Consider the following 72,089-nt stretch of genomic DNA (forward strand, 5'->3'; position numbering starts at 1 on the left):
GCTGGTTTTAGGTCTACTGACAGGGACCTCCTCCATTTTACTCCATTTTACACGTCAAAGTGTGTTTCCCTGTGTTTGAGAGTTCTACTGCCTATGTCAAAGAAGTTGTATAAAGCCTTTATTGTCTCCATAGGGGCTGTGTGAAGTCACATAAAGGTTGTTAAAGTCAGCTTCAGCTGGGTCTGAAAACTACAAGTTTGAAAATTAAACAACTCTGGGGACGTGGAATAAGGAAGAAGTGATCTTACCAGACCTCTGCAGCCTGCTCCTTGAGTTAAAGTTACTACAATTAACTTCTAACTGGTTATGAAACAGTTTCAATGTAATATTGATGCCTCTATATGACCTACATAAGCAAACAAGACCATTGGTGAGAGGATTGGCTGTTCTATATATTCAAAATATGTTATTCGTCATTGGGTCTGAATCCCTGCAACATCAGATGAAACGATGTTCGGCGCTCAGGTTTGGCAGAACCTCCGTTAGTTCAAACTCAAGTGCGGCCTCCGGCAGCAAAAAGCCTGCCGCGTACAGACCCAGATCCGGCTTTGGGTCTGGGCAAAAAACAAGATGGAGGTCGGGAGGATCTTTCACGTGGTCCAGGGTGACCTGTACATCGACTTCGGCCGGCGGGAAGTTCAATCGCATGTACCAGTGGCTGTTTCTGGGAGCCACTTCCTGGGAGCCAACTTCAACAACACGCTGCTTGAGGCCCATGCCGTATTGCTGGGCCCGCTGGAGGAAAGGGAGGCACGGGAGAACCAGGACTGAGAGGTGAAGACTGTCAGACCCTGCAGCAGTAAAACGAGAGCTTTTCTAAAGGGAGTCTGGCAGCTGCACATCTTTACGACACGATGCAGGGTGCTCATGGAAACACTACTACATATACATATTTAAAGGCTTTGTCCATAGGGGCCGCCAAATTCAACACAACAAGGAAAGTTCCTTGTCGTAGCTTTAACTAGTATGATGATTTAACTGGTATGATGGTTACATTTTTTCTTTTTACAGAATTATTATTCCACACTTGTATTCTGAATGCCAGATGCATTCTGGCTTTTGGAAGCGTTATTCAAAAATAGCATCTAAAGCGCATGCAGTTTAGCAGTCCATTCACAGAGTTAATTAATCTGTTGCCTCGGCTTAGCAACTGATCTGAATGCTAATATTTTTTCTACTATGTGACGCCAGATGGACTCCATTGGAGTTTCTTTCTTCAAATCCCTGAAGGGAGTTCATTGGACTTTTTTTGTGAAGCGATATTTTGTTTTATTTTGAACTGTAGTCGTACTACCTGGATGACTGAGATGAAGGGATGAAAAAGGGAAGAAAACGCAGTGTTTCCAGTTTAGCAGAGATAAAAAAAAATGTTTTGTAAAAGTTTGATGATGCGGCGCTGGCGTGAGACAACCTCAGAGAGAGAGAGAGGTGGTCGGGATCAAGCCATAGTCTGATGTGTGGACAAAGTGAGTTGCGGCGCAGCGTCGGGAAGCGGCGCTCCACAAAGGCTGTTTGTTCAACCAACAATGTTTTATGTATGTGGTTAGTCTTTCATCAGCACACTCAGTATTCAATTTACATACTGTCTACTGATCCGGCACCGAATGTTAAGCTGTTTATGCTCTGTCAGCCACTTTATTCTGACATCGAGATATGTGTATGTGTGTGTGTGTGTGTGTGTGTGTGTGTGTGTGTGGAAGCCTATGCGAGTATGTATGCGCGTGTGTGTCTTAGACAGATTGCTTTGCCCCCTCCGCCCCCCTCCCCTGTGGTTGTGCAGTATTGTATTCTGGTAGTAATGATGGGTTCTGTGCCTCCCAGTCTCCCTCCCAGCAGGACACACACATAGAAGGGTCCTTCCCAGGGCAGCTATGCGCTTGTGTGCGTGTGTGTGTGCGTGTGCGTGTGTGTGTGTGTGTGCGTGCATATATGTGCATCTTCGTGTGATTCTAAGAACCTCATTTTCGGCGGTGCATGCTGATTGTGTCTCATACTGTGTGCGTGTCCAACCCATCAAGGTTCACATTGGTATGCTCGCTCTCCACCTCTGCCTCTATCTCTCTCGCCCCTCTCCCTCGCCTCACACCTCTCCATTTTCCCATCCGTCTTTCCGTTCCCCTATTTCTACTCCCCGTATGACATTTCTGCTGTCCTCAAACAACTCTGCACTCTCCCCCTGTGCATATATCAGCTATTGGATTTTTACCAGGGAAGCCTCTTCTCTTTGCTATTGCAAATCGAAGCAGACACACTTCAGAAAACAACGGTTCCTCTCTTGGAGAAAGTTCCACACAGTGCAGACGCCTGTAATAAATGAAAACTAACTTGGGTAACTTTATCCGGGGCTGAATGTCTTGGCTGAGGAGCATCTACTTTAGTGTTCTGGAAAAGGAAACAGAAAGGTATACGGTTGAAAATGGGACGTTCCTCATTTGAAAGTCGGATGAGTGGAAGCCGGCCTGTGTGACTATAGGCATGACGTCTGGCCCACAGTGTTCCCTGACCTGTTAGGGTGCTTTCACACCTCAAACACACAAGCTGATTCAAACAAACTCTGTTTAGTTTGGCTGTTTCACAACTCTGATGGAGACCAACAACCACAGCGAGCATTCTTGAAAACATAGGGGTTTTATCTGCCTTCAATCACAATCTGGCATGGTTCATTTTTGGTGTGAAAGAAAAACAGACCAATTAGAGATGAATTCATACCTAAACCATTACATTACTGCAAGGTAACTGTCAAAGACGAGATGTTCGAGACCTTTTGCTTATTCTGCAAGATCAAGGACGGAAAAATAGACATTTTTACAGAGATTACAACTAGAACGATAAAGGAAATGACTTAAGAGGAGAACGTTGATGAGGTTCACAGATATGGATAAAATGAAGTTACGATGCCGCTCTTGTGCATTTTCACGGGAGCTCACAAAGTAAGCTGTTTAATTTTGGCACAATGTGACTTCATGCTTACTCCTCTCAGTTCATTTGTAATAATCATCCTGTATGTTGATTTCGCCACTAATTTGGCCCTTTTGAAGTAGGTCCTGAGTCTATTCACTCCAATTGGAGAAGTGAATGTTAGCACAGATTATGACCGATTCTTTCACTCTGTTGTCACTGAAGTAAATGTTAGACCCATTATTCACAATCCACATATCTAAAACGGCATTTTTTTAGACGGACAAATCAGGAGAAAATGATCTGAGACCTGTCTCAATCTCAGCAACAAACTCTGGCGAGTTCTAGTAACACCAGTGTGACCATATTTTCAAACCTCCACACCAAAAGTGTACCGCACATTCACTTATGCATGCACCAAATGCTTGCTATTGTATATTGCTATCTGGCCATCTTAATATGGTCTTTCATATCGGCATTTCCACCTCGCACGACCGAAAATGTACTCTTGCAGGGTGAAGAAGAAGCATCTTAATGGCCAGATACTTTACGAAGGTAAGAGTAAGCTTCCTGGAGCTCTTTAGAAGGGATTATTATTTTAGTTGGGTGAAAACCGGGACAATTTGGTAGTGTCTGTTGAAAACCGGGACATATCAGTGTTTTACGGATTTGTTGGGACTTGGGACATCTAGCTTTGTCATCGTAGGCACTCTTCTCTCTGTTAGTGGTAAATGGTAAATGGACTCACATTGATAGATTGGGCTTTTCAAGTCTGAACATTCAAAGCACTACATGTCAACATTCACCCATTCACACACATGCATACAAGCTGGCATGCAAGGGGCCACTTGAAAATCAGGATCGAAATGAATGCACATTCATGCACATGGTCAGGTGGAGTTACTAGTCTCACGTTAACATTAACCTGTCAAAATGTCAAGGTAACGTCAACTGCAGAAAGGGAGGATGTGGTTAAGAGGTAAAGCGGGGTCATCTTCCAATCAGAAGATTGACGGTTTAATCCCCAGGCTCTGCATGTTGTGTCCTTAACCCCAAATTGCTCTCGAAGACATCAGTGTATGAACAGGTGAAAATGAGTGAATGACGGGGCGCTATAAAAGTACAATTACGTTTAACTTTTAAACTCCCTAGCTAACTCCTTTTCGTAATGCTAAGCTGTTTAAATATCGGATGTTAGCAGAAGAAAACGTAAATAGATTTTAGGCAATTCACTTCCCAATGCCTGGTCTGCCGACATTAAAAGAAGAAGAAGTCAGAACACTACAGACTGGGTCTATTCGTTGGCGTATTTCAGAAAAAAACAAATCGCCAAGATGTTTGACGTACTCTCAATATATATCTCTAAGGACTTTTTGAAATCTTCAGACGTTGTGGACTAAGACAGCTTAGAAACCAATGGAGATGGGAAAAAGGAAGAACAAAGGGAGACCTATGGCTTTAATATCCTATTAGGTCCTTGTCGGGGACACGTTAGCCTCTACACTTCAAAAGACAAGTGGTCAAATGCGTCCCAGACCACCTCTGCAAGTCTTGGTGGATACTTACATTATATTTACTGCTCTCAACTTGTGATCGAATCACCCAACAGTGTTGATGCCAGGCTTGAATAGGATCATTACGATACCGAGCTTCTAGAACCACATATTATTTTTGCTGGGGTGTGACCAGTCCTTGACACATAACTTATCTCTCTCCATCTCTTTTGTACTCATTTAGGTGTGTTGCCCTCTCCACCTCTCTCCCCCACTGACTGTGTTGAAGCTCACCGAGTGTGCTCTGCCGACCCCCGGTGCGAGGCGCTGTACCGGGGCTTGGAGCTGTGTGCGGCCGACGCAGCGGTGTCCCGGTTGGGGGAGCAGGTGGCCGCCGAGTGCCTGGAGAGACAGGACGCTCTGCTGGCTAAGCACCCCGCTCTCGTGGCCTGCAAGTGCCAGCGCGGCTTTCGCAAGGAGGAGCAGTGCCTGCGCATATACTGGAGGGTTCGCCTGCTGCCAGGTCAGTCAGGCCTCTGCTGGGGCTGAGGTGTGGGGGTGGACCTGTATGTGGGGGGGCATATCTAAAACTGGGTCTCCCTCTTTCCATTCATTATCAACTCATCCAGTTCAAGGTCCTGGGGGGCTAAAGCCAATACAGTGCGCGGTTATCAGAGCTCCGAAAAGTGCAGCCTGCGGCGAGCTGCCATGCAATGACTATGGAAAGCTGCGGTGGGAGCGCCGAGCTCAGCAAGCTTCCGTTTTGATACTGCGGTGAAGTGTTGGAAATACTGTATAGTTTATGTGAAATGACCTATGTTATACAGAATGTCTTCCTGCCTGAAACACATGAACTGACTGTGTTTCATGTTTCAGACACAGAAAAACGTTTTGGGCGTTTAGCTTCACTGAACAATATATTTCTTAAATAAAAGACTCAGTTGACTATGAGCCCTTTGTCTGCTGGATGTGTAAATATGTAACTGTATGCTACTAAGTTAGCCATAACAACTTAGAAAGTGGCAGCTAGCATGGCTACAGATACAGTGTATCGGACAAGTTTATTGTGTGCAAATTAATTTCAGCTAGAAGCCATCATTTAGCAATTACAACCCATACATGATGTAAAAAACAACAGTATCAGTGCAGCTTTAAGGGCAAGTCACACATCCTGTAATTAATATTAAGCTGAGCTTATTCTTTTGTTATAATTGTCAACATTTCCATATAAAATACAAAAAACAACAATGCGTTACTCCATTCCTCAAACGTATGTGACTTCCCTTCTCTGTCTGTGGCTCTCAGCCCCAAACCTCATATTCAGTAAGGGCTCAGTAATTAAAAACGTGCATTTGTAGGTGGCTATTTACAGCGATTCACCCACATGTGGTGCTCTGGTGTGAATTTGGGACATCAAGACGGTGTGGGATTGAATCAAAATAAACTGCAGTGTGTGTGTGTGTGTGTGTGTGCGTGTGTGTGTGTGTGTGTGTGTGTGTGTGTGCGTGTGTGTGTGTGTGTGTGTGACCTAGAGCAACGGTGTGGCTCATGGATGTCTTTGTGGACAACAATGGAGCTGTATGGCAGTCTTTGGACACACAGATAATATTTGTCATTAGTAACAATCTATTTATTGTTGGTTTAGCTGTTTTCATCAGATTTGTTAACGGACAATAAGGCCAGCTATTAATATAGCAACAACAAGCTAATTGCTATGTAAAGACATAATGGAGTGATGTCTAGTTGAGCAGAACGTGTCGTTGTCCGAGCTTCCTCTTGCTTTGTTAACATTGCCAGGCCAGCTACGCATGCTTTCTAGGGCATGCTCGTGCACTGGTTAGCTAACGAACGCCGCTCTGCACTGCTTTCATAGGGCGGTTACAGCTGCGTCGTGAAAAACCACCCAAATTTGTCATAATTCCAATCCAGCCTTATGTATCTATGTGAGGTCTAGTCAAAAAGACCTCACTCTCAACACCCACACGGTAACTGAGGCACATCCGTGCTGCTGGTGTGATGTGTGCATCAGTAAGTGAGCTACCGCTAGCCAGCGGACTCCTGCTCCCCTGTGGCCTATTAGTCAGCGGAGCATTAGTGTAATTACACACTCCTCAGCTCCTAACGCTGCTAGGCTGCTCTAGTGTGTCATTACCATAAATATATAGTGTAGAATAGGATTTACATACATAAACACTTTACATGCTATTACATTGTTGATTGAGTTTGAACTTTTGAGGATGTTTTAGATCATTTGCGGCTCGTCCACTAGTCACTCAAGGCTCATGGTGACTGCCCATCAATCTCCCATCCTTATGTCGGCTACTGAGGGTGAAAATCAAATGACAGAGGGGGGGGGGGGGGTAGTGTTAAGTGACACGGGTTGTTTTTATGATGTTGTGTTACATGGATATAGAGCCCTCAGTAACGAGATGAACAAGAATGATATTAAATATAATATTAAAAGAAGAGAGTGAGAAGATTGAAACCACTATTACTTATGTGCATTAAGTAGAGCTGGAGCTGGGGGGGGGGTGTTAGCCACGCCCAGCAAAAAATTGTTACTCCACGTAACAATAAACTGTATTTAAAGTTTTGCCTTTTTGTTTGTGTCTGTGAATTTAAACAAACAAATGAGTTGCATATGCTAATTTGTTAGCTTTTGAGGTGTTGGTACGATTCTTTTTTTACTTTGGACAGAGCCAGGGTTGCTGTTTCCCACCGTTTTTTCTCATCTCATTCTTGTAAGACAATAGTGTAAGTGTATTTCCCAAAATGTTGAAATACTTCTTTAAATGAGAAATGAAACAACCTGTAGAATGACAGCAATTCGTCACTTGTGTAGTGCTAAATTCAGGGCCTCCTTCTAACGACTCGCATGCCATCATGATCTCTTCAGGACATTTCTACACATTTTTAAGCTTTTCGTCTTGTCATTTTAAAACGCGTAGTGATAACACGCGTAGTGATAACACTCGTAGTGATAACACTCGTAGTGATAAAACGCGTAGTGATAACACTCGTAGTGATAACACTCGTGATAAAACGCGTAGTGATAACACGTAGTGATAACACTCGTAGTGATAAAACGTGTAGTGATAACACTCGTAGTGATAAAACGCGTAGTGATAACACACGTAGTGATAACGCGTAGTGATAACACTCGTAGTGATAACACTCGTAGTGATAACACTCGTAGTGATAACACTCGTAGTGATAAAACGCGTAGTGATAACACTCGTAGTGATAACACTCGTAGTGATAACACTCGTAGTGATAAAACGCGTAGTGATAACACTCGTAGTGATAACACTCGTAGTGATAACACGCGTAGTGATAACACGCGTAGTGATAACACGCTTAGTGATAAAACGCGTAGTGATAAAACGCGTAGTGATAACACTCGTGATAACACGCGTAGTAATAACACGCGTAGTGATAAAACGCGTAGTGATAACACGCGTAGTGATAACACGCGTAGTGATAACACTCGTAGTGATAAAACGCGTAGTGATAAAACGCGTAGTGATAACACACGTAGTGACTAAGAAACTGGTGCGTTATTCATCACAGACTCATAGAGGCTGTGCAAAGGGGTGGTTTTACTTCAGGGACCCCTCTGCAGTGCATGGGAGGCAGGTCTTCTAACTAACTTCTGTAAAATAAACCTCAGGTCCATGGTGTGAACTGTCAGAAAATACAGTGACAACTTAATTCAGAGATAGAATATAATATGTCACGAAATAATTTACACAGAGCAGCATGATGGTGAGGCAGCTTTTACTGGGTTTGATCTGTTATCAATCATTCACATGTATGACTGCAATATAATGTCGGGGGATTTGAACATTCTGGATGTGTTGATGTTGCAGATGAGTCATGTTTACGCCCATGGTTCTCTTATCATTGGAAGATGTTCCACCAGCGTCATATCTCTTTCCTGTATTGCTTAGTCGTACCTCCATAAAGTGTTATCTTGACTCTTTGTGCAATGACATAAGCACTAGAATAACCTTGTTATCTTAAAGGAAAATGTTACAATTTTAAAACTGGGATCAAACTTTCTAGACTTAAACTTTTACTTTCAGCAGTTCAGTGCTCGCTAAGTACTTGTTTGCCTGTTTATTTATGCTAAAATGTGTCGTTAGACACGAGATGACTTACTGTACATACTGACAAAACAACCAGTAGCTTTTCCGGCTGTTTCAGCTGATGCGGATTTATGAAACGGAGAAGTTCATTTTCTGTTTAGCTTTTCTTGTTGTACAATCAGCACCTCACAATTATTTTTAACAATTAATGTTACGATTATTTTTGGGAATAGTTGAGTAATGTAACAACTAATTTATTAAATATTCTGAAGACGTTTATTTTAAAACCAATTTAAGATCTATACAACATTTAATTTACACAGAGACTAAGAAAGTCGTTTGATTATTATTTCAATATTATATCCAATCATCTTCTCTTAAAAACAAACAAAAATACCAAGATAACAGACCTAATCTGTCAGATCCTTGATCTCCTTGAATAAAAATACTGGAGGATCAGTATTTCACAAGTACTTCAAATGGTTATCATGACATGTATGTATCTTATCACTAGAGTAATAAGGAATTAAAATAATCATTTTCAAATGTATTATTGTGTTTAAGCCATTTTTGCACTCAAACTCGGCCAATTAAGTAAACAGAACTTATAAAATGGCCAAATGCCAAAGTTAGATGACGCATGGTGTAATGTTACGTTACCATAACAGCAGTGGTGCCGAAATTACTCTTAACATGCCACGATGAAGAAACATTTAGAAAATACATTTGAAGTGACTGCTACTAACAGAAACATGTCGATAATCCTAATATATCACGCTTTGGTGGAGACAAAATGTAAAAACAACGGAGCTTGTTCTCCATACTTTGAACAGGTGTAGCGTCAGGTTTTACCTGTTCTTAAGTCGTAAACACAAGAAATAAAACCATTCGGATCAGACTTTAACAATACCAGATATCATTTTCTCACTTGCCTCTTTGGGCTTCCGTAGGTTCTTAATGATTTTGAACTAACTAAAGGTCTTGGTTTCTCTTCACCTATCAAATTGCATTGGCTGTATATCCCCAAAAAAATCTATCCGACTTTTGTGCAAGAAATAGCACGGAAACAGTCTTGCTTAAAGTTGTAAATCAAAGTCGTTTTGAATGGTTAAAAAAATCAATTTATTCATTTAGAGCACACGTGTCAAACTCAAGGCCCGCGGGCCCGCCACGTCATTTTATGTGGCCCGTGAATCCACCAGCAAAAAAAAAACATTTTTTTTTTTGGAAAAAAAAATTAAAGTTAGACTTGAAAATAAAAATATCCCCATGGTCGAAATTATGAGATAGAAAGTTGAAATTATGAGATAGCATGTTGTGAAGTATTATCACCATGGCTGGACATTGATTACTTGTCCTCCTAACAGTCACTTGGTAACAATATGGTTAATTAGTTATTACCTTTTTTTTTTAAACAGGTGGACAGGAGAGGGAACAGCCTGTAAAGCGGTTTTACAACAAGTGATTGAGTTGAAAAAGATCGACAAATAATCCCAAAATGTCCACGAAGAGAAAAATTGATGCAGAGGGAAGAAGATGTAATTTAAGATGGGAAAGCGAATACATGTCTGTGCTTCAAGGAGAAAAACCGGTCTGTCTTCTGTGTTATGATGCGTGTCGGTGATGAAAGATACAATTCACGTCAGCATTTTGACACCAAACACTGAGCTAAATTTAGCCTCCAAGAAAAACATAAAATTGTCCAAGAATTAAAAGGCAGACTGCAATCACGGCAGAATATATTTACAAAAGCTACAGCCCAGTGCTGCTAAAGGTATGTGAGCAGGTGAGCTCCGACCAGATACAGACTTTTACAAATGTCAGTTTGTGAAGAAACACCATCGCAGACCGAGTTCAGGAACTAGCAGCAATCTAACAACACAGCTAGCTAAGAGACGAGATACATCATCTATCAATGTTTGTAAGAGGCTCAAGGCAGACCTGACTGTCAGTGAGGAGCTCTTGGATGTAGCTGCCATGCACGGGACGACGGCAGGGAGGGACATTAGTGATGCAGAGAGGTGACAAAAATAGCTTTGAACAAAGTTAATGTAATAACTTGTGTTTGATGATATTTGTCTTTGTTATTTTCTTTAAAAGTTTGATCTTTGATAGAGTAATGTGGGTTTATTAACCCTAAATTAAAATGATTATGTTATAATAACAGAAATGTGCTTAAATATCATTTTACATTTATATAACTACATGTACAATATTTTTACACTTGAATAAACAATAATCAAAAGCAGAGACAGTTATTTAACACTATGTTGAGTAGTTACAGTTATACAGTCTTACAGTTACAACCGGCCCTTTGAGGGAAACCATGATGCTGATGTGGCCCGGAGTGAAAATGAGTTTGACACCCCTGATTTAGAGGTTTGAATTGTGACTCAGGTTCTCCAGCAGAGTTCTGGACTGGTTTAGATTTCTATCAAGAAACCTTTTTCCCTCTGGAGGTTTTCTTCAAAGAAGCTAAATAGTTACTGTATTTAGGTTCAGTCCTAGGCCTCAGAGTTTTTTCTGTTTTCCGGGTTATTTTGGCCATCCAACTTTTCAAAAGAATTTCAAAACATTTGGATTCTACATTTCTAAAATCTACCAGCCTCAGAGTGGACATGGCCTTAATTAACACAACAGATATCTTTCATAGTAATGCTTTGGTTTTATTCATCTTTTCAAATCATTTCATGGCCTCATTCTAGATTACATTGAATATCTCCTCACTGTGCATTTGAGGGAGTTCACATTGAGTTTCAATTACCGTTTGCTCTCTTTGCCACAGTGTTTGTCTTACATTTGTTCCTGCCAAGCTACTGTGGGTCACATTTTAAGAGATCACTCAATTGTTTGCCAATGTTTGTGTGTTCCTTTTCTCCAGGGGAAGATGAGCTGGAAATATCTCCCTATGACGACACACTAATGGATACTCGCATGGCCTCTTTAGTAGCGGGTAAAACACACTCTGACACACACACACTCACACACACACACACTCACACACACAGAGTCACTCATGAGTTTGAGTCGGTGTCCATCACTGTCACACATGGAGTCATACAAGTATGCCAGTGAATCACTGCTTGCAGCACAAATAATCACTGAGCCTGAGACATGGTGATCAATATGTATCAATCAATGAAGTGAGCAGCTGAGGACACACACATACTGTACTTTGTGCTTGTACATGGTGCTGGGTAACCTGGGTAAGTTTAACTAGCTGTTGATTTGTTAGCTAGCTAATTTGTTTTTCAGTTGTGGGGCCAAAAAATAATTAGAACACTTTTAAGTTCCTCAAGAATAAAATAAATGCCCTGGGCTGGATTTGTCCAATGACCTCCCTGGCTGCAGTCAGTCATTTCATTTTTTTTGAAGTGGAGCCCAAGGATCGAAGCCAACACTTTGTTTCACAGCAAAACCCTGCTGGCCAGATCACCACTGACATCTACAGACCCCAGAGGAGGATTTCTATTGATAATTATTACTCCCTGATCTTTCCTCAACCATCGCTCCCTTTGAAAAGTGCTTTTTAAATTTCCTTAAAGGGATACTTCCATTACATTTACAAACTCACACAACTTGTGCAGTATAACTTTGAAACTCGTTCATCTTCACTAGAACCTTCCTTTTAAATGTTTTAAGCTGAGCCCATTTACTTCAAATCATCAAGACTTTTTTAGTATTTTTGTTTGCCATAGAGGCATGCGAGACAAAAAAAAAGTGATTTTCCTCCGTCAAAGTTTCTTTGACCAATTAGTGATCGTTGTTCACAATGTGGCCCTTTCTTTGCCTTTTCTCTTTTAGGCAGCAATAAAGTTTACTGAGCAGAGGCACATGCAGAGACACCCTATAGGTTGGACACGTTTTGATTTTGGAGATTAGATGAGTTTTCCTTTACCACCACCATCAGGACAAAGTCAACTCTTCAATCTCAAACACTGAGCACACATTGAAATGTTCCTAAAGTGTCTTTTCTGTCAGAGTAGTGGGTTGATTCCTTGTCTGTCCCTGTTTTGCAGTTTTTGTTCCATCTTCAACAGTGTACATGTTATATGTAGTGTGTAGTTCTTTACTTCTGCTGCAACTCACAGGCTAAGCTGCAAAATGTACCATAGCAATAATCGTACAAGGTTTGGCACTTCCATTTTTGGCACTCTTCACAACTTTCTGCACACACTGGTGCTTTGCGTTCGGCTAATTTGACTTTTCCTCAACCCCTTTAGCGTCATCTTTCATGCAACTGGATGGTGAGAACCAGTGCCTGAAGGCAGCGCAGGACTGTGGCCTGTACGAGAAGTGCGGCTCTCTGCGATCAGAGTATGTCCTGGCTTGCACCAAACGGGTGCCCGGGACCAACCGATGCAACCAGCACAAGTGCCACCGGGGCCTGCGGCGCTTCCTGGAGCGGGTGCCTGAGGAGTACAGCCTGGGCGTCCTCTTCTGCCCCTGCACCGACACCCTGTGTGGTGAGAGGAGGAGGAAAACCATTGTCCCGTCCTGCTCCTTTCAGGAGATGGAGGGTCTGCAACCGAACTGCCTCCACCAGCAGAGTTTCTGCCGCCGAGACGACCTTTGCAGGTTAGACATGAAGCCCAGACCAATGTAGGGGGCTGATGTTGTCTATGTAAAAGGCTATACAATAAGATTATACAAGGCAGTTTTAGAGAAGCACCGATTGCTATTTTCTTGGCTGATTCCGATTTCTTTTTCTTTTTTGAAGTCCGACCTGCAGATTCTCATTTTCTTCCTAAAAACTCTAATTGACAGCACACACAAACATTTGTGATGTCTCCAGTCTGATCTCAAGTTCACAGTTGATAGGTATGTGGTTTGTTTACATGACATAATAGAAGTGCATGTTTGACGGATCCAGTGTTGACAGAAAGTGTCCGCTGATAAGCGATGCGATATTCCGACACTTGCTTGGCCCTACATTCTGTGTCACAAGTGTTAAATAAGATTCAAGAGCCTGATCGGCTGGTCACCGGTGATGGCCAATCAGCTGACTGGCTGGTTTGGTTTGTCGGCCGATCAATCGGTGCACCTCTAGACAGTTTCATTACATATTTATTGTAGACTGTTGGGGTGTTATTTGGTGCTATAAAAGAATCAGGGAATTTAGACTACTGTCTCTAAATATTGGTGCCGACTATGAAATTCGATTATCAATGGTTAATTGATCACCCACAGTGCTGGCTAACAGTTATAGTCATTAACGCTTGGCAGCAAAATAAGATCACATTGTTGATATCCTGATATTGGGCAAGGCATAGAAAGACATTTGAGCTTATTAACATCATCCGCCCACTGTATGCATTTAACCACAGTTGCATGTACAGCAAAATTTATCTGTGTGTATAATAAGCAGACCTGGAAACTCAGTGGCTATTTGCAGAGCTTGTTGGCGAGCTACTTCAGGTGGCAAGGTAGAATAGCAGTAAATAATCCTCAAAAGCAGCTAACCAACATATAACAGTCTAAATTGTACTAAAATATATTAATTTAAATGTTCTAACTTTATTTGTGGAGCAGCTTATACTTTGACAGAGTAGGGTTATGTAGTGCTTGGGCCCTCCAGCTCCCTGTTTCCTTATGTTCACACTACGACTGACAAAGCAAAAGGCTTCAAGTGTTCAATGGAAGCCAGTGATATGAAGCTACAACTGTAGGCCCAACACTTGTCGCTGCATGACGGGGCGGGACATGCTATACATCAAAATTGACCTCAATGATTTTCAGCACTCCAACGACACGGCGAAGGGTCATGAAACGGAATTGGAGTTAAGGAGAAGGGGACCGGAAATGGTGAAACAAAAAAAACATGATTGGTAGACGCTTCACCACCGATCGCTGAGAAAAGTTGAGGTCAACTTTGAGGCCCGTTAAGCTTTAAATTGTGGAGCGTCACACAGTGGCAAGTGGCTTCAGTTTGTAGCTTCCTCTATTGAAAATGACTCGTGCAATGAAAAGCCTGTTGCTTTGTTGGTGGTAGTGTGAACACAGAAGTAGAGCTGATTTGCTATTGGTCCACTTTGCCAATTCATATGTCAAAGTTCATTCTATCTAACGATTCTTGGAGATTTACTTTTCTTCTGTTAATATATTTATGGATTTAAATCTCGTGCAATGATTTCTCATTCATTTTAGTCTTTAGTTTGATTGGCTCTTCCATCTTGTAATGTTAATGTATAGAGAAAACAGTGATACAAATTGGTGTATATTGAAAACTGGCAAAGTTGGTATTTTCCCTCAACAATGCATAGAAATCACAAAGTCCTATATGAAACGGTGTTGGAGTGAAAACCCTACATCTCTTGAACCCAAATTGATATGCATGCAAACACACCCCCAACATGCGCACCCGGATTTCCAGCCCACTTCTTGTGTTTGATGTTGAGTTGTTGTTTGTGTTGTTGCCAGGTCCAGACTGGCGGATTTCCTTAATAACTGCCAGCCATCTCCTCTGACGCCCAGCGGCTGTCTGAAAGACTCAGCAGGCCTGTGCCTCCGAGCCTACGCTGGACTCATCGGTACGGGATGCAGGGGGGAACGGTTAGGAAAGGAGGAGTGATGTGAATTTCATTTTCACTGCCAGCAGAACATAACTTCTAGGAGAGGATTTCTTGATATGTTACTGAGTTTGTCTGTAGGACATTTTGAAAATCCTAATGCAGATTTCCCTGACACTTGAGAGGCCTTGGGCACTTGAACTATGTAATATAACTTGGCAGTAAGTTTGATTTCTAATCAACAACTGACATCTACCGAGTAGAAGTACTAGAGGTAGAGCTACCGAGCAGGCAAACAGAAAGAAAAATGGTAAAAAAAAGATGCAATAAAGTCAAGATGTCAGCTCAGAAGAGCAAGAGAGCACAGTATTGTGATCACAACTGATGTTGGTGCTTAGATCCAACCTCAGAGCAGAGCAGTCACGAGTGCATTGGACCCAGAAATAAAGCACGATCCTGTTGGATCCCACCATCTCATTTATTGTACAGCAGCCTAGTTCCAGTGTGCACCACTGAAGGCTTCAGTATCAAGAACCAATTATATATATATAAATAAACCACCAAAGAGTTCTTTGTTTATTTCAATCCCTTCCTCAATGCTGTCATCTACAAATCAAATACCAATCTCCTAGACTAAGTAGCTAAGCTACTAGGCTACATGAGTATGTCAACAAAACGTCATGGCCAATTCATACTTTTTGTGTCCCCGGGGGTCCACTTTGGTGCATGTGACATAAATGTCGCCATCTGCTTATTTCCGCAAGGGTCCGTGCAGACTCTAAGCGGAAAAAAAATGAATCCAACTCTCGCTGGTTTGCCAGGAGAGAGAAGAAGATAACAAAAGGGATTCTTGTTTTGAATAGTGATTGTCAAGGAGATCTGCTACCATTACCCACATTTATAGAATTTGCCTTTGAAGGAATACATAGACAGCCAACTGGAGTTGAATTCCTGGGAAATAATGTTATGGTGCATTACCGCTACCAACTGGAATGGAGCGTGGATCGGGAATTGTGCATAAGTGGGGCGCTACACCGAGGTGCACCCTCAGTTGTAGAATGAATGGAACCGTGGCTTAACAATTTTGTAAACCAGGGAAATAGCACCACATTTTTTGTCACAATTTAGTATTTGGTTTATTTAATTTTTCCGTTCTTTTGTTTCATAAATGAACTTCCATACATAGAGACCCAAACCATTAGTTGGTCTGTAACAATTGTTGCTGTAAGACACATCACAGGACCACATGGGCATGCTGGCTAGCATGAAGAAAAGGACTGAAATGAAGAGAAAAGACAAAGAAGTTTGGGTTAAACCATGAATTAGTATCATGAGTAACAGCTCTTAAACAGAGCTAACAATGCGCAAGTCACCAAAGAGAAGTGGCTGCACAGAATGCGATAGAGTGGATGAGTAGGAAGGATGGATGAATGGCTGGAACAGGAGAGTAATGAGGTAGAGAGGCAGGAAGTGTGTCAGCGAGGTGATCAGACGGAGCAGACATGGAGGAGAAGAAGCAGCAAGCTAGAAAGTGAGGACGCGTGATAGCTGACAAGAGATGTGTATAGAGAGGCAGTGAGTGGCTCTCTGCCTGCTCTGACAATGATGAATGACTTTTCTATGAGGTTCATAGCTTTCTTAAAGACACAGCTTGCATAATCCACATATTTACCAAAGGGTAGCTGCCAGAGATAATCAAATAATGTGATTGCAGTGCATTGTTTTCCTGAAGAAATAACAATATATTGGAAATATATATAGTTTTTATGTTGGCACTCTACAGGTGTTACGACCATTAAACTGCAAAACAATTAGATGCAACATGTTAATTAGTGAGTATTACAGATGTTTAGGTGCATTATGGAACTTTGAGCAAGGCTAATTAACCCAGTTCCAACGTCGTAGTTAATGACGCCCCCCGAAAGAAAGCCAGTCAGTGCACTTCCCAAAATGGTGACGTGTTTTTTCTTAATTTTTATATGGGATACTTTGGGAGTGTGTGTTGCACTCAGCTATGGTGTTTGCTACCTCAGCTTCATCCAGACTTCAACACATCGTCAAAATTAGGCTTTTTGCCTCTAAAATTTGCCAAGACGGCATTGAGCGGAAACAAAAACACCAACTCTGGACTTCAAAATGTCCTCTCAGCTCCCCTAGGAGAAGTCACAGAGGCTACATCATTTATTTCTACAGGCTATGTTTCAGCTTTGTTTGAAGTAGAAGAACAGCATCCTCTTTCTGTGTCGTGCCGTGAAGCAATTTAGCTTATTTTCCTCCCAAATTGCTCAAAGTAAAATGCGGGGTGGAAGCCAGCAGAGGCTTCCAGGCTAATTTTGCATCTGGCGATTGTGTTTACATCTCTGAGTTACTGTGATACAGATTAACAGTAAAGTAAAACCCCTAGGTCCTTGAACTTGTACAGAAGCTAACATTTGCCAACTTTGACACCCTCTGACCTGTAGGTACCATCATGACACCCAACTACGTCAGCAACAGCTCTTCAGACGTGTCGCTGTGGTGTAACTGTGAAGGCAGTGGCAACCAGTGGCAGGACTGTCTGAGGCTGCAGCGCATGTTTACCCACAACACCTGCCTGCGTGAGTCCCTACACTCTACACACGTGTGTCATGTATTGGTCTTTTCAGATGCTGTGTTCGGTCTCTGTGGTGATTCACCAGTCCATTGGACTATTACAAGTCCCTTCAAACTGAAGTGATACAGGGATGACATTTTCATCAGATTTCAGAGAGGTTATCATCATTGTTATCATCATTTTTTGTTGTATTTGCAGTTGTTGTGTTGACTGCTTAACACTTTTAATACAGCAATTTTCTTAGACTAAACAACTCCTGATTCTAATCCAAAACGTTGTCGTTGAGGCTGGGTTACCGACTGGGCAGCCCGTTCCCCCTCCTGACTAGTCAAATATCGACACTTGGTACTCGGCACTTTATTCGAAACTATTCGCTGTTGAGCGTTCGTTCTGAAACATAAGCTTGCCCCCCGAAGTAGCTCGCCAACAAGACCTGCAGATAGCCACTGAGTTTCCAGCTCTACCTGTTAGGCAGACACTGACGGGGTATAAAGAGCGAGTCCGTAAGGTGCATGGGAGGGGAGGTTGGATGGGTCAAACAAACACAGGACTTTCACCAAGGAGACAGCTATCAGTGGGAAACAAAGTCGGGGTTTACTCATTTTACCTTAGTTTTGTTACGTTACTTACGTATTAACGTCCGTTGCATAACAAACATACTTATTTCCTCTCAAGAGTCGTACTTATTTTAACCCAAACCACAATCTTTTCCTCTTTTTTTTCCTGAAGCAAACCTTAAAATCCAGTAAACTTTGGAAATTATTCTTGAAAAGAGACTGTGCATGTAAAGGGAAGAAACTGTATGTGCACAAGCTCAGAACTGACACGAGATGGGTATCTAGAGAGTCACAGTTTGAAAGTGAAGGGCCACTGACCAAGCTGCTGTATTTCACGAGTTGGGAGTGAGAATGACCTGACTGGCTGAATTGGGCAACTGGCCCAGTGGCCACCAGAGCGCTTGGTTTGAAATGTGCCAGTTTGACTGTGGTCATTTGATTAATTGCAAATTTGTTTAAGAGTATGCACCGCTATACCACAATATCACCTAAATTTGCATTTAATGAAATTACCACAACATAATTTATACACGACCTTGGGCCGGGTAGTATTTCAGGAGAGGGGAACTGGTGGCTGTCTGGGACTCTATAGGCAAAATCTAATTAAAATGCCATGTGGATTCTACTACGTGCACTGCATCTGATGGATACTTGTGTACACTAATTCACATAGAGCGGGAAGAACGGGGATTCAATAAGGGCCCTCTGCTCATTGTTATTGTTGTTGTTTTTATAGTGAGGTTATTAAAATGTCTGATGAAAATCAGACCAAAAGGAGCCCCACCGTACCGAGGAGGTGACACTTGTATTTGTTCATTAATCTACCCATAGACAACTCATACAAGGGTTCAGTCTGTGGATTGAGTGGATTGAGAAAGCTTCCTTTTAAAGGTGCCTAAGTACGGAGCTTAATCAGGATGTGGTTAGCCTAGCTTAGCATAAAGACTGGAAGCAGGGGGAAACGGCTATTATGGCCGTAGTTCAAAAACACCTTTAAAGTTTACACATTTGCCATTTTGTCCATTTAATCCGAACACAAACTTAAATGCAAACATGACATGTCTTCATTTTAGAGGGAGTTATGTGCTGGAACTATTTTATAGTAAACAACAGTTGGGCACCATGACTCTGCAGAGCTTACCGGAGTGCTGGGCTGTGGTCAAAAAGTGCTTTTTGCCCGGAAGTATCTAAGTGGCCGCCATGATAAGAGCTGTTTGAATTCTCTAAATGCTAAGGAGGTGCTTCAATGCTTCCCTTCTTGGCTCCTTTAGCCTTTTAAGCCCTGAGCCGTTTTTGAGGTCTCTGAGCGAAAATGCATAGCCCTACAAAACTGACCATAGTTCTGTAACTACAAGGTCGATTTTAATAATTTTTGTTGATATAATCAGATCACAACACCTGTGAGATAGTTTAGATAGGTAATATTGTGTATATGTTGCTGGTTAATATAGGAAAATAAGACATTACACAGCTGAAATTGAAAATATTCAGCTTCGCCTGGAAAAATGCACTTTCATTGATAAAAGGTTATTGAAATAATGCAGCTAGCTCCCTAAAACTTTCCCAAGTCATAGCATAACTGATCAGTAGTTATTAAAAAAAGGTTAAAGTGGAATAAAGTGGAATAAAGTGAATAATAAGAGGTTTTAGTCAGGCGAGGTCATCATTTTCGAACCAGCTGTTGCAGCTCTTACATTGTACTTTTATACACTATATAACTATATATTTCACTTTCTTTATCACTCATATGATTCAATACATCCAAATACAGATAATAGGAATCATATTCATATTCATAACATCATCAGAGCCAGTTTTGGCTGTCATCTGTAGGATTTTCTCATTTCATGTGTGTGTATGTGGCTGCACGTCAGCCTATCCTCGGTCGATTTCAAAAAACAACCCCTCCTTCGACGCGTCAGAGTCTTAGGAAGACCTGTGTCGAGTTTGGTGGCAATCGGCAAATGTTTTCATACAATAAAGTTGCCAGAAGTGACGCGTGTACCCCGGCGGAAATTTCTGGTCGCAGGCAGTCTGACCACTCGCCCAAGCCTGCTTGACCGCTCTTATTCTGGAAACAAGTCGGAAGTCAACAGTATGCAGTTGGCAACAATGACTACAGCTTTGGAACGGAAATTCTGCGACGTTATTATCCATATTTTTCATAAAACTTGGGCGCATACCTACGATTTTTTTCGCCGGAGGGCAGCACGAAGGTACGTTTGATCACTCACAACTGTTTAGTGTTTATACGGATCGTAAAACAGAAGTTAGTTACGTGTTCCGCCACGTGTGCTAATGCTAATAAATGCATTGCATGACTTGGTAGCTGTTAGCATGAGGGTACAAACATTGATTTACTGTACTCATAGCGCCGATTTCGGGCCAGGATTTGGTGCTTTTATGCCACGATATTTTTCTGCTTATATGAGTAGCCTATAGTTGTGTTTGGAGTTTGTAAGAAGTGACTTATATGATGTTGTTGCCCATACGTTGCTGTTTCATCCAAAAAAAAAAGTGGCCACGTCCACACTACTGGCTAATAATCATGCTATTTTCCGCATTTGAGTTTGAGGGGTTCTGAGCCCGAGAAGCCCAAATGGTCTCCGCTCGGGCTAAAAAGGTCCTTTAGCTTAGGAAACTTAGACCATCTTTTACCAAAGGACTGAAGATAATGCCGCCTCACAATTCCTTGCGGAGGCAACATTTAAAGTAACGCACCATTCATGAAAACTAATGATATACCTATCTTGCACAGGTTTCACAATTATTTTCATACAGTTATAAACTAAACACTAAATATAGCAAACTGTCAACGAACAAATTGTAATCACGACAACAAGAAGCATCAGTAGGAAAAAAAAATAGATTTCATGGGGTTATGTTTTAGTTGTGTTTTTTGTAGTCCTTCTTTGTTGTAGTTTCGCCATGCCAGACCTACGTCAGTGACATCCGCCGTTGCATCATAATTACCAAAGTGTAGTCAGATTCTCACCACTGCTGTCCTTTCCTAGCTCCTCATGCATTCTCTTTCACACCTTTCCTTGACCCTGTGACGTTTTCCATAGAGGTCAAGAAAATAATTGGTTAGGAATAGATGTTACGAGGTCATTTTCGGATTTTTCGCCCGCAACCTTGTTATCACAGTGAGGTTGCCAGTTTTGGTACCAGCGTGCCTGTTTAGAGAGCAAAACCAAAACCTGTGCACAACAATCGTATCTGGCAACGCACACAGAAGTCGGAGACACTGCACATAAATGCAGGGATTATTTCTCAAGAGGCAGTTTGAGAACATATTTAGTTTATCTCTGTTTTACATAAAATTAAATAACAGAGATACATCATGTTAATGAGTGAGCTTCAGATCTTTTGGTAGGTGTGTTAATAAAAAATAAAAATAAACATTGGACAAAGCCAGACTAACCCGTTTCCCTCTGGTTCCAGTCTTTATGCTAAGCTAAGCTAACCACATCCTGAATCCAGCTCTACACTAAACACACAGACATGTGATTTGTTTCAATCTTCTCATCTTCAAAATGAAAATATTTTCCCAACATGTGGAACTAAACTCATTCTTGGTGTATTTGTGCAAATTGAGTTGAAAGATTCCTTTGATTCCTACTGCATGTACATCATTTTATTTATTTAGAGGCTCTTTCTCAGGTCTAATCAAGAATAGAATTTAAAAGCAAATCATTTCTATCATAATTACTATTTCGTATGGTTTCACGTTATGTATTCCTGTCCTAAGGTGGCCTGTGTGCAGTTTCAAACTCAATTGATTATTTAGAATTGTGGGTATTGTTTGTCACATTTAAAAGACTTACCAACAATACTGCTATCCATATTGTTTTAATAACCCCTGTTTTGAATAATGTATCTGAGGACCCGAATTATGAAAACAGAATTAATGTGTCACCATCGAAGACACTCTGAGGAACAACTCAAAGGGAATGAATTTTAAAAAATGTCTTCGACACAAATGTCTGCTGAATCTGTCTGCTGGTTCCTGCAGCGACTTTCACAGCATGAACCGAACTCTACCTCTTTATGTGTCAGCCACATGCTACCGCCTCAGCATTCATAAGAGCTTTACAGTGTGTGTCTGCAGCTCACACAGGGCTCAGGAGGTGCGAGGAGAGCAGCCGGAGGGTAAAGCCCCTGCGGCTGTCACTCAATCACAGCAGCTGTCGATAAGGCCATCGATACACACCGAGCCTGTATGTTCAAACACTAAAGCCGGGATCGATGCGTCAATGCGCTTCCCATAAAACTCAGTGATTTATCAAGCCACCGACAGCTCGGACAATAAAGCTGCCAAATAGATCTGTAGGTTCACGCCCACTCAGATGCAGCATCGCAGCACGGGGGCCAGGAGGGTTCAGACACACACACACACACACACACACACACACACACACACACACACACACACACACACACACACACACACAGGCAGTGATGGGGTTGTGTCTCCATGCAGGTAACTCTATCAGTTGGATGGGGAGCCCCGGCTCCCTGCCTGCAGACATCAGCCCCCCTCCGGCTCCCAGACCTTCCCCGCTGGTTCATGAGGACGAGCTGCTGAGCAACAACCACCTGCCGGAGCACAACAACATCGTGAGTACCACCTCAGCTCATCGCGCACGTTGCCTTCGCATTTCAAATTACCCTTTATCCCGGGGCCTTTTCTATTTTCTTTGGTCTGAGCTCATCCTGTCACTGTCACACCGCATGATGTTTATTTATTGCATTTGTTTTATCTCCATTGCTGGGGATTTTTTTTTAACCTCAGTTTTTTTTACTTTACTTTTACTATTCCCTTTTGGTTTGTGTCAACATAATCCACCACATGTCCTCCATTTGACCAATTGTTGCTGCTTACATTGCTAAAAACGACAGCTCAAGGTGACGTTTATATATGTCTTTAGCAGTCCAAATGACAAATGATATCCAAAAGATATTCATTTTTTCAGGGCTGTAAACATTTTTTGCTTGGAAATTGTCTGAAATTATTACTTGATTGTCAAAAAGAACAAAAACAAAGGCAACACCAAAGCAATTTGTCGAGGAATGCAGTCAAATACAAAATAGAATCCATGTTGCAGAGTTCTAACAACATAAGTCATGAATTTAAAAAAGGAAAGATTACCTCCATTAAGGGTTCCCTGTGGAGTGTTTGACCTCTAGTAGCCTTATTGAGCTGTCGATGGCCTCGAATGTATGTCACTGATGTAAAAGCGGCGGTAACATGGCAACATATGCTGCAATGCAGCAAAGGCAGTGAAGAAGAACACGGACAGCAAGTGAACATGGATGCAAACATCGCGGGATTTTAAATACGAATCTGCTTTGCCAATGTTTCACGTGGAAGGAAATGCATTCAACACATTTGTTAGAGCCAAATGATACACACCATGTATTTTGGGGAGTAACATCAGGGTTTGTACGATCATGGAAAACCTGGAAAAGTCATGGAATTTTAAAATGGTTATTTCCAGGCCTGGAAAAGTCATGGAAAAAAAGAAAATCCCAAAAGTTTTGGAAAAGTCATGGAAATTTGTTATATTCATATTTTCATGTCGTTCATTTACGCTGAGTTGCCAGCCAGCGTTTCTCAGATTGGAGTGAGACGAGGAGAAAAGGTGATGTCGTGATCTTCGCAATAGAACATCTTTGACGTGTCGAGTCTTGGCCAATCAGCGTTCAGATGTGTACAGCGTCTTCATTTCCCTCCGTTAAAGTTTAAGTTACGTTATGTTCCGTTACCGTTCAGACTTGCTGGGTTAAGTTAACGTCCACTGCATGCGGAACTTTGTCGACTGTTAACGTTCATCATTATCACGATTTAGAAGGAAAAAACGTAACGTGATGAAACATGCAGCCCCCCCGTGTTCCGGTTCAGTTCACGCGGTCACTCGTTAACGTTAAACCGGAACACCGGCGCATCTGGTCGCAGGTTGTTTGTTTTAACTCAAAGTAGGATGAGGATGATTTCGTGGTTAGAATAACTTTCATGACCACGAAACATGAGGCCCAGATACTGATGAGATGATGAGGTCAAAGAGCTTCAGGGAGAGGAGGCTGGTTGTAGCGCAGCTTGATGCAGGGCTGAGATGTGAGTGGAGCTGGGCCTGGATAAAGGTGGAGCTGGGCCTGGATAAAGGTGGAGCTGGGCCTGGATAAAGGTGGAGGTCTAAACAGACGTGAGTACAGCTTCCCGCTGTCACAGTATTTTAAATACATTGATAAGGCAGGCTATGCTAAATGCAGCCTCTGCTCCAAGGAGATGAACTACAGCAACAAGGGCTCACGTGCTCTCTCATCACACTGTACACAGTAATGACCACAGCCAGTGCACTAACAGTCCCAACAGTCCCACGTTGCTCTCAATAACCCTGAAGTAATGAGAAGGTTAAGGAGCCTGTACCTTCATTTCAGCAGGTTGCTAATGCAGAGGTGTGTATAGATCACAGATATTATTTTACTCTTGATAAGTTACCTTAGCCAGAGTAGATTATCATTTTCATTTAAATAATTGAACTGGATTGAATGCATATTAATTGCAAATAGAAGATAGGCCACAATTCTAACAGCTTTGCAGTAACAGTGGAAGTTAATATTAAGCCGTACAGTAACAGGGTTCAATGAAACATTTGCACTACAAAAGGGAAAGCAATATGTGCACTAGCTGGATGCTACTACCTACTAAAGCTCTTATTGATGTGTCACTGTTATGAATGTCTGTCAACCAGAGTATATTTATAAATGTTTATTCTTTTAATCAAACTATTGTCTCTCATTCGTTTGTGTCATTTAAGGTATACTGTATGCTTTGGAATTCTCATTGTTGGTTTAAATACTACATTTTCTCACTTTTTCATGTGTATACACCGAGATTTCACAAAATGTTTGGTCATGGAAATTTGGTTTAAAGTCATGGAAAAGTCATGGAAATCCATTGGTCAAAATGTGTATGAACCCTGTAACATTCAATGTTAACTGAACTTTTGTTTCTTTAGGCGAAGACTCGTCAGGGCACCTTTAAATACGTCACGGTGCAACACATTAGAGTTAACGTACAGATTCCAACAGAACGATTGGTTCACTTTCATAGATTTCTTTTAAAGACCTCAGAGACACATTACTATCTCGTAAAATGATTGACGTGAAGATTGCAGTGTATTAATGGTAATGCACAGCTTCAATGGAACGCCACTGGAAGGCTTTTACTGTGAAGCGGCATGCAGCAGGAAGTGCTGAGGATATTAGTCAGCACTAATAGCAGATTAACACGATGCTCTGAATGGTAGCCACTGTTGTAGTGCACTAATGCATTTTACTCAAAGCATATATACGGACGTGTTATGAGGAACGTTGCACGTTCTTTTGAATGAGCCATTCGGTATTAGTTGTGATTGATCAGATCAGGCTTTCATCGACAGTTGTCATCCTCATGAGAAGACCAAACCTCTCTTTGGCGGTAGTAGAACACACTAGTGGTTCAGCATCAGTTTTGAAGATCAAAGGAGCAGCTCTGGGGCATGGAATTATCAAAGCACTTTGGCAAGCCTTCAAAAGATTTTACAGAGAGCGTACGATCCAACAGGGGCGCTGAGGTCCAGGCGGTGGGAAGGGCCTCATGAATACAGTTTACGTTATCCAGAACTCAAACAAGATGTAAGATATTCACCTGTAAACCTGGAGAATGCCTGATACACAAATATAAAAACGATATGCCCTCTCAACCATCTGCTGGGGGGTCTCCCCCCCTCAACAGAAGAAGTATGGAGATCTTATTAAGGTCTCTTATTGTTTTCAGGAACGTGGTGGACGAGGAGCTGTTTTGTCCGCTGCAGAATGTTTTTGTAAAGTATTAAATATGCAACAAGTCTGCGAGACGAGGGAAAGCATTAGCGTGAATGTACAACCTCTAGGGTGAATGCTAAAGTCGTGGATTTGCATACGTCATCAGCAGAGTCTTGTGATTAGCTCACTTACTGCTTTCATTCACAGCAAAGACGCACCTATTGAGGTTTAAAGAGGCAAAACTAATAAAGAACTTGTTTGTCACCATTTATTTATGGTGGCAATATTTACACATTAATCTAAGCATTTAATTGTATAATTAGTTATGTATTTATATTTAGTTTTGGCTCTTAAACCCTCCATACCTATCGGCAATTTCTCTGAAATGTTACTAGATCTTGAGTTGGGAAATTGGCGGTACAGAGTATCAATCCCTGCTCTCGTTCAGACAAAATGCATAAAGTAGTAATTAAATAGTACAGTAATCACAGTAATAAGTACAAAGTACATGAAATAGTGATTTAATTAAAAGTAATATACAAAGAAAAAACAAAGTACATTAAAGATATACTGTAAAAACTTCATGGAAGTAGCCTAATTTTGACTGTGTTTATTTTAATTTGGAACACCAAATAGAGTATTGGATACATTTACAAACAGTGGGGGGGCCATGTACGCATTATTTGCGTGTTCTTCCTGTGTTAGGTTAAAATGGGTTCCCCTGTATTCAATGCTCAGTTTGATTAAAAGTCATTTTTAACATAAAGTACTAAAACCATCCATTTCAAAGGGTGTTTCTAGGGTTTTGATAACGGAGGCTTCTGCGCTCTGTTTTTCAGTTAGAATTAGTTTCAGCTCGTTGTTCTTTATTCCTCCGATGCTAACGTGTAAACAGTTGTTGGCCATAAAAGAAGGTTAAAGTGATTAGATAATTTTTAAAAAAACCGAAAATAAGATCAAATAAATGTATTAGTGAGCAGTTCAAAAGATGGGAACGTTTAAAAAGTGTGTTCCTTTTGACGATTTCTAGGGTTTTCTGTAGGACGCAAACTTTTTAAGAACTGGTCAAAGTAGCCTTCAGTGACAAAACCCTCCTCAGAAGTGAGGTCATCGAATGGGCTTTACAGTGGAGGGAACTCAGACTGCACCATGTTAAAGTGCAGAGGGGGAGGAGGCTGGATAAATGAACAGGCACGCCTGGCAGCCTGAAAACCTCTGGAGGTTGTTGGTTTTTTACACATTAATAGCATTTTTATTATTATTTTATTTTTATTTTATCAGCCTGCGATAGTCTGGCGACCTGTCCAGGATGTACCCTGAACAGGATAATGGTTGGATGGAATTGCATTTTTCAGATTGAACCAGTGTGAAAATGTTCCAATCTGAAACAAGTGATCCTTCAGTTCATATACATTTTCTCCTATTTGGTGCTGAGCAGTGTGGGGGGTGAGGGGGTTCAGGGTCACACCTCAACTACAACCAAGCAAATGTTCAAGCCGCCCCGACCGCATCCTCTCCGGACAGTCTGTGGCACGCGGACGATTCTTTGCCCAGACGTGTTTTGATTCCAGTCCCGTTGGATCGGGTCTGAGTCTGCCAGCTCAGTAATGTGCAGACGGGCTGAAATATGCTGTGAACACATATGTGTTTTCGAGAGCTCTGCGGCAGCTCCTCGTCCCAACGCTGACCGTTAAACGCGGTCCAATCCAATCGTGGGCGCTGGCTACTGTAACCTTGGGTGGACCACAATCTGCTGTGGCTGCCCGGCTCCCAGCATGCCTCGCTGCCAGAGATAATCTGGGCCGCCAGACAAGAGGGGATTCCAACTCTCTCTCTCTTCCTCGGTTGCCCTCCTCCGTTCTCTCTCTCTCTCCCTCTCTGTGTCCATCTGTGTCTCTCTCCCAGTAAGCGGATTAGATGAGGTGCTGGTTGGAAGCAGTGCATCAGTCAGGCTTCATTAGTATGAATTTATTCATGCCCATATGTATCCCCCCTTTTTCTCTTCAAATCCCCCACTTTCTCTTCTCTCCGTAGTTCCTCCAATCCTACCTTCTCTTCTCCTCATTTATTCTTTTCTGTCTGATCTGAGATCATTCCCCCCCCCCCCCCCCCCCATCCATACCTGCCGTCCATCTCCTCAGCCGTCCATCACTCAGCGGCTCGTCTCGTCTCTCCGAGGAGCTTTGGCTTGTTTCTCCGGAGTGATTTTTTCCAGAATTTGAAAGGTTTCACTTCAAAAAGCAGAGTATCCGCTCAGGCAGCGAGGAAAAAAAAACAAGAAATATTTGGACACACAGATGACTGCTCTTTGTTTTACATGTTTCCAAGGAAGGCAATCAGATGTGTAGTGAGGTGGGATTCGAATGGCATTTTGAATACCAGTAGCCCGCTCATTTTCCTATGTGTAGAGATATTCATTTTACTGACAGAGGGCTATCCAGCCAATAAGAGATTATAACAAAAATTACGTTATTTTGAGTAATAAAAAGTAATAGCCTTTTTCTGTTTATGTTACATTATTAGAGATCTAATCCCAGTTCAAGACAGACCGATGAAGATATGGTCTGTCTGATCCAGTCACATGCAAACTGCAATGTGTTCTGTTTGCCTTTACAAGATGCTCCAAAACCTGAACTTGCATATTGGTCAATACAGACCGATCCAAAACCGCTGTGTTAAAAAAATATATACAGTATATATCATTTGTTACAGTTATATATATTACTAATCCTCATCATTATTTATGGCCAGGCTCAGTTAAACCCTTTGTTAAACATGAACAAATTGATAAAGAGCATGAATGCCATAGAACTTTCTTTTATTATCATATTTTCCAGTGTAAAATATTGCCAAATTGCTTACATTTTGCTAATGTTATACTCTCAGCTAGCACCTGCTAATTGGTAATGCGCATGTGCAACTCTCAACAGAGATGAGAAAGAAGCGAGATGGCTCACTCCTCAGTTACTTACATCATGGATTTCGGACACAGCGACACAGTTTTCTTCTGGAGCTGATGATGGGAGGAGCTAAGGAGTTCTGCCTTGTTTTTTCTCTGTTGAGAGTTGCACGTGTGCAGTACCAATTGGGCAGGACGAATGGATCGGGTAGAAAGTGACAGGTGTTGCTGTTGTTCCTTTGTATTAACACATTCTCACAGCAATGCGTCAAATAACGCAGCTTGTTCAGTGGCATTAAGCCGCTATGATGCTCTACCTACCACTCCAGCGTTGCCTCAGTGACATTGTGTAAAAATACGCCAGCTATATTCATAGCATCCTTTCACAATATACTTCTGTCTTCACAGGAGGTTAAGGCAACAAAACAACTTAGTAATGTTTAGGAAAAGAGCGTGGTTAATGATAATTTCACTTTGTACGTGACTACCACACGTGAGTCAGGTGACTAAACAACTGACACAACAAAAATATCAAGGTATTTTAGTTTTCCACGGGAAACGAGCAGCAGGACATTCAGCAGGACTCTTCTTCAAGAGACTTAAAGTCAACGTTGACTTATTTAAAGTTACAGTATGTGAGCACGTGAAGAAAGTACTTTACAAATGTACTCATTTTAACCCAAACCAAAATCTTTTACTAAACCTAACCAAGTACTTGCCGAAACCTTTAAGTGGCATCAAGGGGTTCTGACCAAGAGTCCACATGTGACGATTTGAGAACGGGTTAGATATCCAAATATCGGTTGAGGAAAGCTGTGGGACAGTAGAGAGAGTTGTCCTCCAATCGGCAGATCGGTGGTTCGATCCTAGTCCATGTCGATGTGTCCTTGGGCAAGACACTTAACTCCAAGTTGCTCCCAAACGATGTGCCATTTGGATGAATGTGGTGTGAATGCGATAGTCCTGATGCTCCTGCCATCAGTGGGTGAATGATGACATGTTGTATAAAACTCTTAGGTGGTCAGAATACTAAAAAGGCGCAATACAAATACAAGTCCATTTATCATTTACATACCAATACCAGGTTGCAATGGAGTCTACTACAAAATACAATAACAGCTATATTCTTATTACAGCAAAAGACAGCATTAAGAAATACTGTGTACATGTTTCCTGGACATGTGCTGGTCCTGAAAAGTACCCAAGCCTGTCTTATTCTTTCCAATTATCTTCAAAGAAATATTAATAATGTTCTTCAGGCTTTTTTCTGTCCCCCACAAGTGTGTTATAATAGCAGCAGATCAAAGAAAAGGTCACAAGACTCTCAGTACAAGAGGGAGACTAAGAATAGGCTGGAGAACAGTTTGCAGAGAAAGAAGGTGCTCTTACTGCTGGTCCGGCTTTCATTTGAAATGATCGTCAACCGCACAATACATATTAGATATGTATTTATTTTACTGGTAATGAACAAAATTAATTTCACATCACTTTATAAAAGTGAGAAAAAGCTAACCATCATCTGTCTCTGCGCCCCGAAGGGGAACAAGACAACTGCCTTGTTTACTTCTGCGACTGTCAGACCGGATGATGAAAAGTTAAAAATGAGTCGAAAAACGTCAGTTCCAAAAAATCTGAACGCAATAAAACAAGCAGGTATCAGATGAAGCATTTCAATGAAATGATGGAGTGCTGCATTATAATCGTTGGAAAAACAACCTGCACACAATAAGTTAGCGCGGGCCTGGGGCTCCTCCAGATGTCAGTGCGTATCATTGAGGCCAAACAGCTGGGCGTCCTCAGCAGTCAGCACCCATAACACTGCAGTGAATCATACTCATCAACAGCTCGAAAGTTTGAAATAAAGACGCGTCTCCATCAAAGTGCTCGCATCATGGACACGCATGATATATTGAACGTGGTGTTTGATAGCGAAACAAACATGGATGTAATGACAAAACATTAAGAGTAATGTCAACCTTGATTTCACAATTCCATGATATAAAAAAACATGGCATCAGATCTTTATTGGCAGATCTTTGTTCGAGCAGGTGTTGAACAAGAATCTGTATTGTGTATGCTTGTTTGCTCTGAGAGCCAAATGTCTGACAAGAATGTTAATGTTATCGATATCAAAATTCTACATTTTGAAAATGAGTTCTTTCTAATATCTGCACATGGCAGCACAACAAAATAAAACAATCCTCCAAATGAAATGACCTGTTGGTAACAGTCCTTTAGAAAGATACTTTGAAGCGCTTCTATCAGCAGAATGACGTCATCTGTCTGAGTCTTCAAAATCATTGCTACAAATGAATCTGTTTATGATGAACACCTGGGAATCCCTGAAAAATCCAAAATCAAGCTGATCATTTTGTAATTATCTGTATTATAAAGTTATTTTACATTTGTACATATGTGCAGCAGCAAAAAAGAATGTGTGCCTGTTCACTGTCAGTCAAATGTAGTTCTGCAAGCTATACGGTAAATATCACATCATACACATCAACAGGTCCACATGCACATTTTGATTCTAACATACATGAACATGAGATCTTTTTCTGTGTTTGTTTACGGGGATATCTCCCAGTTCTGGGCTCTTTGGGGAGCTCTCTCATAGAGAGATGGTCAATTTCTTGATACCGGTGTCTATGACTGAACGTCCTGCATTCACATGTAAACCATGTGGAAGTGTCCAATATGGATATTATTCCAATATGAACACAATGCCGAGGTCTACTGGGCTGGGCTGTATAGAAATATCAGTCCCTTTTTCATTGAAGCTGTCTTTTGTAATATAATTTACGTGACTATTACAAATGACATTTGACATGCAAAAATAAATAAAAAAGATTTACATGTAAAAATGTGCACTTATTTCATCACAATAAGTTATCTCTCAATGACTTTGATATTCAATTTAAAAATGTAATAAAAAATGGCTTCACATCATGCATCACTCGCTTTTTAGAATGTGTATTAAGCATGTAGGATGAATTGTCTGTGCTTGTTCAATACAGTGACTCAGAGAGATGGTTTATGCCTCACATCAACTGTATTTTACTATATACTTTATTTTCCTTTCTATTCTTAAAGGAATTACAAATTGAAATGATTCATTACAAGTTACGTTTGATCAACTTCAGTCTTAAAACACAATTTCAAATAATAAAATACAAATTAGGAATTACCAATTTCTAACCAATTTCAAATGTACTTCTTTTTTATACGTATTCAAGTTCAAATTAAAAACTTGACAAATTATGTTATATGAATTATGAATCATATCCAAGTGCCTTGCGCAAACTTCATCTTCACTATTTACCATTTGAGAGTGTAGGAGAACCATTTCTTCAGTCGTAGGATGCAGCTGCTGCTTTTTTTTAATTAAGCATTGTGTGAAATGTGAAAATATCTTAATTGAGAAACGATTTCTACTGTCTCCATCTTCTCGCTGTTAGGTGGTGGAGAGTGAGGAAGAGGAGGAACAGACACAGACAGCAGAGGTGATCGATGAAGGTGGCCAGTTTGATGTCATCCCGCTGTACTCGGAGAGGGCCACCGTCTCCAACCTGGGCTCCCCCGGGACAGGTGGGGCCGCCTCCCTCACCGCTGGCCCTCCTAAAGCCATCCTACTGCTCCTTCTGCTTCTATCTGCCTCCCTCAGCTGGGGGTAGAACAAGATACAGAGAAGACACACACACACACACACAATGACGCACACGCTCACATATGATGGACCTGCCAACAATCCTGGACTGATTGCTGTAAAATTATAGGAGACATAGTGGAGAAATGGACTTCACATTTTGTCAGTAGCATCCTCTTGATTCCTCACTTTTGTCCTTGCTTCGTTCTTTTCCTCCTTTGAAAATGGCACTTTGTTTAACGTGGTCTTACTGCAGCTGCAGTGGTGTATTAATATCCCGGGAGCACAAAAGGTCTAGTCGTGTTAGGTGTTCACATGCTGCCATCAGCCAATGAGCAGAATGTAGCTCTTCCTGTCAAAGGTCCAGAAATAAAATATGTTAATTAGAGTGGCTGGCTGGGTTGCTAGCAGACAAATATTAGGCAAGATGTGTGAGCAGAATAAATATATCGGCTCGTCATATCGTACAGATAATAACGGCAAGCAGCTGAGTAGAAACGACTGCTTAGCTTGCACAGTTAATGTTTAACTTGTTAGCAAGAGGCTACAAATGTACCATGATGAAAGTAGCAAGCTAGCTAGGCTACATTTCCATTCATCAGGTGTGCCTTTAGCAGAGGAGCTAACCATCGTAGAGCGCTTTCCTATTCATCCCATTCCCCATAGCACACAATGCACTTATCACATTACCGTAGCATACTTTACCATGCTAATAACTTGCCGTAATAACAAACATGCTAGGCTGCAAGGGTGTTGCAAAACAAATATTAGCATTTTAGCACTCAAACACATCTACCACGATGTTGCATTCTGTTTGCAACATTATGGTAACTTTCTATGTAGTTCATCACTTGATGTCGGCTTATTTTATCGGAGCGGCTCTGTTAAAATGAAGAACATTCCCAAGCAGACTAGTTCTATATGTATCTATTTGCAACATAATTAAATTGCTGGCGATGCAGAAACATACTCCAAACTCTTCCTTTTGGCTTCCTGAAATGTGACAATAAGCAAATCTAAAAAGGTTAGTACGTGTTACGTTGGCAAAGAAAAAAAGGTTTTAGCATGCTAAAGAACTTAGCTGGTTATTAACGACGTTGTTAACGACGAACAAAAATATATAGCTACTCCAAAATCCAGCAATCTACTTTTTTATCGGGAACACAGTCAAAGTAATGAACACCCATCAACCAAAAGTCTGCTAACTAGCTATCATTGGCAGCTACGCAAAAATTGCAAAAAGTCCTTCACTTGGCCAATGGCCCATCTTAATTTTATGGTCGTTTTAATTTAAAAATGACAGAAAAAAACGTATAGATGGTGCATTTTTTGTAGTCAAATCAGACGATGGGCCAAACAGGGCAAACAAAGGATCTCAGTGGGAGCGTAGCAAAGTGGCTGCTTGGATGTGAACACCTCACACATACACAAACGCCAGTCGGTTGCAGTCGGACCTTGTTGTTGTTATTTATTATTATTTTTGAACTCTTTGATGGATGATGATTTGTCCCACTGGTTGCGATTTACCTGTCCAAGGGTCACCCTAACAATGACTGAAGGGGGGAAGGGGGCCCTGATATATGATGCATCAGTCTGACTTTATCACGGTGATGGATGGAGGGATCCTCCTTCCCCCTTGCTGCCGCCCCTCGTCCACAGCGAATAATAAATCACACACTTGTCTCTCACTGTTTAATGAACATCAAGTGCCAAGTGTGTGACGTGCGTGTTTTTGCGTGCAGGGATCAGGCAGAGAGATCGCAAAGAAAATTGGGTGAAGTTTTTGTCATAATTGAGTCTTGCACTTTGTCGTTCCCACCCACGTCAGCATAGCCACGCATATAGACTAACACATATACACATACGGCCCTCCATGTATTGAGCCAATGCGGCTCTTTCTTGCTTTATTGCTCTATCTCCGTCCCTATCTCCCCTCCCCGGTGACTCAGGACCGGGACCCGGGCTGCCACGGGCACCGATATGAATAAAGCCTTCATAATAAAAACAATACACCAGAAACAATATGAGCTCTAAAACGGCAGAACAAATCAAATAGCTCCCCAGCAGGCAACAAAACCACTCGCTATACTTCTGACACCGACACAGCATCAGAATGAAGCGAGTTAGAAGAAGGAGTAGGGGGGAGAGATTTATGGAGGAGAAATTTGGAAAAAAAAATAAGGCCAAGTCCCTGTGTGGTCTTTGTGCGTTTGATGTTTTACTTGCTTTTAGTTGGGAGGCTGGTAATCAGTCCCTGACAACATCTCTTTATCATCTGACAGGCTCCTGGAGGGAGGAGAGAGTGTGTGTGTGTGTGTGTGTGTGTGTGTGTGTGTGTGTGTGTGTGTGTGTGTGTGAATGTGTGTATCAGGCAATGATAGAAATAGTGTGCTATAGCGAGAACTGAAAAGACCCTGGAGCACAAACATAGCAGAGAGAATCGCCGGCTCTTGATTTTCTATGTCTTATAAATCTTTTGCAGACACTATTTTTTTTTTCCCCTTTTCCTATTTCTTGGAACGTGTAAAATCAAATTCCATCTGCAGGGGCGCCAGCGAAGGTGGAGAGCAAGGAGACAGAAAAGGGGAAAAAGATGAGAGGAAAGGGGATTGGAAAGAAAGCAAGAGAAAAAAGAAAGAGAGGAGAACAGAGGGAAACAAGAGAAGGAAAAGGAAGGAGGTAATAGGAGACAAAAGGAGGAAACAAATAGGCATTAAGGACAAAAAAGTAGAAAATAGACCAATAAGAATGCAACAAGAGAAAAGGATAAAAGTAAAGGAAGAAAAAGCAGACAGGAAACTGAAGAGAGGAAGAGACAAAACAGTGGAAGAAGAAAAGTAGGAGAGGAGGAGAAAAGAAAAGAGCGGGGAAAGAGAGAAGAACGTAAAAAAGGGAAGAGATACTGAATAAAGCAGCAGAGGAAGAGAAGAAAAGAGAGTAGGAATAGAAAAAAGAAGGGAGGAGGAGAGGGAGGAAAGCAGAGACAGAAGAGACGCAGACACAAAGATGAGACAGAGGAAACAGACATTTAAAACAGCAATAATGGAAGGACACAAAGAGGAAGTGGGGAATGAAAGGAGGTGAAGGGAAAGGATGAAAGACGGAAAAAAGAAAAGCAGAGAGAAGGACAAGTAAAAGCACATGAAGGACAAAAATAAAAGAGAGGAAGAGGTTTGTGCTTTTGTGAAGCCACAGAGGAAATAAACTGCAGAGGGAATGAAAGGATGAGGGGAGAGAGAGAGCGATAGAGAGAGGGGTGAAGGCTCTGCAGTGTACTTTGACCTCTCTTTCTCTTTGTGTGCAACTGCTGAGAAACACACACACACACACACACACACAATCTCCAAGGCCTCTCTGTCTGAACACACCCCTCAGACAAAGCGCCTGTCCATCAAGTGAAACAGCGATAAGAAACGGAGAAAAGCTCCGTCGGCTCACCTGAGATACTTCTTTAAACATTCAGCGGGCTGAAGAGTAAATACTCCGACAGCAATCAGCTACTTCAATCCGACAGATGACACTGATTACAATCAAACATTCGTTCATAGTCATGGCTGCAAATGTTGACATTAAATGTTTTCATTAGGCTTCATCAGAGAGCTCATGAAACACACTGTGCACCTTAAAACATAAAGTCAAAGAGGATGAAGTGGAATTCTATATTTTTCTGACGGTCATCAAATCCCATGTGTACACCCAAACCAACACTGAAGGCCTTTCTCCTCTCCCAGTTTGTACATCCTTGATTCCTTTCCTCGCCTCTTGTCCTTGCGTCTCAGTCCCGCCCACGGGAGTTGCGAGCGCAGGAGGCGAGGAAAGGACACCAGGGGGAGGGGAGTCAAGGCGTTTAACAAATGAGACATCCGTGCTTTGGAGCCGTCGTTTTAAAGCGACGTCAGCTGCCCATTGTCAGATGAGCATAACAGCGTTCGTGACAACTTGTATATTTTGTGTTTATTGAATTTACAATGTGGCATAATGTGACAAGAATGTTCAGATGTAGTACATTTGTATTCAACACACGCACGCGCACATAGTGCTGAATTCAAGACAATGTTGTTATTGATATAATAGTTTGCCGTTAGCAGCTGTTTGCACTTGTAAACATGAAGTCACGATTAAAGCAGCTGAAGTGGATGAAGCCCATGTTCCAGATAAAAATATAAGTAATGTCAAAGTGAAATGTCATCAAGGACTGCAGTGAGAACAGCACCCGTCACACAGGAAGTGCACACAGCGGCATGCTGGCAGTTTAAAATGGGCTACAGAGCACGTTGGTGCCGTTGTCCTGTTCTGTGAGCTACACAAACTGTAAAGGGCAGAAGGTTTGAACGCCTTCTCACTTGACTTCTCCATTGTTTCCTTCTCCATCCTCCCTTTCGAACCTGTTGTAGAATTTGGCACGCCCACTCATGACGTCACGGTTCGCACTTCTGTTCAAGGAAAAGCTGCTGATTCGGGTTTCGAACCGTTTTATTGTCGGTCGGAATGCTCCGAATGGTTCAATAGGTGTGCGAACTGGAGCAGAACCCGTTCCATGTTGGTGGGGAAGAAGTAACGCTGTAATTTATAGAAAGGACTTTGCCAGTTCAACATTTTCCCACAGCAGATTTCCCTTTTCTGTCTCAGTCCCACCTGGATTGATTATTATGACTATAATTATGGTGGTCTAAAATACCCAAATTTGAAACAGATTTTGTAAGAATAGCTTTCTTCTTTTCAATTAACTGCTGTATTGTTAGAAATTTGAAATCTGAGAGAGACAAAAATGAATCATATAATAAGGTCACTAATTTCTACAAAGATATCTGCATATCAATGCAGAATCTGATGGAAAGGGGACAAGATTTTGTTTTTGGAAATGGTTTCGATTTGTCGTCCGTTTGTAGTCCGAGTAGTATTGACCAATCATGTTCGAGTTTACTTTGGTTGCTGCAAATAAACCGTGTGGAGAGCAAAAGAGGCGGAACGCATTGAGGGAAGTGCAATCTCAGAACCCATCGCCAATCATCTGTCTGCGATTAAGCTTTTTATTCATTTCAATAAACAGATATCTGCATATGAATGAATCGTTCTCTCAATTCCAACTCCATGGAAAACTCCATCAGAAAAGGCTTGCTGAGATTTCCACTGGTGCAGCTTGTTGGAGGTCGCACACAGCCGGAGAGTGAGCTCAGTCTGAGGATTCTCTTTGATGTTGGATCACACCAGTGAGTCTAAACAGGGTTATTACAACCGGGAAAGAGCAGTGATCTGGGCTTAGGACGAGTCACAAATGACGCTTTGATGCTAGAGAGTGCTTGAAACAAGTCGGCTTGCATTGGCTGATTGAACCACTTCTGAGGTGGATTCCGGTCCAACAGTCTGAAGACACTGGAACGCATCTACAGAGCTCTCTGTCTGTAACAGCGAGGGAGATTCTCTTAAATAGCTCAAAAGGTGATGAGCAGTTTCCTCTGACCTCAGGATCACTCCCTCCATCCATCCTCCCCTGCATTACATAGAAGTAGATAGCCAGGCCCCCCCCCTCCCCCCAATAGTGGGGGTTAATTGAGATCAGCATGGGAGGGCGGGTGTGTGATTGGCGTGGCCAAGGCGGCAGACTTTTACCCAGGAGCCGTTGTTCGTTTTAATTGTTGTCTCTGCTGTTTGTTGTCAGGCCGACACCCGGTGGCAGGACAACAAGAGGGATGGACGGAGGGAGGAAGAGAGACAGCGGAGGGGAGGGAGGGAGGGAGGAAGTGGACACCGGTGATTTACATTAATATGTACTGAAATAAACAAGCAGGGAAGCCATGCGTTAAATCAACTCAGATAGAGAGAGAGAAAGAAATAAAGCCTCCAGGGTGACAGAGGAATAGAGGAGGAGGATGTGTGTGTGTGTGTGTGTGTGTGTGTGTGTGTGTGTGTGTGTGTGTGTGTGCGCGCGCGCGCACGCTCGGAAAGAAGCATTCGTTTTATTGTTCTATTAGCGCGACGTAGATTTACGTGCACGAAAAGTGCACGCACACGCTCTCTCTCTCTCTCTCACACACACACACACCATGTCAGATTTGAGTGTCTCGTGTGTCTGCTTTCTCTCTCTCCAGTATTTTAGTATTCTAATCCATCAGTGGCCCGACATGGGGATGCTGTCTCTCTCCTTTCTCTCTCTCTCTCTCCGTCGACATCTCTCTCCATGCTGCTGCGCGTACACGGCATCCAAACGGGAGATAAAGGCAGAGCAAAGGGGGGGGGGGACAAACTCCACAGCGGGGAGAGCTTTATCCAGAGAGAGATAAAGCGTGCGAAATAAAGGAGATATACAGAAGAAGTTGAGGAGATGGAAAGGGGTTGGGGGGTAAAATTGAGGAAGGAGCAGAAGAAGAAAATTAAGAGGAAAGGTGGGTGTGAGTGGGAAAAGCAGGGAAGGAGAGGGAAATGAAGGCAGAGAGGAGAGGAGGATGAGGGGTTGGTGGCACAGGGCGAAGGAGCAAGAGAGAGAGAGGCATGACTGTGTGTGTGTGTGTGTGTGTGTGTGTGTGTGTGTGTGTGTGTGTGTGTGTGTGTGTGTTGCAGTGTGTCGCGGCTGAAGCCTGAACCTCCCTGCTCCATTTCACACTCTGTAGGTCCTGACGCATCGGCACACACAGACACACACACGCACACACACACACGTTCGCCGCCATTTCTCAGTCATGCAAGCAGAGATGCACAGTCACAGTCGCTAAATATGAAATTCCTGCAGCTCTTGCCCTCGACTCTCTCTGCCTTCCGGATCCCTGCTGTCAGTCTGGTACTGTTGGTTCAAGAGATGTTAAAGATAAAAGGCCCCTCTGAAACGTATATGTAAATCCTTTTTTGGGGGGGGAAACGGCTCTGGTGATGTCGCACGGAGCATTTACCTCCATGCTTGATGATCTGTCAGAGACGCGGAGAGGTGAGTCAGGTTCGAGGAAGAGCTGATACAACAAAAAAGTTAATTACCCAATGTGACAGGATGTACTGAGAGAAGACTGTGGGGGACTGGATGACAAATATCAGAAAGCATGAAGAAATAAACCAAAACTATACATCTTTTTTTTCATAATACAGTATTTTGCAATTGCCAAAACACAACTTTTGAAAATTGTGTCCAAACTGTACACAAAGAACAAAAACATATTTCAAATACAAAATATCTACAAACACCAAAAAAAGTGTATAAAACATTATTACTTAGAATCCAAGTTTACTCTCAATATTACATGAGCCTATCACAGTATTGTACCGTAAACAAAATACAGTACATAGCAATTAGTCTTCTAACTCTCTCTCTCCCAAAATTGGCTTTCATTGTTGTGCACACCATAGAGCAAACTTAAATCTTGTTCATGGCATCCAAGCTGTTGCATTTTCATAGGTGCATTCTGGGTGCAGGGGGTTTAGAATTGAGTGTGGTACAGCCACAAACACAGGCTTTTAGCTTTAAATCATGTGTTTAATAAAGATAACTGTGTGTAGTTCTTTGCAATAAGTGTGTTTTAGAGATTCAAACTTAGTGCAAAGCAGACAATGTGCTTATAGTCCAGCACATCTGATCAATCGATAAAATACATGAGTTAGTAGTTTCAATAATCGTGTCACAAGTACCAGTTTTTGTGTTTCAGCAATTGCAAAAAACTGTAATAGAACTTCAAAAGTCAGATGTCATTTGCTAATAGTGACCCTGCTTCCCCATTATTATTATGTATTTATCTATTTATTTATGGGTTATTGTATCTTATGTAAAGGAACTGCCTGACATTTTAACCTATGTGTGCACTTATTTAGACAAAACAGGATATTCTTTTCATGTTGATGCACATGTTTAGCCTAGCTTAGTGAAAAGACCAGAAGCAGGGGACAACTGCTAGCCTAACTTTATCACAGTTGAAAAAACCAATTCTGAATAACTGCTACTAACTCGTCGACAAATGTAGAATTGATGGTAGGCTACAACAGGTGAGCAGCCTCTCCAATGAGCTGTCCAAAAAAGACAGCGTTTGAATTGTTAAAAGGTGCGTTTTTAAACTTTGATTTAACGTTAGCTTTTTTCCCCCGGCTTCGTCTTTGTGCTAAACTCGCTCAGACAGATTGTTAACGGCATTTAGACTATCATGGAGCACTCAGAGACTCCATTAAAAGCCATGCGAGTCGAATGAAGCGAGACTATGTAACTTTTGCTCAACAGTAGCCCCTTAAACTACAACTAACATTCACCGGATAATGCTAAATGCTAAAACATAGCGTAACAATAGCTATTATTGAGTCACTCTTCTCTACTTGTATCTTTGTATCTGTCTGAAGTTAGCTAACGTTAGCTAACATTGGCCACCATGAGTATAGGTGTAGTGCTGCCAGAGCGCACCGGAATGATGTGCCGCCAAGGAAACAGAATATTCGTAGTCCATAATCCAGTTGTAAATTGTTATACATTTTTTAAAGCGCATGAAGGTTCGATCATCACTGACACACGATTTTGTGTGGCTACAACTTAACCAGGACTTCAAATCCTTTGATCTAAATAAAACATAATCCGTGATAGATCAATTCAAAATATATACAAACCTATATAAAAATGTGTTGTAAAAAGACAACATTTCAATTGTTTTCTGAGACTTACTAGTATAAAAAAATCGGAGAAATCCAGCAGAAGCTTCTGATTCTCACACATGTTTAAAGCTTACAATAAGGCAGCACACTGAACAGTCACCTACATTACAAACGGGTTATAAAATGATGCAGTTCCTTCTTTCTTCTCTTCTCTGCCCCGACTTGTGTTGCCTCTTCTGGGGCCATACATTCATGTGTCAGCCCCCCCCTCCCCCCCAGGCACTCAGTACCCTGCGCACAACGCGTGATGTGCATATATACGTAGCGCTGGCGCTGCACGCATAATTGGTGCGCTCAGGTACTTAAACAAATAGCACTACACCCCTGACTACAAGTTACTGTTCATACCAGATCAAGTGAGGCTGTAGCAGCAAATACCCCTCAGTGTATTGAATTGAGCAATGGTGCATTTTATGTCAAATGAATTAGATTTCTTCACTGCATGAGGAAGAATGTGTTAAATCGTCTTTCAAAAGGACCACAGTCTCCCTTTAGTGAGTTATCAGTTTCATCTGAAATGAACTGAAGACACAGTCAGCAGTGGCCAGAGAGGCAGAGCACACTTCCTGGCCAATATCTATTATGTCATATTTACCTTATTGGTCAAAGAACTCTGATACCCCCCTCAAAAAGCACAAACTCTCTCATCTTTTCAGAATCTAGTGTTCTATTGTGTCCAGTTGAACTTAAACTATGTCATACTGAGCGTAAGAAGGGATTTGTGTGCAGTGAATTTCACCACTTTCCCAGATTTGTGCTGTTGATTTGGTATTTAGATGTATAACTGTCTCATTCTTGTACACTTTGTGACTGGGATTAAATATCTAGTGGATGAATAGTTTTGGACTTCCTGGAGCTTCCTCTAGGACCCCCCCCCCCCCCCCCCCGGGATCCCTCTCAAGGACTTCCTGGACTAATTGAGAACCAACTTTTTTCCGCATGGAACTTGATGCTTTTGATGATTTTTTTTCCAGCCGACACAGATGCACAAGATGTCACGGTCGGCATGTGTTGCCATGGTTACCCTGGTCTCACTGCACCCTGCGTGACGCCGGAAAGGTAAATGGAGCTGAATAACCTTCGGAAGTCTGATTCTTTTCAAAGCGCCAACACCTGGCGAGGGGCGAGGCGGCCATTTTGATGCTTTTTTTCCCCTCCCCCCCTGATTGACTGAACCCCAACCCCCTCCTCCCCCACCTCTTATCCCGGCAGGTTCCTGGCTGAATGGGACATCATCGTCGTGGAGATTGAGGCGATGACACACACACACACACACATAGAGTCACAGACTCGGAAATAAGACTGGCTTTTTCGCGAGCGAGAGTCTGCACAGTCTGACTCAATGAAAAGTTGTCTCTCTGAAGGGGAGACAGCAGCGCGGATTGAGCTGTCACTTGAAGAGAACCCTGCTCTGCTCTTCCCATCCCTCTGTATGAAAATGGACGGATCTGTCTCTATTCGCTTTCATCCTGTCAAACGTAAACCTTTCCTTCAGGTTACTCCGGACTAAAGCCCAAGAGACAAGCGGCCGCAGGTGGAGATAAATGTACTGCATTTAACATTAACCAAGCCACCACCACACACACACACACACACTTCCTCTCTAAAGCATGTCCGTGTGTACAGTGCCAGAGTGGGGGAGTCCCATTACCACAGGGCTTTCCCCCACTCCTCGCTATTTCAGTGTGCGATCCATCCTAACGGTTCTTTTGGTGCTGTGCTTTCTGCCTGTTGGACTGTTGGTAAATCTTTGACACATGAACTCTAACCGGACTCTGTTGCGCACAAAAAAAAATGTAAAAAAAAGATAGAAGTAAACCGACTCCAGTTGATAGAGATCAGTGGTTGAATGGATTCAAACTGTGTTGGTAAAATAAACTGTTGTGTCTCTGGGGGGCATATGCGGCCCCGCATTACATATTTCTATTTCCGATCATACGTGGACATTGTCCCCTGCTGAATGTGCCCCAGAGGGGATATGAAACACTCCATGCCTCTGCTGAGTTCACCTGTGTATTAATAAAATAAATGTAGGAGCTGACATTTCCTTATCTTGACTTCCAGTGTGTCTGTTCTTCTCTAATGACTTCTTACAGATTTTTGCAGTGCAGATTTACTTGGGTTTAGGAAAAGACAGTGGTATACGTTTGTTTCCAAATTCCATGTTCTATCAGATCTTCTGGATATATCAGCCCGGTCTCATTCCCCGGGTGTCAAATACAGATGTTCTGTCACAGCCTTTGGCTTCTGATGAAGATGCACGAGGCACCATTTAGCATAAACTGCATTTATTGACCACAAGGTTCTACAAAAAAACAATGTGATTGTTTGTTTTAGTTGATCCAGCTCAAATTTGGGGATTACGTTTAAAAATGTCTACAATTCCTAAACCGTTCATCTCATGTGATCACCCCCTCAAATTACAGATGGGAGTCGGCACATTAACTTTATAGTCGTTAAATATGGAGTAATGGAGAACAGAGCCAACACAGCAAGAACCGTGTAACTGCCCAAACACATTTGGGTTTTTGCAAAAAATGTTACATTTAATTTAGGTTTCATTTAATTTTGGTTTAGTTTTAGTTATTTACCTTTATTGTATACCAAACAGTCCAACAGATTCTTCTTTAATCTAGTGCCTGGGTCAACACCTTTGTATCTGCATACTCCACCAAGTTCGAGTCCAATGATTTAATCATTGTGACATGAAACAAAAGGTTTCCCCATAAAAAAGTAATCGACCAATCAGCGTAGCGGGGGGGGACTAACAATTCTACGTATTCTCATACAAAGTATATCTTCCATCCAAATTTCCACTCGTTACATGCATACAATCGTTTCAAAATAAACTTCCGTCTTCACAGCAAACAGCTGAGTTGGGTTTAGAGAACAAAAGTACTTAAGTTAAGGTTTAGGAATAGATCATGAAATACTTAGGTAAGTTTAGGCAACGAACCTACCTCGATTTGTTGAGGAAAAGAATGTCGTTTTGGTTTAAATAAATAACCCCGAAAGTCACTTAACTACATCATGCAAGTTATGTGATAAATAAATCAACATTGAATTCTCATTTCACACGGGGAACGAACGTCGGTCTCCTGGCTGATCGGTGGTTGTTGGACCCATCCACCTCCCCACCCGCCTGCACTGTGCTTTTGCATTATTCATACTTCCCTTTTCATTATTACGTGGAACACATAAAAAAATATTTTGTGGTATATCCATGAATTAAAGCCATTATTTTTCCTAGGTATAGCTACCAATAATGGATGAGACCAGCCAGAACAATTAGCCAATCAGCGCCAGGGGCGGGACTAACATTGAGAAACAGTTTTGAAGCTATTGTCAAGAGCTGTCAGCAGTGCGCCGGAATTGAGGAATAATATTAACAACAATGGAGAACACAACAGATAACGTTGCTATCGAGACTTTTATAAATTGATTAAAAGTACTGATCAGCACTCTGCTTTGATGTCTTTCTTTCAAATTTTACTCACCGGCACAAAGTGTCATGGCAACACATCACCTATTGACTTTTAATGACATCATATTCAGGCGGATACGTTGGTCTCTAGTGATTGGTTGGCAAAAATCAAACCCAGCACCCCCCCTAGAGTGGAGGTCAGACTGAGGATGGAAACAGAGTCTCACGAGTTGACAATTTGATCTGATATCAGGCAATCCATCCAGGCTAGTGTAAAATAATAATATTGATGCATATAGATGCTGAATATTTGTTGTTTTCGTCTCTCCAACAATGAGTTAACACACACACACCACACACACACACACACACACACACACACACACACACAGCGCTAAATAAAAATTTAAAATTTGATAACCTCAAAGTTTCTCCATGTTATTGAAAATTATTTGAATATCGATATTTTTCAAGTTATTGTAGGAAATGATGACATTAGCCCAGACAAAAGCTGTATTAAATTGACCATTCCAACTGAGCAGGTTTAGTAGTAGCCGGGTCTTCTAAAAATGATGTTCCCATACAACAAAACTGCACTGTCAATTACTGTTAGATGGAAAGGTATTTCATCCTGGATTACATTTGTTCTTGACATATGTTTGTATATGTCCATGGATGGGTGGGTCAAACACACACAGGACTTTCACCCAAGAGACCACAGTTTGTGTCCTGTGTGAAACCAAAGGTCAACACCGACTCATTTAAAGTTACGTACGTTACTGACCTACGTAACTTTAGTATGTAACGTACAGTACATAGTAAAGTATGTGTTGTATGTTACGCAACTAACATACTTATTTTAAGCCAAAGAATTATGTTCAACTAAATCTAACCAAACAGTTTTGATGCGTTGTTCTGCGACCATAATCTAGGAGAAAATATGTTTCACTCGAATAGTAATTGAGGATTCAGTTTAGTTGAGTGACGGATGGTTTCATGTGTAAACTTGCATCTCCAAATTACGGCGATCTCCATGCTTTCACATAAAGAAGAAGAAGATGGTTCCTTCATTGTTGGAAAAAAAACTGACTTCACAGGTGATTTCTGTTTACTGAAAAGCCCAAAAACTTAGAGGTACAAGGATTTCAGTGGACTAAAAGCGATGTATCACACCCGCTAGATGAGATTGACAGCCACACTAACTGTTGCTTTGAAGATGTGCACGTGGTGCATACAGATGGACGACAAGCTGTAAACATTCCTGTGCATCTGAAAAGGTCTGCATTAATCAAGCCTCCAAACGGCAGAGGGATATCCACACTCACTGGGGAGGGCATTTGCTCGAACATATGGCCATAGCAATAAGCATGCACATGTATAATGATACCACACGTACGACATGCAGGGAGAGCTGTAATTTGAATCGACTTTACAGGCAGATTGATTTTCCTTCAGGCAGTAGTTTTAAGTACAGGACAGATTGCAGTGTGCACAAATGGCCTGATGCAGCAGGATCCAAGTCTCAGTAACAATACCCTCATTCCCGCATTCAGCTCACTCAAAGGTCTGCCTCTGAGAAACTAAGAAAAACACTACTGAACTCTTCTTGCAATCCAAATGAGGCAAATGATTTGCCCTGTAGATTCTATTTACTGCCCAAGAACCTACATGTTAGTATATGCTTGATGGAGTAAATAAATCAAGTTCAATACAAATACGTTGAAATTGGATACGTGTTAACTCCTGTCTGCTCTCCATCTCCTCCTGCTTGCCATGGGAACTACTCCCGTCAAACTGTGATGAGAATGAGTCCAAGGGTGTTTTTAATAGAGCCTGTCAGTGTGGGACTGATGAAAACACACCGATATCTGGAAACTCATTTGATGTTGGCACAAACAGGCACACACAAACATTGCAAAGCCTGGTTGTTTTGCTATACGTGCAAGGACCTGCCATTGATCACATTCCCTACCATTATCCTGCATGGACATACAAGGACACAGGTGCGCTATCATTTAACTAAGAAAAAGAATAAATATAAACGTAGCCCTTTTGGGCAGACAAGGCGCCAGGATGAAGTGATGACTGTTAAAAATTGCGAGGTGACATTTTCTGTCATAAAATAAAATGAATTGATTCAACCATTCCATACCCGCAGAAAGGCTAAATAACAACGACATCAGGCAACGTTTCCTCATACAACGGTTCGTATGATATCCTACGAAAAGTGAATCCTTATTTTTTGTGAGTTTTACTACAAAAGACAGTAAACACGTGTCAATTTCCGCTTTTCACATGTAAGGGGCTTTTCAAAATAAACTTCCATCTTCACAGGAAAGTCAGTTAGGTTTAGGCAAAACAACTACTTGATTAGGTTTAGGAATAGATCATCATTTGGGTTGAAATACCGACTGAAGTGGCATTACTGAAGTACACAATTTACGTGACAAAACATCAACATTGAGTTCCAGTCTCCTGGCTGAAAGGTTGATGGACCCATCCACCTCTTCTCCCATCTGGTGTGTGCTTTAGTGGTCTTTATATGTCCTCGTTCATCATTAGTTGGATAACATTGCAAAATAAAATTGTAGGATATTCACAGATTCTGCCCATTATTTTTTGGAGGTTTTGCTAAGAATTCTGGATGAGACCAGCCAGCTACTGTTTCAAAATCAAAGAAAAGAGTTATTAATCAGAGCACTCACAAAAGAATGCAGTGCTATCAGAAAGCTAAATATTTTTTGAATTCATGAATGTTTCTCTGTTAAAATGTGCAGTGGGCAGCACATGGAGAAAGCTGTTTGCTCTCTCTGACGTGTTCCGTCCGTCCGTCTATCAATATTCTTCGCTCTCAGGACTACGGACAGCGCTGCACCAATACTTACCCTCTTCTCCTGTTGTATTCCGCCACTCTCCTCTTACTTCAGATCACTTCCCTTCCGGGCCTTTGTGTGTTTTTTCCCACCGGTTTTGATTGTCTGCCCTTTCCTAGTAATCTTGCTCACCTGTCCCGACTTCCCAAACCAGTTGTTATGTGGTGTTCAGTTGCATGACTCTCTGCCACCTGCTGAATCTTCAATAAATCACATAAATCATTTTGCAGCCTCCTCAACACTGTGATCGGGTCCAATCCTTGTTTGAGTATTCAGAAGGGACAAACAAATAGAAATGAGGGGGCTAAGCCCCCCCGTAAGACTCCTCGAGGTGCCATGCCCTCTTTTGGGTTTAGATTTGTTTCTCATAGGAGAGAACAGGGCTGTGTCATTTATAAAGCAAAATGTATGCTGTTTCAGACTGACTGTATATAAGGATTGACATTGAAAGCACCCCCGACGTCCACAGCAAGTTATGTCTGTGGTGTGAATTATGTTCATCCACAGAATGTGTTGCAATGCATGTAGTCCAGAGATACTGACTTCATCCTCTATTCATTTCCTTTTGCTACATTTAGCAGCGGTTCCATTATGACTCGAGCTACACAGTAACTAAACGCTCTGTCTCATCAAAAGATAATTCATCTGAACTGCTGTGGCACATTCTGCATAAGGGCACGGGAGTCCAACTTGGTCAGATGGCTCCACTCTGCTCCGATAGGGTTCTGCTTTTACAGGGAAGGAAACAGGGGTGATATGATTGGTCATCGCCACACCAGCTGCTAATATAGTCTGACTAATCCCATACTGTGTGAGAACTCTGCTGCAGTTACGCTGTGCACCTCGGGCCACAAAAATTACCACAAATCACTCGCCACACCCGATGGTCTTGTGCTGTGCGCCATTGGTTCGCAGTGATAAGAGCCTCAGGTGATTGGAGGAGCAAAAATAAAAGCTTTCATAAAGGGGGTTTTGGTTGAGCTGTGGCAATTTGTGATGAAAAGTGGAAGAGTGAGCATTTATTTGTACGTCATGGGTTATTAAGTTAACTTTAAAGCCTAAAGTCCAGATGGCTGACAAGCTTTTGGACATCAGGCAAATAAATTGTCATTGCATGGGTCAAAAAAACATGAACAGTCCTCACAAAGATAGAAGTACCTAAACACACACACATACGCACAAAGCTCCCTGTGAGGTCCATTCCAAGGCCTATTAAATAATCAGACAGGTTCCTTCCCCACTGGCAAAAATCAGAACCAATCGGCTGCTCCTCAGCAAACTACTGCGTGTGTGTGTGGCAGAAAGAGATGGAAGGATTCTTTATATGTCGGTGTGTGTGCACGCACAATTACAGACACACACACACACTCTCATTGTACACTTTGAAACCCACTCTTTCACTCCATTCTGTCCTTCCTTATTTCTCTTCTCCCCGTACACAGCTTGACTGATAGTATTTATTTTGAAGGTTGACAGTGAAACTGAAAATACCTTCTATTCATGTATGTAAAATAACAGGGTGCTTGAAATGACAATCTTGACAGTTGACCCTTCGCTAGGCCGAAAAAAATGAAAAAGGAGGATCTTCAGACAGAAGGATCTACAATATGCCTTGGAAGTATATATCCAGGATGGCAAACTGATTCAGCAGCGAAAACAGGTTAAAAAGACAAAGATATAAGCTTCAGATCACAGTGTAAAAGTTAACCACCACATCACCTGGTAATTGAGATAGAGGACAATGTTCCCGTAAAGATGGGTAGGTGTTTATTCACTGTTACAACCATTATAAAGATAAAACAGAATATACAATTAGTATACCCTCAGTAGCGGGTGTAGCAAGTGCAATAAGTGCTAACGCTAGTTAGTGATGTGCTAACGTACTCTGCCAATGTTAGCTCCGCAGGTTTTTACGTAGAAACGTATATCTCCTTTCAGCCTCTCCAGATAAAAAGTATCATTATTAAACGTTGAACCATGACTTGCTCCGAATCCACAAAAGCAGCCTGAAAATGAAGAAAATCTGAAACAATTGCATGAGAGTCTATGGAGCACAGCCGGAAGGTTATCAGGCCCTGGTCGGAGCGGGCCGGTCTGCATTGGCGAAGGGTCAATTGTGCTTGTGAACAGAATCTACAGCTGAGGAAGGAGCGTTTCTTACTACACATGGGATGGGGGGGGGGGTTCAGCCGAGTGTGAAGCAGTTGAGATGAGAGTGGGCAACTCCAATTCTGAGGCTATAGGTATTGTGCCCAAAAAAGGTGTTATGCACCCTGCAAGTTTGGAAAGAAGTTCTTAAGGGAAACACAGTAGGTCATCCAACATGTCGTTTGACCACGTCTACAAACAAAAGTCTTTGTATCTTTACTAAATGCCTACCATCATGGTTTTTTCCTGACCGCATCACACTTCCTCCCTGGTTATCTCTCCAAGGAGCTACCGTTCAATTGGTCATGTATTCTGTTGCTAATTAATGTTAATTCTGTGACTAACTTGATTGATTGATTGCTGTTGGGTGTGACGTATGCAAAAAAGTTGTGTCGAAGACTTTTCTTGCTTCCATAGTGTTTCCCTCCCATTAGAAGGAGGTTTTCCCTTGAGTGAGAACACCCTCGGTCAAACCCTGGTTTACTGCCACACCTCTGCACTCAAGGCTAATCACTGCTTAAAGTTACATGCTTGTTAAATTAATTGTTTCTGGAAGTTTCAAAAATTGCTGGATGTAGCCCTCCCATTCTTCGGCCATGTCCACACTACTATGTTTCCATTTGAAAACGCATATGTTTACACTGAGGGTCCTCACTATGCCGGAGTTTTCGAGCACTGAAAATGGAGGAGTTTGGAAACGCTCAGGCATAGGTCGTTCATGGAGTGGGGGGCTTTTGGCTTGTAGTTGGCGATCTGTCTGTGAGACCTCTCCAGACTGAAGCAGAGTCACTTTGCTGAAAACTGGTGTTGCAGTTTCTCACAGTACAGGTGCTTAGCATCTCTCACCGCCTTGCTAAACCTGTATTTTGACTTATACAAGTATTTGTCCCCACTCCTAAATGCCGAGGAAACGAGTGAGAGAAGTGTGTTGACCACTGTGGTGGCTGGGTGTGGTTGGGCGCAGCTGCAGAGGGGACAGAGTGGGGGGGAGTGGTTCAGGGAACGGTGCCGGTAAGAGGCTTAATTAGCCTCACCTGTAATCAATCGTGTGTGTCTCTCTGCTATTAAAACACAAACAGTGACAGAGGGCGCGAGGGCTGCAGGAGAGCAGAGACACAGGCTGGGAGAGCTGCTGACAAGACGGCAGACGAACCACAGAGCAGACGGTGGGTGCAGTCGGAGGCACTGCAGGAGACTGCACGGCCAGAGAAAGTCTGAACTGTGGTGAATAAATACATTAAGAAACTGTATGTGAGTGTGCTGGAGTCATTGCGCTCACAAACCCCACGGTGGTAACCTGAAGCGTGTTACAACCACATTTATGGACCCATAATCTCGTAAACTTTTATGTGTAAGTGTTCTTTTTAAAGTAAATTTGATGTGAGAGAGAGAGAGAGAGATATGAAGACCCGCAGTGTTGTAACTAAGTCTGAAAAATAAAACTTCTAAAACTTTCCACGAAATGTGTCTGTTTGAGTTCATAGAGGAAGATCTAAAGTATCAAACACGATCTTTCATTCTTAAAGACTACTTTATTACTCTGTCGTATTTTTTAAACTAAGCAACCAATCTACTTCCTGTTTACACCGGCACCCACCCGCATGCCCAGTGTACGTGATTAGTCAGGTGATATTCGTTTTCAGGCGTTTTAGTGTGGATGGAGATCATTTTGAAAACGATGCTGAAACGCCATGTGGACGGAGATCGTTTTAAAACTAAAGCGTATTGTGTGGATGTAGCCTTAGGTTGCAAAGATGTGCAGAGAACAGGTTTCAGACACTGCTCGACCTCAGAGAAGCACTTCAATGGAAGCATGAAGACGCTTTGGGTTTTTGTTTATGAGTGACACTAAGGTGGGGCATGAGGTCACACTAGTCCAGAACACATGGTTGGATAGTGAAAGCAAGAAAAGTATCTGGACTCACATTTAGGGACTGAATGAGGACCTCAGATATCCAGAAAGGATTTTTCAAACCATGTCTACTACCAATAATATTACTACTAAAACAGTTTATTCATACTTCTGTGGTATTTGTTCTCATAAGAATCAGTCAACAACCAAATCTACAGTCGTAGCCATTGTATCAGCCGTGAATAAATGGATCCAGATCTGACCTAATAAAATGATTTCATCATCAACATTCAAACCAATTTTAGTCTTTTTCTTTTCTCTCGTTTGTCCCTCCTCCTCTACTCATCGTCTGTCTAATTCCTTCTTCATCGCCGTCATCTACCTAAACAACAATGATTCTCCAGAGCCCTGGCAGACAAATACAGAGAGAGGGATGATGGTGAGCGAGGGGAAGATGAGTAGTAGGCGGAGGAAACAAAGTAAAGCTTTTAATCTGTAAATGGAGAAGGGTAATGGTCATTTAAGCATTAAGATACCACCCCACCCCCACCACCCCGTCCGTCCGTCTGCTCTGTTTGTGTCTCCTTAATGCCCCTTAAACATTTATGAAGGCTGATAACAACGAAGGACCGTAGCTACGCAGAGTAATCAAATCACTGCTGGTTATAGGGCTCTACTCGGAAGAGTGAGGAGGGGGGAGAGAGAGAGAGGGAGAGAGAAAGGGGGAGAGACTTGGAATTAAGGGGTAAACATGGAGTGACAGTGTGAGAAATGGAGACAGAAAGGGGGAGAACACAAAGAAAAATATATTAGCTCTTTAAATAGTCATCTCGCAATGTGAAAATGAACTGCAGTGTGTTGCTGTCAAGGAGAATATACCAAACTGTATATTACACTTTTCCCTAAACACATCTCTGAAGGGTTCCCCTCCCCGAAACACCATATATTCATTTCATGGAGTGTGTACTGAAATTCATGACTTGCTACTTTCGCAGCTGAAAATAGCCGGATTTTTACAAGATATGGTTTTGAGACAGCTATAGAATTAGATAATACCCTGTGGTATGTTTTATACTGATATAGCTCGTGGTAAGTTTTTAATATGATAGTGTCAGAGCAGTGGTGTTCAATCATCTGTTGTGAAGGACAAAACGTGTGAAGGTTTTTCATTTTAACTGAAAAACAGTGGAGATCTTTTATTATTAACTACCAATTTTGTCTTTTTGGCTGCAAGGGTAACTAGACCGTGTCAGAGTGTGAAACCAGACAACTCAGGCAGCACCCCAATGCTAAGCAGTCCACTGTAAGAAATGAAACAACGGTTGGTTAACAGGAACAGCCTTTTCCAATAGATTGTGACTTAAATTTTACGAGATGTCACGGATGCTAATATGAACCCAGTGCTCCTCATAAGGGACAAAAATCCAATCAAGCATTGTTTCATTTAACACTTTTATTGAAGACAATGAGAGCAAGCTTCAAACTACCCTGCAGCTAGTAGCTGGCGGGTTAATACTGCAAACCAAGCTGGCTATTTACAGACAACAGCTTGCTATTCACTATCAATACATCTTGTTCTTGTCATAAACTGTCTGTAGGAAGTCAACGTAGTCACCGTGATGTCACTCATTGGTTTGTGGACTTAGGTTTTGAAGTTTAGAGTTTCGGCGATTTGGCTGTTGCCATCTTAGCTTTTTGCAACCAATAAACGGAAGTTACCACATTTGGACTGCGGAGGAGAGATGTGGTGACGCCATATACAGCTCTGGTAGCTGCAGCGACCTGTCAATCACAGTAAGCCCGCCCGTAAACCCATACTCTGCTTTATGCTCTATTTGACTCTAAATGGACCATAACTTACTAAATGAACATCATGATGTATCGAAGAAGACTTGAATCTAGAGGTTGAGACCACAAACTCATGTTTACAATGTTTACTGAGGTAATAAATCAAGAGAGAAGTAGAGTCATTTTCTCATAGACTTCTATACAATCAGTGGAGTCGCTCCCTGCTGGTCAGTAGAGAGAATGCAATTTTCTAAACACTTTCGCATTGACTTCACTTGACAGAACCGAGGTTGCCACTTGACAAGGGTCCAGGGTCATCACTGTTCCGCCAATACAGAGTTCCCCACACCTGTCTTATGCACTACTCCAGTATTCCTCTCAGGGGGCGTCCTGTCATCAGGGTGTAGTAGCAGAGATCTTAAGCTGTTAAATGACTTGGATAAATGTTCTGATAGCCCAGTCGAATAAGGGAGTCCCACTGGAATGCCTCTGGTGGTTGCCATTGTGTTTGTGGTGCAGGACTTCTTCAAGGTGGGATTCTCATCTTCCACTCCCTGTGGTCCAATGGGCCCCTCGGCCATGCTGCACCTCCCTCTCTCCATCCTCCTCTAAGATGTTCAAAGTTCAATACTTAGGTCACATGATGATATCTGAACCATCTCCAAGACAACGGAGTCCATTTCCAGGCTATAAGATGTTGGGAAATTTCCACAAGTGGACCTTGTGCTGAGAATTTGTTGGTGTCCTATACCATTGACTGAAGACATATATGCAGTTTTGTAAGGCACTGATGAACAAGCAATTGTGTCATAAATTACATTCCATTTACACCATGCATTAATTAATGCAATCTGCATCCATATCTCCTATCAGTACCAGGAAGAACAAGTAGAACGCACTTTGATTGGAATGCAAATCGGATCGGTCTGGCTGAACCGATCGTATTCTGATCCCAATGCAGTCTGCATGCATTTACATGTGGCAGTATCTTGTGCTCTTCCTCATCCAGATAACACATCCAGGTTTAAATGTGGTATAGTGGGGTATAATGAGTGGCATGCCATACAAAAGGTTATGGTGTCCCATAGGAAATGTACTTGTAAAAACAATGCAATCATGGCATGGTACCAATGCGTTTTCTGTCCTCTGGCTGTGTGCAAATCCTCGATAGAGAGTAAAATAGAATCCCTTTCTTTTATGGACCGGCCAAAATTTGGTTATGAATGATCAGTTCACCGTGACTAATGTTTAATCACCCACATTCTCCAGAGTATTAATCCGCTATGAATACGATAGCTGACAGTGTAGGCTATTCTACATTTTGGAGGGAAAAAAATCCACCTTATCATATTATTATATTTTTGCTCATAACATTGGCGAACAGATCTGCAGCTACTTATTTTAAAACTGAAATTAAATGAAAATTACACATTTGTCATATCAGATGTGGGTGTTGGGGGATGTGTGGCATAAGGTTATCAAAATAGATTTTCCAAATTTGGTAATCTTAGTAATAATAATAAATATTAATCATTTCATTAGTTCTATCTTTCTCTTCTGCTTCTTCCCCTTCTCTTGCACCACTTCTTCCACTTCTCTTATCCAAATCTCCCTCTGTGTGACCAGTGATGGGTTGTGGTTTGTGCTGATTCACAGTAGATGTGGCTGAGACAGCACAGCCAGGTAACAGCGACTGGGTCAGGACAGATAAAGACGAACTTCCTTCCAAGAGCAAGTAGAGATAAGAGCGAAAGTACACTTCCTCATATACGATCTGTACGGCCTAAGTTGGCAGCAGCTCAGCCAGTCATCCAGCTGGCTGGCGAGGAGGTGTGGAAGGTAGGGGGGTGAGGGGGGGTTACTCAGGGTTAAATAGAGCCAATCACAGACAGAAAAAACAGCATTACACACCACATTAGCCATCATTGCAACGCTCTCTCCCCTCCTTTCTCCCCTTTTTCCCTCGACCCCCTCTCTTTCTCTCTCCCCAGGTGTGCAGCCAGCTGATAGTGTCGGCTCTATTTGCACATTCGCTTGAAATTCCCCAGAACTAATAGATTCGACCAGATTCGACTAACTCAATACTGCTGATCTGCAGCTTATTACAGCCAACCAGCCAATCATTCAACCAACCAGCCAACCAAGGAGCTGACATATAATAATACAAATATGATATGGAAATGAGGTCTGCTGCTGGAGTGTAATCTATAAAGTCAATCCTTTACTATTGTTTTATGACGAGTCTACGCGATGCACAACGCTTAATAACATCTCCTGGATGACTGCCAGCAACATGGCATGCACTCAACACAATGCATTTGTCTTGTGCATCGCTGAGGTCAGATTGTATGTTTATACTCCTCACCTGCACAATGCAGAGGGACAATGTAAGTGTGAAGAACAACCTGCACTTCATGTACTTTGGAATAATACGGTACAATACAGTAGAGTATACATGACTTAACGCATAAATCAAGTCACTCGAGAACATTTTTGGTGCACATATATGCAGGTATATTTGTTGTAAATGAAAGAGTGGATGTGAATTTTAAAATATGTGCATGGAGATAATTATAGCAGGGAGGTCTTGTTCTATATGGCTGCCTGTATGAGTAACGTAGCTTGGCTGTGGCTCGGCGGCCTCTCTTCTAGAGATTCAAAGTCAAGCCTATTTTTTCTGCATGTGGTTCACAGGAAAAATAGATGATGAAAATGATCTTTTGACAGTATATCGACATCATACCAGCGACATTACTACAGTTTAAATGTCTATATCTGTAGAACATGTCACAGACGAGACAGTTATATTTATGTCTAACTCAGTACTAAAAGTCCTCCTTCAAAATAAAAGTCCTCTAGCGTCTCTTTGTGAAAAGAATCCCTTCATTTGTAATCACAAAGCTTTTATTCTGAAATATGTGTGGAAAAAGCAGTAACTTGCACAGCTCCATAAATGAATAGATAATCAATAATGGATAGATTTTGATTGGCAGGCGTTTTATAAATCTGAATATTTTTTGGCATACGCACATTTCCTCGTTTGTATAAACGCAAACAATAAGTGTGGATTCTATGAATGAGACCCCTGGTCTCTGTTATCTTCCTGCACTTTGAAATTAGTTTCAAAGTTACAAAGCAGCGTTCCAAGTAAGTTATTAAATACTTACAAACATTGCGTACAATACTCAGCCTTCCACAATCTCTGATAACGGGGTCCGATGGGTATGTCACTACTATTGTACTGCATGAAGTTTTTTGGGGGGGGGATTGGTGGCAATACTGATGGTGTTGGTGGGAACTTGCTTCTCATTCACCCATTCATTCACAAACACACTTCTACAACAATGAGACTAGCCTAACCATTTGGAGCAGTTGTGGTTCAGTATGTTGCTGAATGTCACTTCGACATGTGGGCAGGAGGAAGTGTTCTGCTTGTGATGAGCCACAGCAGCCCCAAAAGAAAAGTCAGCATACTGATCCACGCAAACACACAAATACAAACATCCCAGGGGACATGTAACCGTTTTTAAAATTGTTCAGAGGTTGGTGAATATGCTATTACCTTCGGTAAGAGTTTTATCGACAATTGAAAGTGCCTGCCCTTTTACAAACAGTTTCCAAATGACTTCTCAGATGGTTCTGTGTCACAAACCATCTGGCGGGTCAGGTTATAGTGCTACAGCTCTAAAATGGAAATGGTTAATCCTCAGGAAAGTATACATATTCTCAGTAAATTCGGATCCATATTCCTCATATATCTTCACAATCTATCAATAGATTGGTCATACTGAGTGTCAATACTGTTTTTTATTATGTTGCTTATTCTGTACACACAACTTGCATGTATTACGGGACAAGGATCCCTCCTCACTCCATTTTTCCCTGTTAAAGGGTTTTTGGGGTATTTTTTTCCTTATCTGAACCCAGGGTCTAAGGACAGAGGGTGTCTCATGCAGTATAGATTATAAAGCCCCTTGAGGGAAATGTATGATATTGGGCTGTATAAATAAAGTTTACTTGACTTGTAGTGATCTGCTATCACCACCACGGGAGGTTATCATATGTTAGTCCATTACACCCCCCCCAGCCCTGTCACAGACATACCCCACTCGGAAACCAATCCCCTCATTCACTTTCTTGTAAAATGGTGAAGAAGTGGAAATTCGGGTTGGCGCAGCACTACGAGATCATGAACTGATCGTACTGTCGGAAGAGAAGGTTGGTGTCCGTTGTAACGACGCACCACCGTTACCTGTGCTGTGGACAGTAGTTGAGATGTGGTGTGATGAAATATTGACTCACAAACCTGACGTTAGGCGCTGACCTAACTGGCACTCCAAGCAACCAGTCTTACCGTTACAGACTGACTCCAATTGATATCATGCCAAGATATCCTAACTGGACCAAATTAAACATCAAACCTGGTGCCCCCACCATCACTAGTGGGGCAAATATTACTTATATATAATAACCAACTTGTAGACTTATGTAAGTAAATGTGATTTAAGAAACATCACTTTTAACTGAGAAGTAACAGGAGATGGAAAGACATTTGTTTCATCATGGAGATGGATGAAGAAGAAAGCAGTGAGTGAGAGGAGATATAATTGAAGAGGATTTTATAGTACAAAGGGAGGATATAGAGGAGTGAAAGAGGAAGAGATAAGATAAGTGTTTGTCTTAGAACGGCCATGGACATATTGTATTTATTGAAACACAATTCAAACCTCTAAAAGGTTACTGGTTATGATTATGTCCCTTCAGAGGTTACAGGGTACTGGGTATTTAGGTTTGTGACAGTTGTTGTTTAGCCATGGTTGATAGACTTTATACAGCAAATTTATACAGGAAAACCGCTGATTGGACTGTAAAGACTATCTCCATTATCAATTCAAGCTTTCAATACGAAGCAATGTTCAACTTTCATTTGTCCTGAAACTCATTAACCTTTCCATGTATCAATAAATATTTTTCCTACAGTTCCATCAAGATGCGTCCAACACATTTTGTCAGTTCAGTCATTCTGGATTTGCCAAAGCAAATGGTTTGTGTCTTCTCCAGCGTATTTGATCCAATTTTCACCATATGTGATGGGAAGCATCTTTGGATGGTGAAACTCTTCAGCTGCGGCATGCCAATGGATTTGGCAACGGAGGAAGTGAGCTGTGCTGCTGAATTCTTCTGCTTGATCAAATACACATTTGCTAAGGACAGAAGTCCTTATTGTACTTTTACGTCGATTTTAACCGTCCCTTTGACCCAGTCACCCTCCCGCCCACTATGAGTAGTCTTTCTCACTGTTTATACTACGTCACTAGCATAGGATTGCATGTTCACATGGATGCAGTGAATTTGTGCTTACCCCACGAAAAAGGATCCTAATTGACTTTCCATTGGCATTGTTTTCGGAGCGCTAACATGTAGTATTAACCCAATAAGTGTCGCCACTACCACGTAATGTGCTGTTAACAGGTTGTGGTCATTTCATGTATTTCTGTGAGACCAGGTTTGCGTGGGCTATATCTCCAAATTGCTCAGTGGGTAGATGAGTCCTAATTGTACATGCGTGACGTTTGCACGGCTTGATTTGCTTCTGCTCGACTCCCGGCTATATTTGTCTGCTACGGATGGAGAGATGCAGGTGCACTGCCACGGTATCCATTGCAGCTAACAAACAGCGGATAAATACCCCAGCTGCTGTCACAGTATTACCTTTGTCCTCATGTGTAGCCAGTATAAAACTGACAAGGGTGCAACCTGCGTACTGATCACTGTATTCAGTGTGCTCTTTTCAGAGAGCCGTTGCTCTTTTGTCGAGAGGAAGGTGCATTCAATGCTGTGAGCACAATAGCCCGAACTAGACATGTTGTCACTCGCCTCACAGAAACCTAAGGCTCGGTCTTCTCACTTGATAACGCTCAACATGATTCGTCTGAGCATTTCTTAAAATATAAAAGAAGGCACGGACCAGGAGATGATTAGATCATGTCAGCTAGGCTTTGGTGACTGAATGTACATACACAACAGAAGACCAGTGTGATGACCCAGGGTATAGCTATGTCTGGCTGCAGGTCATTGTGTTTGTTCTGTTTACTTGTATTTATAACATTAAAGAATGAACAGAGAACATAAATAATAAGGTTAGGTTGACTTCTACTGAATGTCATTTCAATCAACACACACTTTGTAGAATGTACAATCAGAGTGCATTAATAATTTACTTTTATATTCATGCATCACTAAAAACATTTTGGGCTTTTTAATTTTCTCATCATATGGTATACATTTTAAAGGTCAACCTCAGCTCCTCTGACAAGTCTCTGATAAAACACAGACGCTCAGACCCTTAAGGACAACATTTTAAACCCTTCCACCCGACTCAGCCATATTCTCATGTTTGCCCTATGGGGCAAATACATGCTCATTTCATGGTTTCCATTAGGGTTATTGCTGCTATGTTATGGAGCACTGCAGTGTTTGGTGCAATGCATCAAAACCAATGTTGTTGCTAATCATTGATAGATTGATAGACAGCAGTGGCATTGTGTAACTAAACTGGTATTTAAATGGTTAAAATTCTGAAAATGAATACATATTTGGTAGTTGTGATCAGGACTGAAGATGGTAAAAATATGCACTGGAACATTTTATTGATATATACTTTCATTTCTTTCTTTTTTTACTTGGGACATTTTGGTTCTCTAAGAACATCAGATCAACTTTCTTAAAGGGATGTACTACGCAGTTTTTCTTTTGGTCCACCACCAATCAAAACTAACTTCTCTATTCATGATCCTCAGAGGATGAACCCTACGACCTTTCTGGATTTCCTGACTTTTCTTCTCGAACCACCAGCGTTTCAATGATTTCACTTTTACCTAAAATATCTCAGATAGATGTGCGCCAACATGTCCATGGTTCTAAGACATTGCATTCTATGAGTTTGTCGAGTATTGTGGTTCATGATCAAATACCTGCAAACCTTACTGTGCAACGAGGGATCATCGGTGACATTTCAGGTGCGCTCACTTTCGATTCAACCTCCAAATGAGGAGGTCTAGTAGGGAAAACTTAAGCAGTGAATCACAGAAAACATGAACATAGGTTCAAGGAAATCAGTCATGGTTACTTTGTTCCACATTATTACAACAAAGTCAGACAGGGCCAGAAACACGAGCTGTAAGCAATCCAACAGTTAGCATAGCTTTCCTTTCAATGTGGACACCTAGACTTAGGCTGACACTTTTCCCAAGAATCATCCAATGAGATCACCTTCCTGTTGTATTTATTATCCAATCAAACCATAATTACATGGCCAGTGGTCTGTGTATTGTGCCGCTGATGAGACACAGAAGCTGTTGAAATGTTAATGTCTTGTCATATTAAGGGCTTGCACATTAATCAGTGTGCTCCAGTCGGTTAGTACTTTCAAAGATACATGAGGTAAACTACCTCCCGCTAAATGTTGTCATCGGTGGGTATTTATGTTGCTGGAGAGAGTAATGGCGACGGCTTAATAAAAGAATGAGTGTGTCAATGAAGAAGTAGTTGCCCATGACTAAATTACCACTAATGTTTAAGATTATGTTATCATGACATTGTGCCATTTGTTCTGTTGAGGCATGGAGAGAGTGAAAAGAAGGAGGGAAGACATGGATGAAGTGAGAAGAGGACAGGAAATGCAGAAAGAGAAAGACAGAGGCAGAAGAGGAACAGAAAGAGGGCAAGAAGAAGGCTGAGAGATAGTAGGACATACACGACAGAATGAACGGGAGGAATGGACCACACGGAATAGAGAAATGAGAGAAGAAAGAGAAGAAAGAGCGAAGTGCAGGTACAAAAGAGCAGAGAGGAGGAGGAGGAGAAAGAAAGTAAAGACAGAGAGGTAATGAGGGGGACAGCTGAGAGAAGAACGACTACAACGCTCATTAAAGAAGAGAAGGGCTCCATTAACCAGCAAACCGTCCGTGTGTGTGTGTGTGTAAGAGAGAGCATGTGCATCTAATATGTGTGTGTTTGCGCACTTCAGTGGCTGCAGGGCTGTTGTCTGTACCTCATAAGTATAATGATGGCACATAAAGGAACTTCATGGCATTACACAGACACACACACACACACACACACACACACACACACACACACATCCAAAACACAGCCGGTCCAGACTGCAGTGGCTCCTAGCCTCTAATTACATATTGATACAGCAAACAACACAAAGTTAGTATCATAAATGAACAGAACTAAAGCTGTACACCGAAAGAATACAGGATATTCAGCCTAACACACACACACACACACACACACACACACACACACACACACACACACACACACACACACACACAAGCAGTAACTATTAAAGTGCCCAAAAATTAATGAGCTGAATTGTAACTGTAATATGGATATGGCTTTGCATCCTGACGAGAATCCATAAAGCAGATCCTTTATTATGGTTTTATGAAGAACTGAAGCATTGCAGAAAACTTAATAACACTGTTTGGCTGACTGACTGGCTACGTGCCTGACATCTTAGCTGCACTTCCAAAAAAAAAGAAAAAAAAGAGAAGAAATCAGATTGAACTACTTGTATTCAATCTCAAAATCTTTTTTTCATTTTCTCCCCAAAAACAAGTGAAACAGATTCAGAGTGAAAATGCAGCTGTGACACAAAAGACTTAAGACTGGCAAAGCCTTTCATATTTTTCGTGGAAATAACAATGTGATTGCTCATCATGGATCAAATGTTGGGGAATACATGGGCAGTTAGAAGGAAGTCGACAGTTATTGGTTGACGTCCCTGCTGGATTCGTTTCATATTATTTTGCAATGCAGAATATTTTGAGGTCGTCCTACTTTTAAATGCATGTCTTCCATTCAATCAGGATCAGAGACTTTTAGTTACTTTCATTCGCTCCTCTAATTTGTCTCTGCCTCCAGGGCTAGACACAATGAGAAGCATTTACCGACAAAACAATGTATTCACTCATTCAAAAAAGATCCCTCTCAATCATCACATATGACCCTCTAGAAGTGTGTGGCAGTGTCTGTGGAGGCCTTGCCCTCTGCCTGGATGTTCTTATGTTCTTATGTTTGGGACGTGTCTGGGCGTCAACCTCTACAAAAACAGTGCGTGCAGTTGTCAGGTTGTAATCACGCCTTCCAAGAGCAAGATATGAAAAGGGTGGACACAGCGCAGGAAAAACAATAATATAGTAAGCTCTCTCCAAAATGAGAACGGATCTAGGGTCGGCTTTCACCCGCTAGCGAGCACCCTGAGGAGTGTTTGATAATCGCTGGTCGCGGCGCTTGGTCATGCACCTCTGAATGTAGCGCGAACCTCCGCAGACGGCGCACGAGCTCTGAACATGAACGGAGGCGTTTATACTCTATGCGCTGCATTATTCTCCTAAACGCCAGAGGGCGTACAAACAAAATGAACTGTTAGGAATGAAAAACGCAACCAGTGTAACCCAGAGACATGGCCATAGAGTGTACGTGTAACCGGCAAAAAGCCATAAATCGCAAGTCAAGTTACAAAAATTCAGAGGTGCGCAACCAAGTGACGCGTCGGTCATGATTATGTAATTTGCCGGCTTCACTACGGTGAGTATAAACTAACCATTGTTGATTGGGGGGGAGCTCACTGTGAATGCAGGGGGCTGTGTTGGTGAGGGCATATTGTTTAAGGAACCAGTGATACAACCCAAGACTTTTAGTCGGATTGACAGATTAAGTCGTTTTAAAAGGGTTTACCAGATTACAAAACAATGGTTTGGTTTTGTTATCATTGCCGCAAATCTTTTCGTCACGACAATGGCAAGCTACACTGTAGAAATACTGCTATATGTTACAAAGTAATCTACCAGGAATGTGCGCTTGATGTGTAAAGAGAACTGGATACAATGTTGGAAGCAGGACCCTGTTCATTCCTAGGAAGGTTGCTCAGTGGCCCATGAAGCCAAAAAATGTTTGACTTGCATGTATAAAATTCAGATAAAATTAGCCGGATCTTCCAGCGATTTTCCACATCCATGGGATTCTTTAACCCCACCTCCCAGCCCTTTGTGCAGCCTCGGTCCTGGGGCTCGTTCACATGAACAGTGGAAGGAAAATAACTCTGCATTCAGCGGTTAGTGTATTTGACAACTTTTAGTACATAATGGTTTTAATAAGGACTATTCAAGTACTGGGAAGTTGATTTACCTCGAAACAAATTATCCGCTTATTTACAGACGTCTCTTTGAAAAATAAGCAATACAGATTATATTTGTTTGTTGTTGTAGCACAGTACAGAATAATGCTCTAAAAACTAAATCATCTAGCAGGTGGTGGTTGTCAAATAAGAGAAGAATGGACTGGAATAGAAAACAATGTACTGATCTGCTTTTAGAGAGGCTGAGCAAACGCACACGTCTGATACTAAGGCCCTGTCCACATTACTCCGTTTTTACTCCGTATTTGCTACGTTTACACTGAGCGCCCACACTACGCCGGAGTTTTGGAGCACCCTAAACGGAGGAATCTGAAAACTCCGCCGAGGTTGGAGGTATTTGAGAACTCCGGGGTTGCGTTTGCGTGTGGACGGTCGGATACGGATGTGCTTAGAAAAAATTACGCCCACACCCGTGTTCGCTACTGGATTGGTTCTTGGCAACCATGACGTCTCCGTCCCTGATTCGTCACACTCACTATCACATGACCCGTACCCGGAAGAAAACAAACTGGGCTACCAGCGATTCATTTCAACATGGATAACTAATTGCAAGCGTTGCTGCTAGCACAACAGCTACATGATGTTGCTGCTAACACAACAGCTAGCAGCAGTTAGCAGCTGTTGTGCAGTAAAAGTCTGCATTTCTGTGGAGGAAGCAGCTGTTATTGGAGTGATTAGCGAGCGGCGTGACCGGCATCAGCCCTATGGAGCAGCTCGTTGTTTTTAGATTCTAATGAGAAGACATGCTGCTCTAATGTTTTACTTCTTCCGTTTGGTAGCCTTGAGAGACCTTAGTCTGTAAGTATGTCTTTATGAAGCATGAAAAGATGTATGTAGATATATTCTATTCGCGTGTTTAGTATAACATTTGTGTTGTATTAAATGCTAATCGCGGTTAGCATTTCTCCATTGGCGGTAATGTTAAAATTAGCTTAGAAGCTAGCTAGGCGGACATGACGTTCAGAGCTACTAGTGAGAACAGACATCAACAACACGGAGGAAACGAGTGAGAGACCTGTGTTGACCACATTGATGGACCCATAATCTAGTAAACGTTTATGTGTAAGTGTTGATGTTAAAGTAAATTTGGAGAGAGAGAGAGCGAGAGACCCGCAGCGCTGTAACTGAGTCTGAAAAATAAAACTTCTAAAACTTTCCACGAACTGTGTCTGTTTGAGTTTATAGAGGGAGATTTTAGAGGAAGATCTTAAGTATCAAATACAACCTTTCATTATTAAAGACTACTTTATTACTCTGTCGTATTTTTTTTTTTTAACTAAGCAAGCAATCCACTTCCTGTTTACACCGTCACGCGCATGTTAATGGTCACGTGCTGTCCGCCTTCGAAGGCTGCCGTGTGGACGCAGATCAACTCGAGAATGATGCTGAAACTCCCGTGTGGACGGAGATCGTTTCTATTTGACAAATCTGCATCCAAGGAGAAACGGAGTAGTGTGGACAGGGCCTAACTCCTATTAAATCGTTAGAGAATCCAGCTAATTTGCTCACGAATCAATTAAATCTCATGAGTCATGCATTAGTTAAGCAATATATACAGGACATGATTTGTAGCCTATAACAGATAGTTTGAGGTAAGTCACAGATAGAGAATCAGCACACAATTTACAGCTGAGGCTGGAGGGAATACCATGAGTTTTGCAGGTATAAACCAATGTATTAATTGGACAAATTGAAAATTGTTATTAGAAATGTAGTGAATGTAAACATCTGTGCTAACTTTCATGTCACTCCATCCAATGATTGTCAAGACATTTCCCTCTGAACCAAAGAGGTCAACCTGATGGTGGCGCTCCAGGAAAAGTAAGGACATCACCTCTGATCGGCATTCGGATGGATGGACAGCCCACTCCATCTCCTGAGCCACAGTTGCTTCTGGCATCCCTAAAGCCGCACTGAGACTGTGGCTGGTTTGTGAGGTCTGTTTGTTGCTGTAGGTACCGTCAAATTAATACAATCTAGGAAACCCAGTTATGTCAAATTATGATCTGCAAAGTAACTAGTAAGTATAGCTGTCAGATAAATGCAGTAGGGTAAAAAGTACAGTATTTTGCTCTGAAATGTAATGCGGTAAAAGTGTTTAGTAGTATAAAGTAGAAGTACCTGTCTTGCAGAGGAATATCTTGAGAACGCCTTTTCCTTTAGTACACACCGTCAATCATCGTGCCTTTTTCATTCGAAGTCAAGTTACTACTCTTGGACGAGATTTGTATCTGCTTCCAGTTTCGCCAGAAGGGCTTTAAAATAACGGACCCAAAACATAAAAAGGAACTTACAAAATAAAAGCTTGCGGGGAAGTGGTTATCTTAGGTAACTATCAAAATAAAGGTTTGTAGGAAATATTCACCTTATCAACAGTTCAATGCCAAATGATTATATTATTATATCATATTGTCTATATTATATTGTGTTGCAAGAGCTGTATACATGGGGACTCTGTACCGATGAGATGAAACTGACTCTGGGTCAGTGAGTCCATGTTGTCAAAGAGATAGATCCAGGACATGATTAGCCTAGCTTAGCACAAAGACTGGAGGCAGCGGGAAAGTGCTCGCCTATGATAAAAGGGAAATAATACGACCACTAACATCTCCAAAGCTACTTCTTTTTTCTTTCTTTTTTTTACAACCAGCTGTGGTTTTACAACCTCTGCCAAGTGTTGGGAGTACTGAGCACTATTAGCCTGGAGTAACACAGAAGAAATGGCTACTGTTATGTTCAGGCTGGGTTGCCTTTCATCTCACGTATAACTGTGATCCCTTCGTTTTGCAGCTGCTTGTACCCTCGCTGCCCTTCTTACAATCTCCTGCTCTCTCCAAGAAGAAATAAGTAGTGCTTTTACTCAAGTGCACAGTGATGCAATAACAGCAGATTAGGACCCATTAGAAACCAGGCTGACTTTTGTTATACTGGAATTATCAGGCAAAGATCAGAAAATTACAATTAATTTGGTTTCGCATTATTAACCATAGTGGTGTCCTCTTAGTGCTGTGATTATAATCATTGTCAGGGACTCACAGTGTACTGTACTTATGCATTATAATGCCCGTCTTTGTGCCCCCTCCAAAGAATGTTACCATGAAAAAGGAAAAAGACAGAAACAAAAGAGACAGAAGGTAAAGACAAAGTGTAGGACATTGAGGTGACTAAGAATATAGATGAGACTGTAGAGAAAGACTGTAGAGAAAGAAATGTAGGTTATTACTGAATCTCTGTCATTTAAACGATTCTTTTCAGGCACAATACAAAAGAAGAAACTGGCACCATTTGTCATTTGAAGTGTCTCGTGTCCGTATTTAAGTTTTCTCATGTAAATTGGGGTCAGCCCTCCTCCAGAGAACGATTTCATTGTCATTTTAGCATAACTCCATCACAAAGACAGAGGACACAGATCATAGATGTATTTAGAGAATCAGACAGTGAGTAGATATAGTTAGACGGAGGCGTAAATACTGTATGCATCTCGGACGAACGGATACATTTACACCTTTTTAACATCTGGCTGGAATCTAGAGTCTCAAACCTCCTCCAGAGGTGCTTTGAACAATCAGATTTCAACCCGTCTTGGATGCATTTATATTGCGTGCATCTGGTATTGAGATACATTTCAGATCTGAATGCTCTGTCCAACCCAAACACCTGAATGTCACCTCCTTTCTCTCGTATCAGGTAGTTATTGTATGTGGATTGAAAATGTGATTGCACCTCCAGAGGTGGTTTGGTCGATCGGATCCCAATTTGTCCTTGTTTTGGGTGCATTTACACCTGTACTTTCATTCAAGCACCATCTGATTGCAATCCGGTGCAAGGTGTGAAGGGCTATAAGTGGAAATGGGGTTACTGTATTAATAACTGTTCTCCAAGTTCAGTTTTGGAAAGTTACAAAAGTGCACTCCAGATTAAGACGTCAGAAAGATGTTGGGGGAAGGGTTTGCAGATGCTGTTTGAGGTATGAACATGACTTATTGAGATACTACTGTAATGAGAAGATATAATCAACACGGTCTCACTCCCAACTTGTCAAGTAGTGAAGCTTGGTCAGTGCCCTTCGGCGTCTCATATCGACGCATCAGGGTTTCAACTAACTCCAATGTCAACCCATCCAGGTCATTAGCAGATGTTCAGAGCAACTGATGTAGCATAAAGAGCGAGAACGTCTGTGCATGGTGGTGAGGGAGGGGAGTATGTATGGATCAAACAAACACAGGACGTACGTCCAGGAGACATGTGTTCGTGTACTGTGTGAAACTAAAAGTAAATGCGTGACGTGACGTTTTGTCACCTGAGTCGATAGTGTTGTTAGACACGTGAGTCACTCAGTATTGAAGTGAGTGATACCAAGCAGCTGTTTTTAATAAGTTGGGTGTGTGAATGTGTTGGACACACTGTCCCTGACTCTCCATCACTGGCACGTCCAAAGCTGATGCTAGAGGGGTACCTGGAGCGTCATAGGTTGAGTGCAGGACGACTGACTAAGTGACGGTATTTGAGGAATCGGGAGTGAGACTGTGTTGATATACTGCATTTTACAGTGCTAAATTGGCCATATAACATGAAATATTGCATTTGTCAAACAAGCTAGACTGTGGTGCAAACACTATTTGGTTTCTACCCAAACATTAAAATGATAGAGTTGAGGGGTTGATAATAACTACTTTCAGTGTCTGGTTGATCTCAGTTACATCTAGTTACACCAGTCCTGTTTCAGAATTGTAAATAAATGCCTGTTCACTTCCATTCCAATATCGGGGCGGAAAAACATTTTCTACCAGCGGCAAAACCCCCCAAAAATTGTTGGAGTTCAAGTTACTCAGCCGTTTGCATGACTGTGCCTTTACGCTAATGTTAAGGGTTCTGCTGGGAACACTGGTATGATTTGTCTCAACTGTGTACATTTATCATGAGCTATCTCACTGAAACTTATCTGGCTAAATGTCTGTTGTTGAGAAACAGCAGTTAAGCTAGATGGTGGCATAGGGCAGAGGATGAATGAACAATGTCTGAAGGCTGTGCACACAAATACCAACTCAACGGCCATGTTTTAATCTGTTGCTAGGAAACAAAATGAATTAACAGGGGTAATTAGGCGTATCAAGGCCAAGACAGTCAGCGCTTCATTCCAACTTCCATTATCAATTTAAACAGTACGATAATGCACATGAACACTATTGCCACTTTATACTACTATTTCATCCAGTGTTTTATTCAATATCTGTTTGTCTGTTGGCAGGATGTGTGTGCTGTGTGTCACATCAAACACTTACTTCACACACATTGTGATGGACACTAAAGTTTCTCTGAATCTGAATTATGAATCTACATAACTACCATACTGCGGCTATTTAAAGTTACATGTAGAATGCATTATTTAATTGGAACTTCACTGATTCCTTTGATGCCATTCCTTTTTCTGGTGGCAGAGTTTCCCCCACAGGAGAGCATCTGGTGTGTTATCTCCCAGTCTTAAATCATGAGGCAGTGTGAAGGGATCATTGTGGCAGGGGGCTTAGAGCAGATGACATACTCTTGGCGCCCACACTTTACTATCTTTGTTTGCTTGCTGAGATTCAAGTCCTCCGTTTCAGAAGAGCACTCCATGGTTTTGTTATAGGATCAAATTGTGGCCCCCAAATTGCAAATTTCACACCATTTCCCATAAATGGCGTTAGCTTTAACAGAACAGCAGTGAGCTTGGAGGAAATTTATGGATTTGTGGGCACTAAGGGTGTTCAGTGCATGCACAAACGATTCTTTATCTTCAAATCTACAAAGTTAACTGACTGTACTAGAGCACCGTTATTACTGACTAACAAATTAGTAGCTTTTAGCAGTTGAGTCCACTGAAACAATCATAATCTGATAACTGAACGAGACAGTTTGGACAAGCTACAGCCTGAACCAGCAAGCCCTGCAAGCTGTTTGATCCTACCCTCTAATAGATAGATAGATGCGTGTTAAACATAAACATTGTGAAATAGTCGCAGTTTGGTTAGAGCTGCCGCCCAACAATAAAACGTACATGTGGGTTGTAATAAGCTGCTTGGGGATAGTCTTGTCTGAACGTACTACTAAACTGAAGGCAGTCAGAATCAGCACGTGCACATTGTGTTGGTATTTACAATGATGCGCTCACCTACTGGTGTACATAGTGAACTGAATTGACTGTGATGCAACTACTTGGCTTTGTAAAAAGACTACTTAGTAAGTGAGCTGGTATAATCTACAATGACCTCACAAGATCAACGAGTCGCAGTTGCTCTCCATCAATTACAAGACCTCTCAGTGCACATTGTATTTCTATGTTTTTTTTAAACAGGACATTCTGGCAGGTTAGTACCCATTTCATTTTTTTGTGTGGAACTTTGAGCTAAATGTCAGGATGCTAATGCTTAATTCAACACCACGCAAATTTTGCAGCAAAATACCAGAATAGACTAAGTGCTGGAGGAGTAGTTTAGACTTCATCGACTGGCCCAGCCTGAGCTCCTGTTCTCCAACAGGTGCTCAAGCGCTATGTGTTAGGCTCGTGTTACAGATACCGCCTGGTACCAAAGAGACCGATGATAGTTTCTGCGAACAGGACAAATAGATAAGACAGGGAGACTTCCCTCCTGTTCGTTCAGCCTCGCTCAGCAGAATCAATTTATTCCCCATATGCAAATCTATTTGACGTCAGTTATACATTGTTATAGTGTATCTCATGTGAAAAAGACCTCCAAAAATACTGACAAACAAACACAATATTAGAATCAAAATGTTCATGGAGCCAAAAATAAGACTGATGGACATGACGATAATAACAACAAAGAGACGTCTTTACGAACACCGCACACCGGATAAATCAAGCCACTCACTTACACGTTCATATATCCTGACAGACATCTATTTCCTGGTTACTCAGCTACTAAAACAATATGTTTATTGAGCGAGACTCCTTTAACTTGGATCGCTTCTTCACCCACCTGCAAACAGGACAAGTAAATGAGACAGGGCAACTTCAACTTAGCCTCGCTCAGCAGAAAGAGGAAAACGGCATCGCGACGGTAAGGCCGTAAATCCCTCTTCTGTCGTAAAGCCTGTCTACAGCAAAGTAGAGCGCCACCCTGCCCCCTGCTGGCTACTGGCTGGGATGTATATAACATACATAGCCAAGGCACATCAGTCATCTATATAACTATTGCTGGAATGTACAAGTGTGCTCACTGTAAAAACATGTTGGTTGCACATAAAAACAAAATACATTAACACGTATGACAACACATTGGTGGGTGTCACACTGGCCTATGCATTGCAGACGTAGTCCAAATATTTAGTTGGGGAGTCTGACGGGGAGCTACAGCCAAAGGGAGAGCAAGACATGGGTTGAGGAAACTTGGTGGAGGGTTGCCTGTACCTGTGTGTTTTGTGTTGAATTTGCAGCACCGACCAAAGTAAATATTGCACCTAGGGTGTTAGATGTTTGCATGAATAAACACATCACAATGAACTTGTTAAGCTTTGTTCATACCCGGCGTGGCAACATGGGTTGAGTCGGCGCAGATGGGCAAGCTAGGAGCAAGCACGAAGGCGTTTCAGCTCAACGTGCTGTTCGTTGCAGAATTCTCCTGAACACCAAAGGGCGTACAAACAAAGTGTACTTTGACATCATCCAGTAAGCGTTGGCCAATGACATACATGCATGCATTCCTGGTAGATTACTTTGTAGCATTTACGCATTCGCATATACGTATTTCTCCAGTGTAGCTTGCCATTGCCATGACGAAAAGATTTGCGGCAATGATAACAAAACCAAACCATTGTTTTGTTATCTGGTAAACCCTTTTAAACGACTTAATCTGTTATTCGTTTTTTTAAACAACTTGATTTGGCTGCAAAATATATACTCAACTAGATTTACTAGATTTTCATGACATCTGATAAACTCAGACAAAAGTTCAAAAGGTGCAAAACCAAGTGCCGCGACCACTTGCTGAGCCTTCGCTCACGACGAGCAGGCCGTAATTACTACACTACTGTGAGAATAAACCAGGCTTTAACGCGCTGATGTTTACAAGGCAACAATTTCCATGTCCACCAAAGTATTCGACAAATAACATTTTTTAACTGACAATGGTACAACATTAAAAGTCAAGATTATCAAAACATCCTGTGGGGAATATGAATTGATGTACAAAGCTTCATAGCAATCCGTTCAATGGTTGTCCAGACATTTCACTCTGATCCAATAAGGTCAGCTTGCTTATGGCTCAAAAGGAAAAGTCAGGAGATAACAAAATGAAATATGAATATCTGCACCAGATGTAATTGCAATCTGTCTGATATTTTTTTAAATATTAACATATAAGGAAAAATGTCACTCTCATGGTGGTGCTACAGGAAAAGTCTGGAGATCACCATCTCTGCAGGGTTTATCTTCTGGGGACCATGACTGCCTGTGCCAAACCGCACGGCAGTCCTTCCAATGGTTGAAATATTTCACTGTGGACAAAAGTGGTGGACCGACTAGTGTGGCTAAAAAAGTGAGGGATGCTGACATTTTTTTTTTTTTTTGAATGAAGCGAAGTTCTGTAATTACTAACATTTCAAATATAATTTAGCACAGAAAGATGCTCGGGTAAGGATGAAGGAAAAGAAAGAAGCGGAAAAAGGAGAAGAGAGGAAGTAACAG

The 72,089-nt window shown here is 41.8% G+C and overlaps 1 protein-coding gene across 1 annotated transcript; it reads left to right on the forward strand.

The window, feature by feature from the left end:
* Positions 1 to 3,398: 3,398 nt before the first annotated feature.
* Positions 3,399 to 32,520, forward strand: LOC142962421 (GDNF family receptor alpha-4-like). Its single transcript, XM_076102899.1, has 8 exons — positions 3,399 to 3,453; positions 4,636 to 4,914; positions 11,361 to 11,432; positions 12,703 to 13,057; positions 14,900 to 15,009; positions 17,451 to 17,585; positions 22,622 to 22,758; positions 32,305 to 32,520. The coding sequence occupies exons 1-8, from the start codon at positions 3,399 to 3,401 to the stop codon at positions 32,518 to 32,520; spliced, it is 1,359 nt and encodes a 452-aa protein (XP_075959014.1).
* Positions 32,521 to 72,089: the final 39,569 nt, after the last annotated feature.

Source organism: Anarhichas minor, unplaced genomic scaffold (genome assembly GCF_050575085.1).
Source record: "Anarhichas minor isolate MPS153535 unplaced genomic scaffold, ASM5057508v1 ptg000028l, whole genome shotgun sequence".
NCBI classification, from domain to species: domain Eukaryota; kingdom Metazoa; phylum Chordata; class Actinopteri; order Perciformes; family Anarhichadidae; genus Anarhichas; species Anarhichas minor.

Excerpts from the sequence above, each read along its gene's own strand:
- LOC142962421 (XM_076102899.1), top strand. The coding sequence starts at position 3,399 with ATGTACTCTTGCAGGGTGAAGAAGAAGCATCTTAATGGCCAGATACTT. Across the intron at positions 15,010-17,450 it reads AGCCTACGCTGGACTCATCG|GTACCATCATGACACCCAAC; the intron begins GTACGGGATGCA and ends TCTGACCTGTAG. Across the intron at positions 17,586-22,621 it reads TACCCACAACACCTGCCTGC|GTAACTCTATCAGTTGGATG; the intron begins GTGAGTCCCTAC and ends GTCTCCATGCAG.